Source organism: Dipteris shenzhenensis, chromosome 2 (genome assembly GCF_047967505.1).
Source record: "Dipteris shenzhenensis isolate YYH24624 ecotype China chromosome 2, Dip_SZ_1.0, whole genome shotgun sequence".
Taxonomy (NCBI): domain Eukaryota; kingdom Viridiplantae; phylum Streptophyta; class Polypodiopsida; order Gleicheniales; family Dipteridaceae; genus Dipteris; species Dipteris shenzhenensis.
The window spans coordinates 44,487,282-44,559,370 of record NC_141597.1 but is presented as its reverse complement, the minus strand read 5'-3'; the positions used below and the strand labels follow the sequence as shown (position 1 = coordinate 44,559,370).

At 43.1% G+C, this 72,089-nt stretch overlaps 2 protein-coding genes across 2 annotated transcripts; one reads left to right on the top strand and one right to left on the bottom strand.

The window, feature by feature from the left end:
- Positions 1–3,682: 3,682 nt before the first annotated feature.
- LOC147904817 (protein EMBRYO SAC DEVELOPMENT ARREST 30-like) lies at positions 3,683–10,921 on the top strand. Its single transcript, XM_087388533.1, has 11 exons — positions 3,683–4,643; positions 4,728–4,812; positions 7,687–7,757; positions 7,865–7,953; positions 8,076–8,319; positions 8,538–8,650; positions 8,787–8,877; positions 9,045–9,173; positions 9,259–9,812; positions 9,921–10,477; positions 10,576–10,921. The coding sequence occupies exons 1-10, from the start codon at positions 4,467–4,469 to the stop codon at positions 10,384–10,386; spliced, it is 2,019 nt and encodes a 672-aa protein (XP_087244659.1). The 5' UTR covers positions 3,683–4,466; the 3' UTR covers positions 10,387–10,477; positions 10,576–10,921.
- Positions 10,922–19,735: 8,814 nt separating this feature from the next.
- Positions 19,736–65,306, bottom strand: LOC147904816 (U3 small nucleolar RNA-associated-like protein). The gene is made up of 6 exons (XM_087388524.1): positions 64,743–65,306; positions 63,728–64,333; positions 53,766–54,215; positions 39,363–39,535; positions 20,487–20,670; positions 19,736–20,328 (listed from the first exon to the last, which is right to left on the bottom strand). The coding sequence occupies exons 1-6, from the start codon at positions 65,142–65,144 to the stop codon at positions 20,221–20,223; spliced, it is 1,923 nt and encodes a 640-aa protein (XP_087244650.1). The 5' UTR covers positions 65,145–65,306; the 3' UTR covers positions 19,736–20,220.
- Positions 65,307–72,089: the final 6,783 nt, after the last annotated feature.

The following is a 72,089-nucleotide window of genomic DNA, read 5'->3' as shown; positions in this document are numbered from 1 at the left end:
ACAAAATTTGAGTTTGCTCCTTTACGTTCTACTCCAAAATAGTTGCCAGATCGGTTTGTTCGTGAGATTTCGTTTGTCCAATGTGAGAGTGACAGTCATCTTTGATGAGGGCCATGGTTATTCTGCTCATTCCCCAATTCTCCCTTCTACTACAAGTATTAGGCATTTGTACACATATGTACATATATAATTTTTAAATGTAAATAATGAATATGATATTAAAAAAACAAAAAATAAACTATATATATATATATATATATAGAGAGAGAGAGAGAGAGAGATAGATAGATATTGATTGCTAGATTCAACATCCTTTACATAGCAGCATAGGTCCTTGTTGCTACTCTTCCGCTCACAAGATGTTTTCCATTTGATTGCATTCCATTTATATATATATATATATATTGATTGCTAGATTCAACATCCTTTACATAACAGCATAGGTCCTTGTTTCTACTCTTCCGCTCACAAGATGTTTTCCATTCCACTGCATTCCACTATGTATATCCACATATAAGTAACATTATGTATCGGCTTTGTTGAGTACATGAGTGTTGTTGAGCTTAAATGGCTAATTGTCTTCGAGTATAAAGTGTAAGCACAATTTCCGCTAAACTCAGAGTTGATGTCTTGAAATTTTTTGCTCTTCCTTTGTGTAGCAAATAAAGAGACATTGCTAATCAAATGTTTTTAATAGTATGGATGAAGGTATTTAAACGATTGACATAGAATAAAGTCAATGAGAGTTTGAAAGATCATATATAATGCATACGAATTGCAAAAGGTATTGCATGCATGGACAACAATTGGGCAAGGTTCCATAAAGACCCCTGCTTTTTTGGGGGGAGTGTCCTGTGATCCGTTTTGACCTTAATCTTGCTACCGTACAAGTAGTGGTGCCATTTTGCAAAAGCATGCAAGATTGCCAGCATCTCTTGATCATAAACATGATAATTCATTTCTCTGGCATTAAACTTCCTGCTCTCAAAAGCAATCACACCATGCTCTTGTTTTAGGACAGCCCCTAAACCTTTGCCACGCATTTTGCAACCATGGGGTAGATCAAAAGCAAGAAAATCATGAGTATTTGAGGTCAATTTGTTGTTGATGGGAACGAATTATGAGATGCAAAATTTGGAATGAGTGGTGATATTGGTTTTGGTGAATGCTTTTCAAAAAGTTCTCTCTCTCTCTCTCTCTCTCAACCCACTCAATAATGATCATATAGGAATTGCAAAAGGTATTACATGCATGAACGATTGTGCAAGGCTCCGACTTTAACAACAATGAAAGGGTAGTCCAAGGGAGGGATGCTTTTTTGCAAACCATGGGTAGGGATCCAAAGTTTGGCAATGCAAGGAAGTCATGATTATTCAAATTTCAAGGTCAATGGTTGATGATGAAACGACTTTCCTTGATTTTGATGGGGATGAAATGACTTTCCTTGATTTTAATGGGGATGAATTATGCAATGCGAGAATGAGTGGTGACATTGCCTTTTTGCAAGCGCTTTTTAGAGACTCTCTCTCTCTCTCTCTCTCTCTCACACACACACACACACACGCATGCATGCACGCATGCACGCACGCGCACGCACGCACACGCACACGCACACGCACACGCACACGCACACGCACACGCACACACCCCCCACACACGCACGCACGCACATGCATGTGCACGTGCACATGCACAAACCAATGCCTATAAGTAAGCTTTGCTAGCCTTTTAGCATGAAGTTGCTTCATTCAAGGGTCTTCTTGTCTGTTGCTAACACTTATCCATCCATTGTGGACTTGATAGGTGTATAGGTGGTTTATAGGCTTCAGAAGATGCTGCACATAAGATGGTTGCATGTGCAACTGGTTGGAGCCCAATTATGTGTCTCTTGCAAAGAAGTATCAAAATTAAAGCCAATAAAACGAAAGAAAGAAATCGAGATCTAATACGTGTCCATGTCAGACATAAATAAGTATATACATACATCAATCCACATGTACGTATATATACATATATGTATATACATACATACGTGTCCATGTTAGAGATAAATAAGTATATACATACATCAATCCACATATATGTATGTATATGCATAAATATATAAATAAATAAAAATATATATGTACATACATACATAAATATAGTTTGCATGTGGGGAGAGGGAAAGAGAGAGAGATGGGCAAGGGCGAAGGAGAGAGGTAGGTCTCAATTATGATAGGCAACAGTAAATGCCATATCCGAGCCTAAAAACTTAAGCAATTTTCACTTTGTTGTTCTACTCTGTGCACATTGCAATCTTTTGGTGTAGTATCCCTACCGTCTTTGTAGTTCCTACATTTATTGCTTGCATTTGCTTCACTCTAGAGCCTCAAAGAGCCTTTAATCTTCCAAGAAACCTTCCATGATTTTTGGTTTCTTTCTTTTAAAAGTAAAAAGAAAGGAGAGTCATGTCATTTTCCGTTTGGAAAATTTCCCTTGAGCCTTGATATGCTCTTACGTCCTTTTTTGGAGCTTTTGCAATCCAAGGATGACTTGATGGTTACACCTATGTGTTCTACCCAAAATGTTAGTTCCCATGGCAGATGGGCTCATTCGTACATTACTCCCATGTTCAATGTCGTTTGTCCAATGTGACAATCATCTCTGATGCAAGCCATGGTAGTTCTCCTATTTCCCCTTCCACTACAAATGCAAGTATTTGTGCATATATATACTTGGAAAATATATACAAATAGAAAAATTGGGAAAAATTATAATGCTAGATTTAGCATCCTTCTACAGAGCATCATAGTTCCTTGGGCCTGCCCCTTAGGATATGACTTAGCAATGGTGTTAGTTTCAAAGGGAAAATTAGTTTTTGGTTTTTTAAGAGAATTTTGATGTGAAAATCTAAAAAAGAGAGTATGGATTTATGTGTGAAGTTATTTTTCAATAACAACCATTGAATAGCGAAGGAACCAACTTGCATGGCAAGTTATAAGCATGCAAGTTTGCTTTTTTTTTTTTTTTGGATGCAAGTTTGCAAGTTTGCTTTTTGTTGCTTCATAGCTATCCTTCATTCCACTACCCACTTTGGGGAAGGCCTAGCAGAATATGATTCACCTTGTTTTTTTGTGCTCACAAAACATTTTCCATTTCCATGTGCAACTACATCCTGGTCAAAGTGGAAGCCTTTTAAATTTTGTGCTCTTCCTAAGTGTATAGTATTTTCTTTAGCAAAATCATTTCTCTACCCTTTTTGTTGGGTAATCACTCATCCTACATTTAATGCTCAAGGCTTTCATACAGCTCGCGATAACAGAGGAACCCACTTGCACGGCGACTTATTAGCATGCACTTTCGCTTTCGTCATTCCCTTCATAGCTATCCTTCACTCCAATACGAGTCACCTCGTGTTTCTGCTCTGCTTCCACAGAAAACAATTTGCACTTCACTCTGTAATGGCATACCTAGTCTTCGAAAAATTGTGTGTTCTAAGTGTATTACTAGTATGTACTTTTAGCAAATCATTTCTGATAATCACTCCAAAATGTTGTGCACTTCCAAAGTGAATAGTATATGATTTAGCAAATCATTTCTCCACTCTTTTGTTTGTTTGGGGATAAATGGACATTTAATGCTCCAGGTTTTCAACTCCCAAGAAACTGAACAAAAATTGAAGCATTTACTGTTCCTGCTTTGTTCTTTTTCTTCGTCTTCTTTAACCTGCACCTGATTTCTTTTTGAAATAGACCAGCTCATTTTTGGCCATGGGAAAGAGTGACCTTTGGATCCATTTCTGCACCTCGTAACCTGCACACTCTTTCTCATCAACTTTTCTACGTCTTCTTCTTCTTCTTCTTCTTCTTCTGAGCTTCAAAGTTCAAGCTATGGCGGCCTGATGCATTTCTTCATGCTCGGCTTACTCGCAGAAGATCTCACAGTTTGCCTCTCCTACCCGACCATCCTCTTCCTTCTCCCTTACACAGCTTCCCAATCACTGCATCCTGCTGGAAATTCCCGGAATCCTAATCTCCCCAACCCTTTCCGTCTTCTCCTCTGCTCCCTCTCCCTTTTCAGCATTTCAATCTCGCGCTTGCCGATTTGCTTCTCCTCGATCTTGTGAATGCTTTACACACCAACGGCCATTGGCGCTTGAATGAATGCTTCTTCTGAATCTTCGATGTCTTTGCGGCAGCCTCGCCGCAATCATCCGCACTTCATCTTGCACTTTTGTATCTGCAGCTGCCTAGAAGTTCATCTCTGTTACAAGCCGCATCGATCTACCGCGATACCAGCCGGAACGGCTTTCCGGGCTTCATCTTGTCCAGTTTGATTTGATCTCTTGCTGAAGTCTGTGAAGGCTGTTGCCGCGCAGCTTTACTTTTTCCCTCCGTTGTAGAGGATTCCTTTTTCTGAAAGGAACGATAAAGCCATGGTTGATTCTTCATAGAACACTTTTCTGGTCATTTGCGCGCGGCGAGATGGCCATCAAATCTAAGATTAAACTGGTGGCGCTGGTGGGATTGGCACTATCGTTTCTGTCTCTTGCTGCACATTTCCTACTTGCACGCTATTCTGTGCGGGAGATAATTGACTCCCCGCCAGACGTTCAGGCCATTGTGCTTAGCTGGTCCAGTCCAGAGGAGATTCCACACCCGGTGAGCATCATGTTTTGAAGCTTGCAACTTCTCTACAGAACATCCCGATTGTTTTGACAATTGTGATTTTGTGCCTCCTTGCAGACTCCCAACTTAGGAAAGGTTTGGCGTCCTGTCGATGCCCTGAAGTTGATGCGTCCGTATGCTACCCCGAGGACACCTTATTCAGGTGCGCCACTGGCTACTATCACACTTTTAGGCGATCCTTATATATACGTGCGTTAAAGGGCGAGGGGATATATGATCAAGTTAAGAGCTAAGCGACATATGAACCAACTCGCACAAACTTTGGCTAGTCTGTCGGTGGACTTGTGACTCTCGAAGAAGGAAATGAACCAATCAGATTCTTGTGATGTATTACTGGCTTTGTTCAACTTGAGGCCATGCAGCCCCTATTTAACAAGTTCCTAGTATGCCGTGCATGTAACGCTACTCACAGATGTTACTACTAGTGCAAAACCTGTGGCTTTGCCACGGACAAAAGCCAAGAGAATGGAAAAGGCTGGGCAGTCACAAAAGCCATAAGAATGGCAAAGGATCGGCAGTCACAAAAGTCCGTGCATACTAGGATCTTGCTGTAACCTGACTTGAAAGAGATACTACTACCAGGAAGTAACTCCTTCCCAAGATGAGAAAGAGATTGAGAGAGATGGGAGGGGTAGAGAGGTGACGTGAGACACAAAAAGGCATGAGGATGGAGGCGGTGGATTCCGTAAGTGATTTCAATCCAATGCCACACATTGATCAGATTAAATCCAGGGCCCATGTTCTTTCAATGGTCATACCCACTATCTTAGGTTAATAGATAGACAGATGTGTACACAAATGTAGTTTAATGTGCATGCGAAATGCAGCTGTATAAGTGCTTGCTTGAAATATATCTGTGAAGATGATGGTTTGAAACAATGAGTTTAGTTTCTTTCTTATTCATGTCTAGATTTGAACATGGCATGCGTGTGCAAGGTTGTGTGTGAATTTGTGAGGAAGAAGATTGAAACCCTTATTCAAGGTTTCCTTCGCACTCATATCTAAATCTAGACATAGCATGCACACAAAAGGTTGTTCCGCTGAAAAATCAATTTTTGATCTGGAAATTCATGATCTTGCTGTGTTAGTTGGTGAAAGGTCAAGTAGCTACACCTCCGATAAAATCAACAGTCTTGTTTGGTATGCAAATAGTTGACGACTGGCAAGAGCAACTTTTTAGAGATTTATCCCATTATGAACTGTTTGTCGGCTACAGGGCTTTTGTTTCTGGTCTGCCAGATCAGTCATATCAGTGGATATATATATATATATATATCATTGTTTGTTCCATCTGAAGTGTAGTGATTTAAAACCTTTTGTAGATTTTTGATCTTTAGAACAACAAAAAATCTGAATTTGTATGATTGGACTTATTCTAGTCTTACAAAGGTATATATATTTTGTTAAAATCTGAGACCACTACCAATCAGCCTTTTCTTGGCCATAGAGGGGCTCAGCTGAGTCGTCGTTTGCAATAAAGGTGAGAAGGCTCATGCCAGCATTATTTTTACTCAAATTAGGGTGAAAAGTTTAAAAAGTTCAAATAATATGTAACTGGATGAATCTTACTCACTTTCCAAATCATGATGGAAGGTACAACTCTTATCCACATAGGTTAAAAATCACCTGAGGCTACTGTTTAATTGGAGCATTGACTGATGCCTAACCAGAGATAGACTACACCCACTGTTGGGCGATGATGACGTCAGTGTGGGATGTCATAGTAGCTAGTCCCTGCTATGCGTGATGACTATCATGAGATTGAAACTGCACTATGTTGTGTTTTTATAGGATGAGTTTGGGAATGTGCTGGATTCATCTAGGTATAGGTATATAGACTATCACACGTGACATCTCATTGGGAAAAGATGAGGCCCTTCACAATACACAAAGGAGCTTGGCTGGCTTGAGAGAGGGGGTTTCGATGAAGACAGGTACTGGAATGTAGGAGCTTGCTCTAAAACAAGGTTTATGTTTGGGATAAATGAAGGCAAGATTACGAGCTCGAAATGAGGAGAAAGGGCTTGTAAGATGTGGAACAGCAATAAGTACCTCGTAATCACGATTCCTTGATCAATTGGAGGACTAGGTAATGAAAGGATTAGATCATGAAAGGATAATAATGGATTAGACCTAAAACAGATTTGTAATTATACGTAGGGAACAAGGTTCTTGTACTGGCATATTTACATCCATCCATGTTTGCAAATGTGAGGGGTTGGTGTGCTTTTGAATTTGATACCTGCAGGATACAAGGGAGCACAATGCCTTATCGTAGTGGATGGTTATGATATCAATAATTCACTCTGGTCGGTCCCCCCTCTGTCCCCTTCCTGCCAAAAAATGAATAAAAAGAAAGCCCCCTCCTGCACCCAAAACAAGAAAAAAAGAAAGAATGAACAAAAATCATGCACGCATGCCTTCCCCGCACACCTTCTCCCAACTAAAGGGATGTTAGAAAGGACTGAATACTGCAATTTTGTGCATGTGGGTGCTCTTCCTATCGGGAAAGGTATATTACATGCTCTTCTCATTTTGGCCTTGCTGCCAGAGGCAAACCTTAGTGTTCATTTTTCCTTGCTTAAACATCTATAGTCAAAGGGGACTTTTAGACATATGCGTGTTCCCTTCAATACATTTTCCACCTTGAAAGTCCATTCTTTTGGCAGGGCCTACATAGTACGGTGAAGCCATCACTTGTTTTCTTATCTGTACCATTTGTGTTTAGTGACTCTGTTCAGTGCATGGTAATGTAAGTCCTCTTCAAGATTGGATGCCAAAACCTTAAACACTTAACCCCTGGAGTCGGTATTTTCATGCTACAATAAAATTCAAGACTGAGTGCCCAAACGTTTTCCTGAGATTTGAAATCAAGGGAGCTTAGCAGATTAAGATTTTCATTAAATCTTGATTCATTTCCATTGTTCATTTTTTGTCCCACTGGGTTCCTAAGTATGGATCCTTGGGATTTATGAGCTCTCTACTAAAGTTCTGATTTGTTATGTGCTTGTGACAGTTCCAAATGAAGCTAACAATGGTTTCTTATTTGCTCGGATTAAAGGAGAGTTTCATGAGATACGATCCTCAGTAAGATCTCCCGAGGCATTCAAACAATTCTGTGGTTCTGGTCCTGTGCACTTATTTTTAGTGAATTGATTTCTTATGCTGATGGACAGATAGTCTGATGATGGCAGATATGTGATGTCATAGTTGTCGCTCGACTTTTGAATGTTACTCTGGTGTTGCCAGAGCTTCAAGAAGTTGCCGTCTCAAAAGGAATAAGGTTGGTTTGTGCACTGTCTTGCATAAAAGGGGTAACTCGTTCTGGAGGTATACTATGTGAACATAGGGGAGTCATAAAGCCTTCTGATGATGTTATGTGGTTCCTGCTGCTTTTTTTCCCAGCTCTGCATTCAAAGAATTTGGCTATATTTATGATGAAGAACATTTCATCTCAACACTTGCGAAGGATGTTGTAATAGTTAAAAATCTTCCGAAGAAATTTAAGATGGTAAAGAAGGAGAAGACGATGACATTCACATCACCTACATCATCAGCCTCACCTAAGTTTTATCTTGAGAAGGTTTTACCAGAGTTGAGGATGCAAGGAGTCATTGGGCTTGTCATATCTGGAGGTGGTTGTCTACAGGTATTTAACAGACAACTCAGGGGCTGTTCATAATATTCGGATATTAGCTATCTCTGTTTAGTGAATGATAAAAATGAACATGTGAGAGTCAGCCTTGAGAGATTCTCTGGAGTCTGGTGCTGTCTTTTTATGCTATTGAATCATGTTTTTTCGGCTGAATTGTTGTCAAAGTTCCAAGCCTCAATGTTTACCCTGATCTTGGTGAGCGCTTCATGCAGAGTCTTTTGCCGTCTAGTCTGGATGAGTATCAAAGGCTTCGTTGTAGAGTTGCCTTTGAAGCACTTCAATTTCGGCGTGAGGTGAAGGAGCTTGGATTCCGAATGGTTCAAAGGTGAAGTCATAATGAAGCAAGAACCAATGTAGTCATAACAAAATTTCTTGTGATTTGTTAATTTTGCAACAACTTTGGTGTGTCTATGTCTGAGGTTAATGCTGCTATCTTCAATGTTATTTTACTGAGGAGACAGATTGCAGGCTTTAGGCCAACCATATCTGGCTTTCCACACAGGATTACAATTAGAGGCCCTTGCATATCATGGTTGTGCGGAGCAATTTCAGGTTGCAAGCTCCTCCTTGTGATCAGGATTATTTTTAATGTACGAAGCGCTAAGCCACATTAAAATGATAAAATTCTTTACTTCAAATGTTCCTAGATTAAAAGCACGTGCAATTGCAGATTTAATCTGATTTTTCTTTTGCTATTGTCTACTGATCTGTTTGCTCAGGATGTCCACACTGAGCTTGTTCAACACAAGCGTGCTTCAATGATTAAAAAAGGAACTGTCCAGGGAGAACTTAATATTGACTCAGAGCTGCAAAAAAGGAATGGATCTTGTCCACTTATGCCTGAAGAGGTGACCATATCCTATACATGTCTGACCTGTCTTCCTGTGCCATATTGTGCCATGCAGATCTTAATGGTTTTCGCTGTGGAGACAGGTGGGCATCCTTCTTCGCGCTCTGGGCTATGGACCTCATACTCGAGTATACATATCAGGGGCAGATATTTTTGGTGGACAACGTGTACTTATTCCACTGCGTGCAATGTTTAGTAACTTAGAAGACCGCACGACTCTCACAGCTGAAGAGGAGAGGTCTGTAATGCTTGGACCAGAGGAACCTCTGCCTGTGTCACCACCTCCACCATTGATCATGGACAATGAAAAAGCTAGGCTTGAAGCATGGGCAAAATCTGGCCCTCGACCAAGACCTCTACCACCTCCCCCAAGCCGGCAAAAATACCTTCATGAAGTGGAAGGTTGGTGGGGATGGATAGGTGAGGCTGAGAAGGAACCAGAACCAACGCTGCTTGATCTGAGGGAGCGAGGACATAAATTGCTTTGGGCTGCGTTGGATTACATTGTTTGTGTAGAATCAAATGCTTTTTTCCCTGGGTTTGATCGTGATAGGAACGGGTTGCCAAATTTTGCGAGTTTGGTAATGGGCCATAGAGCTTACAAATCAGCCTCTTCAAAGACATACCGTCCTGATAGGTACATGTTTGACATTGATGTATGCTTTTAAAAAACCATTCTTGTACAGTATCCTTTTACTTATAACTAACCCGTTGCTCCAATGCCTCTTATTCGTTGCATGGGCAGGAAATATGTAGTCAAACTTTTAGATGAGATCGATGAGCAGCTTTATCATCCAAAATCAAACTGGATCATTTCTATGCGAGACCATCTGAAGGAGACACTAGGAGAGGCCGGTTTAGTTGATATGTCACACAATTCGAAACCACTATCATTTCTTTCGCACCCGCTCCCAGAATGTTCATGCCGTCTGCTGGAGAAGAACAAAACGCTGGATGAACATGTAAGAATTCTTGATTTAGGCGCCCGAACTTTGTATGGGCATGTAGATGTTTGTCCAGACTGGATGCAACATGAAACTTCATATATGAATGATAGTCAGGAGCATTCGAAAGACGAATATTCAGATGAGGTATCTGAGGCAGACTTCTTAGGATTAGATTCACAAGCTGAAGAGCCTATAGTAGACAAATCAGAAAAAGAAGAAACCCATTTGCAAGATGCAGATGAGGAAGTTGACTCAGATGACTAAAAGATGACTAGAAGAGTTTGTTCGAATAAGCACGGTGTCAAGGTCTCTGAGACATTCAGTGGATCAGGTTGTACCTATATTGTCCATCAAGGTAATTTCAATTTGTGTGTGCTGCGTGTCACATTATTTTGATTAAACTTGATAGCTTCTCTGATTCATTCTGGCTTGAAATTCCTGGTATCAAAACAGGTTCAAAGTTCCTGGAACCATGATATCAATGAATGATTTGGAGAGCTTCCATCAAACCCCAGGTAGTTGCATTGATGCAATTCTTATTCCTCTGATGTCACACATGGCAGAGAAATTACTGTTTTGTTCATCAAAAGTTGATTGTTCCACAAAGATTTGGAAGAATCACCGAGTTCAGGAGCTGTCACCAGGGAAGAACCTTTAGATGGTATAATCTACAGTGGGCTCAACGATGGTTCTAGTTTCTTGAGTCTATGTGAAGCCTTGTTTCACATTGAAAGGTTTCTAATGTACTATTATTATCCCTTGATATAGCAGTCTACACGAGAAGGGAATTTTGGTAATTTATCTATCCCATAATATTGATAGGAGCCTTGTTTTTGTGCTGACCAAGCATCTTCATTACCCTATTGAATATGTGACGTTATCGCCAACATTGATTGCTGCTGCACTTACTTTTTCTTCTAGCTTAATTAAATTAGGCCCTCCTGCAACAATGGTTTAGGACTTAAATTTATTTACTACAAGCAGGTTTGGTATGAGTAGAACTACATGGTACTAGGGACTTTTTGAGAACTTTTAAAGGTGAACTTCGGATATAAGGTCCTCTTGTGTTCACATAATTTTTGTGGTAAGCCTACTTTAGGGCAGGATTACAAATTCAAGAATTGACTTTATTACAAAAGCAGAACCAATACAGATGATACCCGTAAAGTTTGCTGCTGCTGTTTGGACATTTTAGAAGTATTGTGAGGGATCGTTGCTCTGCAATTGGGGACAAAATTTGGTATCAGATGGTGTCAACCAAGTGGAATACTTATCAATGGTTGCAGAGCAGTGTGCAAATCAAGCTCAGCTACATAACAATATTTAATTTGAATTGAATACAGTGATTGAATCCTTTATACTACAATGGTTACCATTGTAAAATGTGAGCTTTTATGTGCTTTAAAACTTAACAAACAATGAGCATGTATTCGTGTATATTACATTTCTAGCAATATTGAAATGTGAGCTTTGAGGTGGCTATAAAGCTTCACAAACACTGATGGCGGCACCACAAAGATGACAATTTTTTACTGGGAACAAACGTCTCAGTTTCTTCATCAAACTTGTAAGACACAGACCCATGTATTGTCTACGTTCAAGGCATGTTTGTTTATAAATGTCTGTTCTGGAATAAACCACTAGTCGTTCTGATGAAGTAGCAAGCTCTATGTTAATAGTGAATTTTAAGCTCTTTCCAAATCCCAGAAATATAGAGAAGGAAATGGTTCATTCAAACAATGTGTATTGCTGTTGCAAAGCAGCTTGTAAGCACAGATAAGTACTGGAGACCATGCATGCATTGATGTTTTTTCAAGCAATATATCCATGTATTAGGTAACACCCGATTTCACCCTCGGTTATCCTAGTTGCCATTTGGCAGGATATCATTTACACTCTACAGTCCACTTGGGAGTGTGGGACTCCAGGCTCTAGGGCGATTATCGAGAGGCGTGCTTGTTTTTGCAAGGCTTGGCTTGTAGGAGTTTTTTACATCTTCACCTTGCGAGGGATTCGTTGGTATTATAGTCCCCCCTCTTGGTTGTTAGCCCCAATTCCAGAGATCCCCTAGACAGTGAGTTGGGTTTCTTTGGGATAGGTTGGTTTCTTTCTTTTAGTCTTTTTTTCATATTGAGCACCTTCAGGGCTGTTGTCTTGTATGAAATCTTTCAAGCATTAATATTAAGCACCTTCAGGGTTGTTGTCTTGTATGAAATCTGTTTTTTTTCATATTGAGCACCTTCAGGGCTGTTGTCTTGTATGAAATCTTTCAAGCATTAATAGAAGGTTTCTTTCTTTGGAAAAAAAAGAAAGTACAGGAACACGTTAATTAAGGACTCTAGCCAAGATCCTTGTGGGAAGGCCATAATCGATGCTTGTTCCTCATGTTACTTTCTCGTGTTCGGGCTTGCAAACATTGCAACCTTCCATACCTAGCATATTGATAGACAGTCGCAAAACTACAAGGAAAGAGTGGGTAGTTTACTAGAGCAAGTCCTAGGACATTGGGGATGCAAGGAGATAAAAATTGAAGTAGACATTAAGTTTTCAACCTTCCAGCGAAAAGGAAAAAGTTGGGAGTTGCTCTAGCAAGTTTGAAATTGCCATAGTAGTGTTTCTTTATTTTTAAGAAAACAATTGTAAGAAAAGTTGGCAAATACGACTTTGTAAAAGCATCAGAAGCATGTGATTGTGCTTTTGCAAGCCAGTAGGTAATTCAGGGTATATTGTATCTTTTGCCATCTATATTTAAGGAGTCAGGGTGCAGTTGTGTGCTCAATTTTGATCTTTGTCATGCAAGGATCTTATAGCGGTTAATACCAAATGTACCAAAAAGTCTTTGTTCATGCACCCTCTACTCTTTGAGGTGCAATGTAAGAGGGGGTGTTAAGGATAGTATAAACTACACCATAGACATAGGAAAATTTGATCCTAATCCTAACCTTGATCCCGAAGGGTAAAGATGTATATATTCATAATCATGTTGAATAACACCACAATATACAACTAGGCATCTCTTGTGCACTCCAATCTCTCTGCCCTTGATCCTCCAATAGAATGGCTTTATTTGAACATGTTGGCAAAGGGACAATTGTGAGGTCACTTGGTTTCTTTGGTCACGTAGAAGGTGCATAGAAGAAGACAATGAATTGATGAATGTATGGTTTTCCCACTTTGCTTTCAATGTAGTTTTTGTTTTGGGATCTTTGGTAGCAATGTAATGAACCTTAATGTACATAATGTGCATGAGCATGGCAATTTCAATTCCCTTAGAGTACTCTATTAGTTGCATAAGAGTGCTTCAAATGACTTCAATGCATTGAACTCATAATTTAAAACCCCATGCATGCATTATACTTGTGTGCCCACAAGGCACTATTGATGAAAGTTCAAGTATATGCCAATCATCATATTTTTAAGTGCCTTCATAGTTGCTTTAAGTACCTTTGGTCCATGGATTGTAGAAATTTTGAGTTAAATTATATAAAATGTCTTTTGTCCGTTATCTTGATGTAAGAAATTGTTGACATGCAAGTGGAATACATATTAGATCTTTGAAAGAAAGCGCAAATCTATGATTTGTATGCTTTATGATGGAGGCTAAATCTTCAAAAACTTGGGCACCACTCCTTGCACAAAGAGTGCAACCAACTTGCACCAAAGATAGTCACCAAAGTAAAGGTAAATGAACTTCAACAAGTACGAGCTTTTCTATGTTGCTAAATGCATTCCCCCTAGTAGTTGTTAGTTGTGTGTAATAGTGGGTGGTAAGTTTCCCATATATAGGCTATTGGGTAGGCTTGAAGATGCCTACATGGTTAAATCCTAGTTCTAAGAATCTTTTTTATTCGGTGGCTTACTTGTCCTTATATAACTTGGAACAAAATTGGGAAAAAGTGTTGATCATGTGTTTGTTTTTAGATTTGTGCAAACTAGTAATGAATCTTGATTGCATGGATTTATTAGACAAAATGGTGATGGATGGCTATCCAAAAATGGAATATCCTTTGACATGCTTTGGCTCTCCTCACTAGGCATTTCTAAACAATGGGAACTTGTGCATGTTCAACAAACGTTGGAAGATCGTAAGCTTCCTTGGAACAATAGTCCATTGATGTTTGATGAAGTTTATTGCTATTCATTCTGCCACATTGTGAAAAAGATTCTACCTTGTGTACATGTGTGTGTGCTATCCATTGTCTAGAGCTTTTTGAATGGTAATTAGCTTGACTTTTTTTGATTAAATTTGTGCTAGACTTTCTAGTCTCTTCTCCTGTGATACAATATTCCATGAGATATATATGTTCCCTCTCTTGTGATACAATATCGCAAAACCAATATTTGTGTCTCAATGGCCTTTGCAAATAATATCCAGACATATTGTAAAACTATTAAAGGTCCTTTGAATGAATCTGAAAGAAGCATAGGGAAGGTTGAAAACAATATCCTTTTCCTTGGTTGTTTATGACTAGTTTTTCCTTTTATTAAATGATTGAGAATATTGCCCATCTAAATTGAGGAAAACTACTTTTGGCGTGTTGAGATGATTGTCTGACTTAATGTTTTATACAAGTTGATTGATTCCAATACAGTCAAATGCCACCTCTCTGCATTCAACTTTATCTTGAAATATCCAACCCACAACATCATCTACAATAGCCGAAAAAATGGGGGGGAACGGGAATTATGAACCTCTTTAAAGAAAAGAGATTAGTGATAAACCCATTAACCTCAATCTTAGTCATAGAATTGGACATCAAGGTTTCTATGAATTGTCTACACCTTGGGTTGACTTGGATATCTACACAGTGTGGGTGAAGGAATTAAGCAAAATTTCTACATCATGATGATGGCCTTTACTCTTACTCATTACAATCTTTCACCATATACTCTTTCGCTTAATCTTTTGCCATTGTGCCAATAGTTGGTTAGTTGGTTTCTCGCCTTCCACCCATCTTATGTGTGTGTGTGCGCATGTACATTTGCACGGTATTTCACTAGACTCTTCCCTTTCAATAATATTTCATTGTATTGTGCCACTAGCTAGCTTCTCACCTTACACTTATCTCACAAGTGCAAATGTGCATGTGGACGTGTCTACCATTGTTATACTCTCTCCCTCCCTCCCTCCCTCCCTCCCTCTCTCTCTCTCTCTCACACACACACACACACACACACACACACACACACACACACACACACACTCACTTACTATCCCTTTTTCCTTTTGACCATACTAATTACTTTTCTTCCCTTTATTATCCTTTGAAAACATGTTTAAACTATCTTCCCCCCACTCTCTCTCTCTCTCTCTCTCTCTCTCTCTCTCTCTCCAAAATTGTTCCCTCACTCTTTCTCTACTCGTCTCCCCTCTCTTTCTCCTAAATTCCTTGTTTACCTACTTTTTCCTTGTTTACCCTCATTTTCCTAAAATTTTCCAGATATCCCTCCCTCTAAGTTCCCTTATTTTCTCCCTCTAAATTTTCCCTACTTTTTCCTATTTTCCTCCAATTTTTTCTTATTTTTTACCTAATTTTCTCCATATCTTTTCCAACATTTTTTCCTAATTTTTTATATTTTTTGTATTTCCCCCTATTTTTATTACTATTATTTCCTAAAATTTTCTCCTAATTTCTTACTATTTTTCCTTTATTTGACTCTTTTATCTAAACTACTCCCAATAAAACCCGACTCCCAAGCAAAACTTGACCTACTCGACCCCTGACTCTCCTTCTATTCATGTTTGGGTTACCGACCTTTTTCCTAATTTCTAATTACCCCTAAATTATCTCAAATTTCTCACTATTTTTATTCCTAAATTACTCCAACTTTGTCCTAGTTTTATCCTTATTTTCGCCCTTATTTTTCCTTAACATTTTCTAAAATTTCCCTTTTTTCAGTTTTATCTAAAATTTCCCTAGTTTTATCCTTATTTTTGCCTATTTATCCTTAAATAATATTTCCTAAATATTCTCCTACTTTTTTTGCTAACCTTTTTTCCCCTCATTCTCTTTATTTTCCTAATTCTCTTATTTTCCCCTAATTCTCTTATTTTCTCCCTTAACTTTACTCCACTTAACATTAACACTTCCCTAACCCAACCCAAACTAACCCCCCGACTAATCCCTTCCCTTCGCTAACTCTAACTCTAACGATTCAATTACTTTTCCGTCTTGCGCCCCCCTTCAACCAATTCGCTTCCTGACTAACCAAGCTTCCTATAAGAAACCCGCTCCTCGTCTCACTCATTCCTTCACCCTTCAATAATATACTATGGTCACTGCCTCTACACTCGGTTTCCCTGTCCTTAGCCTCACTGTCAGCTGTCTTGCTCTCTCTTCTCATGACTCCCCTTCACTCCTCGTCCAACCTGTCGGCACTTCTTCCTACCTCAGCTATTGTTTGCCAAGCTTCTCCTTCTGCCCTCACACGTACAAACTATCCACTCCCGACATCTCCATTTGCACGGCACATACCTCTGCCACCCTGGTCCCTCAACTGCTGTGCTCTCCCTCGAGCTCTACGTAGAATATGCGGACTTACACACAATCCTCAACTCCTTCATTACTCATAGGTTCCTTCTTATTACTTCTTTATCTCGAACCCCCCCTCCCTTTCTCCATACTGATTTCTAATTCCTCCCCTTTCCCCCTTTCTCAATACTTATATCTAAATCCCCCCTTCTCAATACTTATACCTAAATCCCCTTCCCCCCTTTTTCTCAATACTCATATCTAAATCCCTCCTTCTCAAAATGATACCTTTCTATATATTTACATCTATTTTCCACCCTCTCAAATAGTTTTATCTGACCCCGATTCTACCCCCTCCCCCCCCTTTTCCCGTCCCCCTTCCTCTACATAAAATTCCCCCCTCTTAAATTATCCCTTCTAAACCAAATTCATATATAGTTCTGTGGCTCACCCCCCCTCCTTTTTTTCAATCTCCTATACTTATTTTTCCAAGATTTTTTTACTCGTTACCCCCCTCCCCAACCCCCTCTTAGTTCAAACTTCTCTATTTTTCAACCTCTCAAAAATTTAGAAAATTATTTCCCATTAATCTCTCTCAAACCTGACCCCCCAACCTTACCTTCTTTACCTATTCGTTAGATCTAAAACCTTAAAGTCTTCCCCTCCTCTTTCTTTTAATTTCTCCCTCCTTATGCTCCAAGTCTTAATGGTACATTTAATGCTCTAATTTTTAAAGTTCTCCCCTTTCTCCTTCTATACCCTCATTCCAAATGCATTAAGAATTTTCTTCATTACATAACCATTTATTCACCGTCCCTTCAACACACCCCAATTCATTTTACATTTAAAGCATGATTTTTAAATTTAGCTTTATAAGTTTGTAGTGTGAGCAACTAGTTTTATTGTGCTCCTGATAACAAGGGAGGGGTGTTTATGACACCTGTCTTCCCAATTGAGGTTTAGCTAGTTCTCATCATGTTTTCCTTATTGGATGGTGGCAGGTAGGCAGATTCTCCTCTTCAATAAAAATGATATTGCCGACGACTTATTAAAGCTCAACTGCTCACATTTCCTTTTTTCATAAAAAAATGTTCACCCTCTAGTGATGCTACTTTATTTATAGTGGTTTTTTTATTTATTTTAAAGTTTATCTATAGAACATTTCTCATTCCTACTCTAAATTGTCTTCTCTTCACTATTGAAAGGGGTGTTGTAATGTCTTCTACATACACACACACACATGCACACACGCACGCACGCATGCATGCACATAGATGCACACATGCATGCCACATGCACTCATGCACACTCACACGCACGCACATGCACATGCACATACATGCACACATACTTGCACATGCATACACACACATGCATGCATGGATGCATACCTACACGCACACACATGTATGTGTGAGGTGGAGATAGAGTAACGTGTATTATAAAAATGGCCTATTTATTGTGAGATATCATTGCTTGGTTGATTAGGGTTTTTTACCTGTTTAAGTTGCTATGTAAGAAATCTCTCGTATGCAAACAAGTCCATAGTAAATGAGACACAATCTCATTGTGACATGTGCATCAAGGATTTATTCTTTGTTTGGCTAGAGTTTTCCCAATACGTAGCACTCCAACCAAACCTCTCGAGGAAAGTCATTGCTTTAAGAGAGTTATTTTGCCAAAATTTTTGCAACATTTGTTTCCACCAGATGATCAAATTCTCCATATGTTAGAGCTTTTTTTAATGGGGATCAATCCACGTGTGAGCGATAATCAATTGGTTTTGTGAGTGGGACTTTGGAAAAGCAAGCACCTCTCTCTATAACATCCAATTTGACAGTTGACTCTCTTGAAAAGAAGAAAACCACTAGAGATTACTGAAATAATGTTGCAATTTTGTGCTAGGTATGCTTGTAATGAATTCCTAAACTCCATATCCTCTATGCTCAAGGGAAGTAACAACTCTTCGATCCTGCGAATTGACATTCCAAATTGAAAGGATGCCTTTAGGGTGGAAAGATAATAAGCTTTTTAAGGCTTCTAAACTACCAAAGGTTCCAAAAAACTCCACTCCAATGAATGCTCTCCAATCGCAAGGAGTTATCAATATATATGGGTCTTGGAGGCCAATGCAATTATTGGAGAGCTTGCACTTGTCTAAGGAGTAAATCCCAATGTGTAAATTACCACCTCACAAAGATTTTGTTGAAAGAACAGTACGCATAGCTACAAGCATTACTATCAAGGCTAATTATTGGGACAAAAGGTGGAAAACAGAGCTCTTTGGTTTGGCTGATACATGATAATGAAAGTTGAGAACATTCAACCCTACAAGGATCTTTGGTGAACAAATTCGTTCACATTTCAAAAGCATAAGAGCCTTCTTACAATATCTCATTTTCCATATACTTTCACAATTTCAAACATAGAGATAGTGACCTATTTCTTTGTGCATATTATAAAAGGTGAGAAAAAGTGTACATCAGCCACCATAAGGATGGACTGTACTATCCTAAATCTTACATATGTAAAGATGAGCTAGGTGATTGACAATCTTCCAATTTCTTAAAAATCTTTTGAAGGATCCAATGTGCATTGTTACTACTACAAGATACAATCCACCCGAATGGATATCATAGATGCCTAACATGATGTAGCATCACTACAAGATACATTCCACACCAACATATATCCTAGTTGCCTAACAATGTTACTTGTGAAAGAGTTTGTCCAAGCAACAATATATGGTGTATTGGCAAATCCAAAGCTTTGAATGGGAGCAATTTGGATTTGCTAAAATTAATAAACAATCTTGGAGCTTTCCCAAATAATTAAAGAACTCGCATAAGAATTTGCAAATCCTAAAGAGCGAGGAGGAGGAGAGGGAGGAGGAGGAGGGAGGAGGATAGGAGATCGCAAGGTTAGAGCATATTATATGCAGCTTTCCAAAACAATAAAGAACCTGCAAAAGGATTTGCAAATCTTGTAGGGTAAAGAGGGGGAGGAGGAGGAGGAGGATGGGAGATTGCAAGGTCAGAGCATACTATCAAACTTTGATAGTGTCAAGTGAGCATGGGCACAAGGAGATCAGGCACATAGGCAAAAAGTGTGAACTCAACGTTGAACCCCAAAGAGCATAGCCTTGGCTCCTGTCTGCATCAATCAAAGGAAGCCTCCTCAACAAATCAACCTTGCCAGTTGGTCGTACAGTCAGATGACAGTCTAAGAAAGGCTGTTCAATCAAAAACCCGTTTTCCATGCATGATTATACTTGATACGAGTACATCTGAGTGACAATATTCTTATTGTTGCCAATCCTCAGGGATCCGAACTCACGTGAACAGTCAGGACTCACTGGATTTGTTTGTCTCTAAAAGACATCCATGCCCTCTCGGATCTACATATTTCAAGATAATGGCAGATTTGAACTCTACCTCAACATTATCTCCCGATTTCCCACCCATGCTTTGTTTGAATGAGACAAACTGATATGCCGCCCCGAAAACTTGAAAAATGTCTACAAAAATTTACTTGCTTCCTTTCAAATGACTAGTCCATCTCGACCTTTGATGCAGGCATATGGCATGCTGATGTGGCACATCTCCATCACAAAGAAAGAAAATTGCTAATAAGCAGACAATAAATGATGGTGACCCTCAATGAATGATGAAGGGTCATTCAATGTCTTCTTTGCAGACCAGTAAACAGCACTTGCTGCTTCAAGATTGCCAACCTGTGTGATTTAGAATGACCATAGCTTCAATACAAGGTTCAGAGGTATTCACTCTAGAAAAGCATCTAGAGCATAAATGCACAATTAATTGCCTCACAATTTGAAACTGAACTTATACAGTTGATATCACGCTAAGGCATAACCTATGAGCACCTTACCTTCCTTTCTTGGGCGCAATATTCTAACCATAATCCTGCATCTTGACTATAAACATCTACGGCTGATCGAAAAAGTCTCCGCACATGCTCCACAGTGTCTTCGCACTTCATTGCTACCATCCGGGCTTCAATGCTTATGCAATGTTTGTACAGGTCTATGCTTGGACCAGGGAGTGCCAGAAACCTGCACCACATCAAAATTGGCTAGGACATACACAATATTACAAATGACTGTTGAAAAACTTGTCTTTTTCTTTTTCTTTTTCTTTTCCCTTTCCTTTTCTTTTCTTGTGTTTGGCGACACAGCGGAGAAAAGGGGGAAAGGGGGGGGGGGCGGGGGCATTTTGTGTGTGCAAGAGGGAGAGAGAGACAGAGAGAGAGGGATGGGGGGAAGGTTCTTTCAAGAAAGAGACGAAAGGTAAACCTGTATAAAGAATGGGAGCAAAATAAACAAACGGAGGTGTCCTTAGTCCATATTGCTGCTGCACGGAGTTGCCTAGAGACTAATTCTAACGGACTTTTGTCCTTTAAGCAAGTCTCTCTTGGTAAGATGATGTTGCACTGCGCTTTTTCGCTCGGCTAATGTGCTATTTGTATTGGCTGACTGTTCTTTTACTGGCCTATGAGATGCCTCTTAGGTTCATGTTAAGTCCATGGCCTGGCATCCTAGCAAGAAGTAATTTTAATGGTAAAAGCTCCAAAGGCATCATCCCTGTCTCCATGACAAGGCTTGGTAACTTATCCTGTCTTTGACCCCTAGAAGGGTTGTGGAAAGGAGCTTTTCTTACTTGTCCTTAGACAGTAACTATTGCAAGGTCTAAAAAGTGTGAGCCACAGAGGGCAGTGTGGTACTAGAAAATGGGTATTCAATTTCTTTCCTAGTTTCATTTCCAAATGTTTTCATATCTGTTGGTGGATTGCTAAAAACATGGCTTAGCAAGAGCTTCTTTTCTCTATGGGAATGGCCAAGTCGAAAAATGGAGGCAATCCTAAATAGCAGGAAGCATGCTGAATAGAGCAATGCAAAACTTCCGTCTGGCCTTGATGTTTGTTTAGGGGCGCAATGTATATTGCATTTGAGCTATCATTTGAATGTGCTTCATCAGCAGAAACAGATGTGAATCTTGCTTTGGTGCAAAGTCACCCTATTTCAAAGCTTGCTGATGCCATTTTCTAAAAATAGGAAATTTGATATCCAATATGTGGATAGAATCACGTAGCATTTGCATGACATACAGGAACCAGTGGGCTCTGAGATTAGAATGCATCTTGTGTATGATGACTATGGCAATATATATGATGATGGCATTGACTATGTCTAAACAATTTTCTAGCATGGGTTAGGATGCTCGCTTAGTAGCTCCACCCTTTTGCTCATTGTATCAGGTTTTCTATCAGTCTCATAGACCCATCGGTCTTTAGTAGACTTTACTAAACTTTCTTTCGTTCTACATCAATGAGCTGTCACAACGGTGTGATTTCGTTTTATGTAGATAATGTTGTCCTCGTATCACGTAGCATTTGCATGCCCTACAAGATTTCTATGATCAGTGCACTAGCTTAGAGGGTCAACTTGTGTAAAACACAAGGTTATGAAATGAAATTTAACACTTCCAAGAGACAGCAGGAATTTTTTTGCAAAAAAGAGACTTCTATTAAGTATTAAAGAAAACCGTTAGAGCAAGCTCCATACGGGAATACGGAATACACCATGCAATGCATGAAAAGCTCAAGAGCCAAAAAGAAAGGATTGGGGCTGATAGTGCCATCTCAATCCGGTAGCAACCTCCGAGAAAAAAGGGAGAACCCCTCCAAACTCGAAGAAATACAGTCCTCCTAGAAGAGGCTGCCCGTGAAGGGCCCTGCATGCTAGCCCATATGGCTATCAAAGTGTGAACCGTGTCACTCCAAATACCCGTGAACACCTGTGATAGGTGTATCTGGGTGTCATCCAAGGCCTCTGTGCATCTGGCTCTCCAAATGTGCCAAGAGGATATGCTAGCCAAAATCTCCCAAGAGGTGTCCACTGAAACATGTGAAGCTCTGAAAGGAATATGTGGTACATCCTGAAGAGAGCAGGGCTCTATTACATGTCGGCGGATTGAGAGTGCCCAAGAAGAAGGCTCACCCTCATAAAACACCTGGGGCCTAGTAAGGGATAACCATGCGACCGTGCCCCAAGTCACGAAGAAAGGGGAAGTATGAAAAGTGCTGAGTATCCGAGCAACTCCTTTCCAAACAGTCCTCGCTTGATTGCAGTCCCAAAGGCAATGTCGCACTGACTCCTCTGTAGAATGACAGCGAGGGCAAGTGGGATCAGCCCCAAATCGTGATCTCCACAGGTTCACTGCAATCCCTCCACGAATAGAAAGCCAAAAGAAAAGAGTGATCTTTCTATTTCTGAGGGATTTTCAAAGCCGCCTCCAAAAATTCCTACGCAAATATGCGGTGATGAAGAAGCTATCCCAATGGGGGACTCTGGAGGGAATCCAACCTCTACTGCTCAAGCCGGTGATAAACTGAGGGAAGACCAGGGAACCTGATGAAAACAAAAACTCCCTGCTTGTCCTCTTCAACTGGGTCAAAGCCCAGTTGAAAGGGAAACAAAAAAATCCTCCTGTAGCCTAGAAATAGAAACCCGGCCTGTAGCAGGTCTCTCGTGACGTCCGGGGATTCTAGGCACACCTGAAAGAAACCTCGTCCCAACAAATGAACATCCTTAAGGTGGGGGGCGAGCTCCTACGGAAGCGCCGCAAGCATCCAATCTCTAGCTTGTAACCTGGAGGGGTGGGAGCCATGGATGCGTGCAAAGAGAGTCTTGGAACACTCATGCTCCAAATCCTTTTGCAACTGCTGCAGCTCGTCTTTTGAGAAAGCGACGGTTCTCGCAGCCGGTGTGTGCGGTAACGGATTGACTGAATGGGAACCCATTCGTCAATCGAGGTGGGATAGGCCGATTCAAACACAAAAAAGAACTCCGTCCGCTTTCCTGAAGCCCAGGAGACCCCTAAAAGAGAATAGGGGTACTCCAGATGAAGGGAGAGGGTGAAAGGAAGGTGGGAGAGAGAGGAATGAGCAAGGAGAGGAGTCGTCAGCAAGGAGAAGGGGGGGCAGCAAGAGGAGAGGAGAAAGGGAAAGGAGGGGAGGATAGAGGAGAGGAGGAGTGGAGGGGGGTGGGGGTGGGGGGGGGGGGGGGCCGCGGGGGGGCAGGGGGGGCTGTGCAGCAGTGCGGGGGGGGGGGGGCGGGGCTGCAGCAGTGCGGGAGGTAGAGAAGGGGAGAGGGGGAGGGGAGGCGGGGGGAGCAGCAGGTAGAGGAGGCAGCGCGCGGGGGAGGAGCTGGCAGCAGCGTGGGGGGGGGCTGCAGCAGCGCGGGAGGTAGAGAAGGGGAGAGAGGGAGGGGAGTCGGGGGGGGAGGCGGGGAGAGCAGCAAGTAGGGGGGAGGGGAGGGAGGAGGCAGCAAGGAGGGGAGGAAGGGGGCAGCAAGGAGGGGAGCAGGAAGAAGGAGGGCAGCAGGAGGAGCGGGGAGCAGCAGCAGTTTTTACAGCAGGAAATTTTTGCATACAGCAGGAGAGCAAATTAAGATAGCCTCATCTGAACTTTACATGGGGATGATGTTTTGAAGGCATATCTTCTCCATGAAGACAATGACCTGGGATGACTTACCAAGGATGCACCTCCCTTGCAAGGTTAGAGCACCTGTGCTTCCATGCACATTGTAGGATCCACATACGAAAGATTTTTTTATTCCTTATCAAAGTAACATCTATGGGTGAGACAGCCTTCTGGGAACCATACCTTGATGAGGCTTGAGAGGGAGAAAATGGAGCACGCATCTAGGTGGATGAAGTCTAAGAGATGCTGGGTTGTGCATGCGACTCGGCAATTACGTTCGCGAGGTGCCGTTGGATGCGGCTTTTGCCACTTCAGCAACTCTTCCTAGGTGCAGCAATCCACTATTTCTTCCAGCCCCCAAACGTGCATCTCTGCACTAGAGAAGGTGGAGATAGAGGTTCCGATAGGGTGCGACAGAGGCACCAACAGCAGCAATACCCCCTTCTGTAGCACCCTCTCATCCATATCCATCTCTCCCATCCCACTTCCGAGTCCAAGGTTGATTCCGACACTGGTCCTCCTAGAATGCCTTGCCAAGAACCTCACTCTCCTCCCCCACCCCCCTTTTACTACAGCCTCCTCTTTCCCCTTCCCCCTCCTGCTTCCTCCTAGCCCCCGTCTTCCACCTGTTCCCCTCGAACCTGCCAATCCCCCACCCTTACAACCCCCCTACGGTCTCCTCTATCTGGTTGCTAGAGCAAAGTAGGCTAGGGATGCTCCCTATAACCTCCCCCTATTTGGCTTCCTCCTCTTCGATGTCAGCACGCAGTGCCATTGCAAAGGACAACCCTTATATGAGGAGTTATGGAGGATTGGGTCGTGGGACTACATGGATGTTTGCCTCAACTACTCCCATAGTCTAAAGATTTCAATCATTTGTGTTCAACCAGAGAAAGGGGGTTTGCAAGGGGCCTTGGACAGCAATGTCCACTCGACTTGGGTTTTCCTCTTCTCAACAATAGAGGATGAAGTGTGGTGTCTATAGACTTTCAACCGGCCTTTTAGAGACCATATGCTGTCGTCCATAGGAGTACTATGTGCGATGTGGTCAAGTATGAAAACGAGAAGTGCGAGCTGACCTTTTCCACAGACATGCCTAGTACGGGTAGATTGCTATTCACCCTCAGAGTGGATCGTGGAGTACACACCAAGTATTGCAAGGAGAGGTGATTTCTAAAAAGGAGTTGGGTGTTGTTGGTGTGGGTATTGCATCCCCACTAGGATCTAACCCCAAACACAATCAGCAAAACATAATAAAGATCCGCACTCACCTCCCAGCCAACCCTGAGCATGTGGGCTAAAGTTCAGATTCCCAACATGTCGCCTTATGGAAAGTGTCTTAGCTAAATATAGCCAAATGGCCCTTTGCTAATATTCAAGTCCTCTAGTCCCACGTTAGCTTGCTTCCCTTAAACCTAACCCTGTTGGATTAAGTCCACTAATCCGAACATTAGCATCCAAGTACATTAGCGAAACAAGACTATCTCCAGCCCCCAACACTACTGACATGAAATAACAGATGAACTTCTACATGTGGAGGCATTTCACCTTTGCGGGATCCACCCGATGCCATGTCTACTCACAATATGCCCCAAGTACTCAACCTCCTTTGCCATAAAAGTGCATTTGCTGGATTTTGCATAAAGCTGATGCATCCTCAAAATTTCCAACACCTGGTTCACATGCTTAATGTGCTCATGTCTGTCTGTCGTTGTAAATGAGGATATCATCAAAGAAAACTAGCACACATCTGAAAAGAAGTGGCTGCAATATCTTGTTCATCAGCACTTGAAAGGTGGCTGGTGCATTAGTCAATCCAAAAGGCATCACCTTGAATTCATACAAGCCCCGTTCTGTGTGGAAGGTTGTCTTGAGCTCATCTCCTTCTTTCACCCTAATTGGTAAAACCAGACCTCAAATCTATCTTCGTGAAAAACTAAGCACCCTTGAGTTCATCCAATAGGTCATCTATCCTAGGGATTGGAAACCTGTTCTTGATAGTGGCCTTGTTTCAGATCCTTATAATCAATGCACATGCAATACGACCATCTTTCTTCTTCACTAGAAGCGCCGGGGAGGCAAAAGACGAAGTGCTATGAGAGATGAAGTTCTTCTCAAGCAATTCCCGCACCTGTACGGCCACTTCCTCTCGCTCAACCTTAGAAAGACAATACAAGGCTTTGTTTATGGGCTTACCGCCAGGCTCTAGAACAATGGCATGATCCACATCCCTCTTGGGAGGCAATTGGGATGGCACATCAGCAAACTCTGAGAGCAACTGCTGCATATCACAATCCTCAACACGGGGAATGCTATCCCCCTGAGATACTGACACATTAAATGCATAGAGGACATGCTCCTTCCTAAGCTCTCTCGCCAACTGCCTTGCTGAAATGACCTGCAATTTAGGAGTGGCAATGCCATGCAATGCTACAGTTCTACCCTTGTGGACAAAGCTAAGTGATAAGGCATTTAAATCCATGCTGATTTTACCCAACATTTTTAACCAATCACAGCCCAGCACAACATCTATTGGGCCCATATCCAGTGCCAAGAGATCCCCTGTAAATTCATAATCCTCAGAGAGCTTGATCCTTGTATCTTGGCAACAAAATTTACTGACCAAGTGCTGTCCATTTGCCACCTCTACTCTCAGCCCAGTAGCATTCAGTCCCACCTTCTATAAGGTTTTCAAATTGATGAAACTATGAGTGCTACTACTGTCCACAAGCATGTGAATAGTCCTGCCATTAATTTGCCCTTTCAATCTGATAGTTTCAACACTTTTGGCACCCATCAAGGCATGAAAAGAGATAGCATAAATTCTTTGCTGCGCATCCCAATAGATATCCTCCTCATCCACAGGAGCATTTCCATTTGCATCCTCTTGCACATGAAAAGGCATAGCAACATGATGCCCCACATTAAAGACTGTAGGCCAACGGCCTTGCATGCCACATGTGGGCTGAGTATTATTGGATTGTATACCATGCATATTATGTTCAATAGCACCACTGGGATCAAAGGGGATATCAGCCCCCTTCGTGGCTCCAGTATCCGGAGCTTCTTCCACGTCATGTGCACCCTCTGACTCATCATGAGTGGCATCCAGGGTCTCAGAAGCATCCATTAAAACCTCATCATCTGATATCTCAATAATCATGCTGAGTTTTGCAGCACCACTGTTACGCATTTTGCTAACGTCCCGATGCTCAGGAGTCCACTTCTCATCCCTTAGGGCTTCTTCTTAGCCTCATTTGCAGTCCTATATGCGCTGCCTGCTGCCATCTTATACTTGCTGGCATATTTGGGCTCAAACACCTCTGCAAATTGGGCTGCGCGCTCAATTGTTTGAGGGTTATGTGCCTTCACATCTGCAGCCAGAAAAGGACTCAATCCCTGGATGAAACGTCGCAACATCCCTTTCTTAGATACATCATGTAAAAACAAGGAAAGTCTCCAAGTGTGTTGCAAGTACTCTTGGATTGTACCAGTCCATGACAATGCATAGAATCAAGATGAGTGGGGATACGAAGGTAGTAACCATCATTTCTTTGAAAACCCCTCTGTGGTTGGCCTTTGAGGTGAATCCCTCGTATACCGCCACCAAGTATGTGAATAGTCCTGCATGTGCATACCCGCAAAGATTATGCAGTCCTCATCTTGCTTTGGGTATAAGCGAAAATAATCTACACCTTCATAAGCCACTCCTCTAGTTCATTAGGTGTGCCAGTGTCCCCTTTGAACTTATGCACTGTGAGTTTGTCCTTGACATCCTTGGCTAGCCGCTACATAATTCCTGCGTGTGTAGCTTCTAGAAGTGCAGGCATCATCATGCTTGAGGTTCACATAATGGGAGAATCTCAAGTTTGATGGCCTCAGTTAGGGCCTTATATGAATGCAAAGAACCTGCCAGCAACTCATCAAAAGTGACCTGCTGCCCACCACTAACCCCCTGCTGCGTAGTAGTTGCTGCTATCTGATGCACTGGCTATATGTGCTCACTCGCAAAGCGATAGGTGCATGAATCCCTCGCTTGGTCTCTCTGCCAAATGCATCTTCCAAAATGATGGCATGCCAAAGGGCTGAGAAGAGGACTGACCTGGGGGTTGTCTTCTCCAGACCCATCTTCACTATGAGACCCACGATGTAGGCCTGCCTCGGTAGGGGATACGCTTCACTGGCCAGACTAGAGAGATAGTGCTTCCGCTTGCACTTTCAAGATCCACAGACCAAGGGGTTGCTCTTTGACTCCTTGGTCCACCCAGCAGGGATGTATGGGAGCCCTTGTTGGGAGCCAGACTTGTCGAATACAGAGTGGGCTCGTGTGGATCATTCAGGCTGAGTTTGGGTCATCCCTATTACAGCTAGATGTTGCATTTCAGGTCATCACGTATCTGCACCGAGTCAAGGAGTGTATACAGGGATTACACTTCTGGGCGCAGCAGACTACCTTGGCTAGCTTTGTCCTCCTCTATGGCACTTTAAGCAAGGGGGACCAGAGATGTTGGTATGCACGCACTGAGAGATGGTTTGAGCGACTAGGGCTCCACACGGATAGACTCCCTCCCTTCCAGTACAGTATGGATGCTCTGTTTTCTCCCCTCCTGTCACACGAGGTCAACCAGGTAATCCGTGAGGATCTCTTGCAACTACATACATTCCGGACCTAGTTGGGGCCGAGAGAGCTCCCAGTGAAGCTCAGCTTCTACAGAGATCACTGCTTGCACATCACAAAGGAGGGTTTCATCGACCCACCAAGATATACGCAGATCCACCTACCCCACTCATTGAGGATCTCTATTGGGTAGTTCCAGGTCTCTTCACATAGACTTCGTATTGCACATTATGTGACATGCAGGAGGTTGAGACAGAGGAGCACTTCATCTTCAAGTGCCCTGTTTACTATGAGATCCGAGGGCATTTCTACTGCCTGTTCGGAGATAGTCTTGGAGTTTTGTCCCGGTTCCTCTCCTACCCAAACCAAAGATGCTTGGTGGGCTTCATCCATGAGGTAGTCAGGCACCACAAGAGGATACTTCGATCACGGAGACAGAAGCAAACTTATTCCTTAACAGACCCTTCTCAGAGCTCTATCACGGAGTTCTTTCTGCCTGATCACATGGACAATTGCGAGACGAGGCTTCGACATGATCGCGATCCAAAGCCAATGACCCGATAGCTCAGACAGAGGATTGACGCGCAGATCACACTTGGAGCCATCCCCTCTCTGTTCAGAGTTGGAGCCCGACCGACAGGGGTTACTGTGGCCCTTGTTAGACATAGAGCTATGACTAGGAGACGTCACATAGCCACACCTGTGAGTAGCCGACAGCACTCTATCGCCGATTTCATGCCTCCATTGTCGCCTTATCCACCCTAATTTCGTGATGGCAATGATGATGATGATGATGATGTTGATCTGTAGTCGACCACTGGCATGACTATGTTGTACTTAGTACTATCATTTTGCATTTTTGCATTCTGCATTCTACATTGGCGTAGATGCTCGTTTAGTAGCTCCACCCCCACAGCTTATTTGTACCAAGTTTTTCACAGTCTCATAGACCCATCGGTCTTCCAAATACTTTAATAAACTTTCTTTTCTTTCTTTCTCCCAGGGGTGTGGGCTGCCATTTAAAGCAAAACCAGCTCCAGGCATACTCGTTGCTACGGTGAAAGGAGCACTAACCGGATGTATACCAACGGGTCGGCCCAAAAGAGACGGCTCAGCCTACATAGATGCAGAAAACTAGATGGCTCCACATCCTGCAAGAAGGTGCTCAGAGGCACAGAAAATGCATCATCTAAGTCCAAATAATCCCCATGCTGGGGTACCTGCAACGGTCCATAAGATTGATGCTCATAGGCACGGCGGGCATCTGCCATAAAACCCTTGCATGGAGCAGAAAAAACATCCTGAGTGTCTAAGTGGTCCCCTTGCTGGGGTGCGGGCTGTTTGCCCTTGCCCTGCATAGCCTGGCCAATCTGTTGCTCGAGCTGCTGTCCCATCTGGGCAAGAGCCGTATACTGCATAACCATGGCCATGGTAAGCTGCTGGCTGAACTCCTGTCCCATCTGGCGGAAAGCACCTTGAGCATAGAAGCAAGGGTATCTAAAAACTGTGTCTGTGCTGCCTGCGCTTCTCGAGATGCAAGAGAGAGAGGCTGAGTTGTAAGTTAGAAATGACCCAACAGAGGGTATGCACAGTGGAAGACTCATAGTATTGCCCAAGAGCTCACACAGTGTGCATGTGGGGTGTGGAATCACAAACTTCTTAACTTATGTGCATAGATGTGCAAGCCAGTAAATAGACAATGCTCAGAGACAAATATAGAAGCAGCACTTTATATTTCCGTCCGTCCAGAAACTAGGATAGGATACAATACCAAAAGGTCCCTCTACTACAAGTCTGGCACTTCTCGATCTCTAAGTCCGCGTGCTCCACCTCGAGCATATGTAGACTCTCTTTCTAGATCCCTTCCACCTTGCTGTCCGGAAGCCAGCCTAGGTGGGCTGCCAATCTAGCTCAGTCTGCAGCTTCTCCTCGGGCACCTTGTCCTCCTGAATGTAGGCCTAAAGCTCCCCCTTTGCTGCTCCTGTCTGCTGTCCTGAGGGCTGCTCCAAGTGATGAATGAATGAGGCCCAATGGCCTCTTTATATAGGCCCCAAGGGGGCTGGCAAAAACCGACCTGGTAGGAAAATATGGGCCGACCAGACTGCCCCTCCCTACCCGACTTTGTAGTCTGTAAACCGACCTCCAGGAAGCCCTTGATTGGCCAACCTGGGGCGGCTCTCTTGGGCTTCTGCCAGGCCCTAAGGGCAGCCCATATAGGGCCCTACCCTTGGGTCCTTCTAGGGCTGGATGGCTGCGACTGTTCCGCCATCAACAGGCCCTTCTTGCAGGCGCCCTTGCCCTGCCATGCTGCGCAATGTGCTCCTGCCCTCTGCCAGGATCTCTCCAGTCACGTGTGCAGCGCCGTACTGAGCCATACGGCCGCTGACATCAGCACCATCTGTTCGCAGCGCATAGCTTCTGGAAACCCTGCGCAATCTGGCCTGCTCCAGTCGTGGACAGTCATATGGCAATTCCGCCTTTGTTCTGCCCTGCAGAGGGTGCCTTCTCTTCCAGGTAAGTCCATGAATATGCTGCCCACATGGCAGCCTGTTTGCTGCCCATGTGGCAGCCCCTCCATGTGTCTTTTCCTTGCTGTGAGGTGTTGCCCATGTGGCAACCCCCTCTCCAAGCTTTTCCCTTTGGGCATGTCTTGTTTCCCTAGGTCTCCCTCCCCCATGCCCTCCTCATATGGGGGCTTACAGATGGGGAAGTGACCTTTCCAACATTGTAGGGATCTCTGTGTTTGTTTTTGCTTATCACCTTCTTCCTTTCTTCTTTATTTCTTATTTTCTTTCTCTTTGTCTATTTTAAGTATTTTAGTAAGCACTGGGTTTGCCCAAGAGACTCCGCGGGTCTTTAGAAACCCAGTATAGCTGCTTATGCTTGGACACTGATGACGACATAAGAGTTGCTTTGCTTGCTAAGTATGTCTTCCTTTTGTTTTAAAAAGTTTTTGTTACCTCTTTTTTCTTCTCTTTCGTTTTCTCTTTGATTTTCTGTGTAGATTTTTGGACTTTAGAACAACAGAAAATATAAAATTTTCTAGTCTTACGGTATATTCTGTGGTACGGCATGCCAGCTAGAGGAGAGACATTCAGTCTCATATCCAGTCCTCAGGTATAGTAGGTGTTCAAACAAGGTTGAAGACCTGACTCAATTTCAATAGAAGGGATGTCATGGGCATGTTGGGGTAAAGGCACTGGCCACCCTATGTAAACAGTACTTTATGTTGTACTTTAGTGTAGGACACTTAAGTACGCTAAGTACACATTTGTACTTAGCTGTACTTAAGGGTTACTACCTTATCCATAATATATATAAAGTGTGTGCTTGGGGAGGTACCACTCACTCATTGTGATTATCCCCACGAAAGTCGTGTGCAGTGAGTCAACTCCTACTCCCTACTCTATCTCCCTCTCCATCTCTCAACTGGTATCAGAGCCAACGGGCTCGATTCCTTTCCTCCTCTCCCGTCTTCCACACCCTCTCACTCAGCCAAGGGGCTGGCATCTTTTTCATCGCGGGATTCTTTTCATTGTGTCTATCGTGTAGCTGATGCGGCTACATTGCGCGAGATAGGTGCGAGCTGAGGCAAGCAAGTGCTTGCAAGAGAGCAAACGCGCGCGAGATAGCTACTCGCCAGCTCGTGGGCAGGCAGGCGTGCAAAGGGCAGCATAGAAGCCGCGAGCAAGGTGAGTGCCCGAAGGCACGAGTAGTCTTCAGGAGCGAGTGCGCAAAGGCAGCGAGTGCACAATTGTGAGCAAACAGCAAGGCAAGCAAGCATTCGAGGCAAGTGTGCACGCGGCAATACCTCGCAGGGAGCCGACTTGCAGAGTCGTGTCTCTGCAGCACGGCAACATCGACAAAATCGATCGTGTGCTGGGTATGCATGCACACAGCTGCTAATAGGCAGCAGGAACAGGTACGAGCAGGCTGTGCGGGCAGGTGTGTGTGCGACAGCTCCAGAGCACAGGCAGCCAGGCGTGTGCACAGCGCGCAGGTGTGCGCGTCTCTCAGCAAGAAACCGACAGCAGGGCCGACTACACGGCCGACAGTAGTCGGCCGTCGGCTATACCAGACCGACACTAGTCAGTCGTAGGTGATTGCCGATCTGACCACGCCTCCAATCTGGCCGCCTCCAGCTCCAACGTACGCATACACACGCAGGCAGCGACCAGCTGCCTTACTCTTATGCATAGGTGCGCACTCGTGCTTGTGAGCGGGCAAATCTACGACAAACAACCGTTGAATGAAGCCCTCGCGAGCACACATCTGAGAACATCTTCGAGCACATTTTTTTTGCAAAAGCACCAATCAGCAACAGTTGTTCGGAAAACGAATAACAGCTTGTACTTGCCTTGAAAAGCGTAACCAAAAAGTACAACAATCTGCATTTTCTGTGGGAGAAGTACAGCGTACACGCATTCTGAGGAGCTACAGCAGCACTGGAACAAGTACCAAGGGGTACTGTTTTATCTTCTGTATTTTTTTTCAATACCTGAGGCGGTCTTTCTCGAGTCCTTTTTTTTTGGGCTCACACTTGAGAAAGATTTTCCCTGTTTATGCGTCATTCTTGGACAGCATTGTATTCTGCCATTGGCAAACCATAGCCAGGTACTTTGTAATTTGCATTGTACTTTCTGCCTACCATTCTTTCCTTTTGTACCTTGTACTGCACAATTGCATGTACAGGTGTTCCACTTGGGGGCAGGGCATTACTCAACTCTGAGGCTTAGCTTATGCCGCAAACAGAGTTGAGGCAGGTTATTCACTTGGCCAGTGAAGCGTTACAGCGTATGCATTGACAGATTTGCAGTGTGTATGCATATTTTCTGAGCAGAGGTCTATGCAATTTTGAAGCGGTGTATGCATTGTCACTTGCAGTGTGTATGCTTATTCTCGTGCAGAGACAGATGCATTAGTCAGGATTGTCACCCGCACAGGCAGTGGATGCAGGCAGATTGCAGATTGTTGTGACAAATGCTTATCTAGAGCACTACTATGCTTTGAAAGTGCAAATTTGACTTACAGTGTTTGGTCAAAGGTCAATCTTTTCCAGATTGGAGGTCAAATCTCTGATTTTCTTCATGCATTCAAAGGGCTTTTGAGCCACCTCACTTCCAAACTGTAAATTCAGTTGGGGGGGAAGTTTCTGGAGCATTAGAGGTCTAAAATCAGGGACTTTCATCAAAAAATCAGAAATTTACTGTTTTTTGACAGTCCGGGACTGTCAAACAGCAGGTTTGACCATATTTGACTATCAAAAAAAAAAAAGTCAACAAGTACTGCTGTTTTTTTTTATTATATCAGTTCTGGGATTTTTCTAGAGCGATTTGACGCAGCCGTACCGCACTTTCGCCAGCGAAAAAGACAGGAACAGCTTGCTGTACTGTTTCTGTAGCAAGTGGGAGAAAAATATTCAGTTGGTTTTGTGCCACTGAAACAGTACCAAGTTCACTTTTGATCGTACTTGCGCTGCGGGAGAATTTTCTTGGAGTGACTAGTGCTTAATTGCACGACTACAGGGAGTCAGGCGGTTCCATTGAGGAACAAACTCCACTTTCTTTACCATGAGTTCCGGAAGCGACGTGTCGTCCTTGTTCCAGATAAAGAAGCTCGAAGGAGCTAAAAACTACGACATATGGAGGACACAATGCTACAATGTGCTGATGCAGAAGGACCAGTACAAGCCTATAAAGGAGAAGGGTGTTAAGCCCTCCAACGTTACTGATGAGCAGTGGGAGAAGATGGACAACTTGGCCATGTCGACCATTATGCTTACAGTTGTTGATTCACTGGTTGTAGGCATCAGGGATGAACCTACTGCGTGGAGGATGTGGAAACGTCTTGAGGATACTTATGCCAAGAAAAGTGCCACGGGAAAAGCTTACTGGCTGAAAAAGCTTGTTGGTCTTCAAATGAAGGAGGGGACACCTATGTCCACTCATATTATTGAGTTTAACAGCATATTCAGCCAGGTGATCAACCAGGGGTTGAAGCTCGATGATGAGCTGAAAGCTACACTCATCCTATGTTCTCTACCTGAGTCATGGAACACATTCAGAACTTCTACCAGCAACTCAAATGCCATTCTGTTATTTGCAGATGTGGAGAGTGCTCTTCTACAGGAAGAGATGAATAGAAAGAACAATGCTGTTGGGAAGTCGAATGCTTTGAATGCACGCAGCAGGTCCAAGACACGTGGAAACTACAAAGAAAGAGAGAGGAGCAAGTCCCGCTCTAAAAGTGATCTTGTATGCAACTATTGCGGCAAGAAGGGACATATTGAGAAAAAGTGTTTTAAAAAGAAGAACGACCTGAGAGCCAAAGAAGGCAAGACTCAAGGCAAGTCTAAAGGCAAGGAAAAAGAGGAGCTGCATGTTACTTATGTTAGTGACAGTGACAGTGAACATGAGATATGTTTCACCTCTTCACTGGAGGCTCATACACTTCATGCTGGTGATGGATCAGATATGCTTTCCTGGATTATAGATTCAGGTGCTTCCTTTCATGTTACACCCTACAGAGATCTGTTTGTCAGATATGCAGGAGGGCAGAAGGGAGTTGTCTTTCTTGGTGATAACCATGCATGTTCGATCATTGGCATAGGTGATGTCAGGCTTGTTCTTGAAAATGGCCAACAGTTAATGCTCAAAGGAGTCAGGCATGTCCCTGAAGTGAAGAACTTGATTTCCACAGGTTTATTGGATGAGGTTTATTGGATGACGATGGTTATCAGACCACCTTTGGCAGTCAGAAATGGAAAATCAGCAAAGGGGCAATGGCTATTGCCAAGGGTCCTAAGGTTGATACTTTGTATTCACTTCATGCTGGACATTGTCCGCATTCCGATGTAAATGCCGCCGAGCTGCCAAAGATTTCATTGTGGCATAGCCGGCTTGGCCATATGAGTATTAAGGGAATGGAGCAATTGGCTCATTTTGGTTACTTGCCGAGTCTAAAATTTTCAGATTTAAAGAAATGTGAATTTTGTCTCTACGGTCGTCAAGTACAAATACCTCATAAGAGAAGGTCAGATCAGAAATTACAGCTCTTGGAGCTGGTACATACAGATGTGTGTGAGATGCGAGGTTCTAAGTACATACTGTCATTCATAGATGACGCCACCCGCAAAGTGTGGGTTTACACTCTCAAAAAGAAGAGTGATACGTTCAAGGCTTTCACTAAGTTTGTTGCACTGGTCGAAAATGAGACAGGCAATAAACTGAAAGCTTTACGATCTGACAATGGTGGAGAGTATTTGTCCAAAGAGTTTCAAGAATTCTGTGAGGCAAAGGGTATTCAAAGGGTGTTGTCTGCACCATATGATCCTCCACAGAATGGTACCGCTGAAAAAATGTTCAGGACCATTCAAGAGAAAGTCAGATCCATGTTGTCACATGCTGCACTGCCCCACACATTTTGGGCTGAAGCTGTAAAGACAGCTGTGCACCTTATTAATAGGTCACCAAACAAGAGACTATGTGGCGGTGTGCCTGAACAGGCATGGATGGGTAAGCCTCCGTCTTACAAACACCTACGGGTCTTTGGTTGTGTCGCGTATGTGCATGTACGCAGGGAAGACAGAACTAAACTGGATCCAAAGTCTCTTAAATGCATATTCCTAGGTTACGGTGACAAAGGTGAGATGGGCTACAGGATTTGGGATCCCAAGAACAGAAAACTTATACGCAGCAATGATGTCGTGTTTGATGAAACCATCATGTTCAAGGAACCTGTTGTACAGCAGGGACCTTTAAAAGTAACTATTGATGATGACAGGCATCATGGGCAACAAAGACAGGCTGTAAATCAGCCACAACAGCAGCATAACCAGCCATTAAATGATGCTGCAGCAGGTCCTAATGGACAGCCAGGTATGGCAGAAGACATCCCAATGGATGAGGCACAGTTAGGTGATCTTCCTGACATGCAAATGCAGCCAGGAGACATGGGACAGCCACCTTATCTGGGTGATGAACAGGCTGGACAGCCAGCTCAAGACGATGGTCATTGGGTTAGAAGGTCAACCAGACCAACGCGGCAGCCAGAAAGATTTGTTCCAGGCATTGATTATTTGATGCTCACTGATTGTGGAGAGCCTTCATGCTACGGAGAGGCTAGGCAGAGGGCAGACAAGGTTCAATGGGATCTTGCTATGAAGTCTGAAATGGACAGTCTTCACAAGAATGGCACTTGGGAATTGGTATCCTTGCCTACTGGTAAGAAGGTACTGCCATGCAAATGGGTTTATCGACTTAAGGTCACACCTGGTGAAAAGCCAAGGCATAAAGCCAGACTGGTTGCCAAGGGGTTCAAACAGGAATATGGTGTTGACTTTGATGAGATATTCTCTCCTGTCGTTAAGATGACAACTCTCAGAACTGTATTAGCATTGGTTGCACATGCAGATATGGACTTGGTCCAAATGGATGTCAAGACGGCATTTCTTCATGGTGATTTACATGAAGAGATTTTTATGCAGCAGCCAGAAGGTTTTACAGTGAAGGGAAAGGAGAAGCTTGTGTGCAGACTGAAGAAAAGTCTTTATGGTCTTAAGCAGGCACCCAGAGAATGGTATCATAAGTTTGATACATTCATGCGAATCCAAGGTTATAGGAGAAGTGACATTGATCACTGCTTGTATACCAAGAAAGCTTCAGATGGCAGTTTACTGATCCTCATTTTGTATGTGGATGATATGTTGATTGCTGGAAAATCTCATAAGGAGATCAATGCCTTGAAGAAAAGATTGCACCAAACCTTTGATATGAAGGATCTTGGTGATGCCAACCATATACTGGGCATGCGGATACTTCGGAATAGGAAAAAGCGATTGCTATACTTGTCTCAGAAGGAATACATTGGCAAGGTCTTGCAGAGATTTCACATGGAGGGGGGGAAGAGTATTGGTACTCCATTGCCTCCTTATGTGAAAATCAGTGCTTTGGACAGCCCTCAGACAGATGCCGAGAGGGCTGAGATGTCAAAGATTCCGTATGCATCAGCGTGTGGCAGTCTCATGTATGCTATGGTTGCAACCAGGCCCGATATTGCGTTTGCAGTGGGAGTGGTTAGTAGATACATGGCAAACCCCGGCAAGAAGCATTGGAATGCAGTGAAAGGTGTCATGAGATACCTGAAGGGTACACAAGATTTGTGTATATGTTTCGGCAGTCAAGATGCAAAAGTGCAGGGTTATACAGACTCTGATTATGCCGATCACCCTGATACCCGGAAGTCTACTACCGGATATGTTTTCACTTTCACTGGAGGTGCAGTGTCGTGGGTATCTAGAATGCAGCAATGCATTGCTCTGTCTACCACAGAAGCTGAATATATTGCAGCCACTGAGGCATGCAAGGAGGCTATATGGCTATCTCGGCTAGTGGCAGATTTGGGTTATCCATTGGAGATTCCATTGTTGCATTGTGACAGTCAGAGTGCCATACAGTTGGCACGTAATCCTGTCTTTCATGCAAAGACGAAGCACATAGATGTGAAATATCACTTCATCAGGGAGGTGCTTGAGAACAAGCAAATTCAGCTTGTTAAGGTGCATACAGATGACAATCCGGCAGATCTATTAACCAAAGGGTTAGCTGCAGAGAGGTTTGCACACTGCAGATCTCTTATGGGTATTGGTTGAAGCCCGCATATTGGTCTTGTACATTGTATACATTTGCTGTTTTTTATTCTTTCTCTCCTTGAGGGCACACTGCCTTTAAGTGGGAGGTTGTTGGGGTAAAGGCACTGGCCACCCTATGTAAACAGTACTTTATGTTGTACTTTAGTGTAGGACACTTAAGTACGCTAAGTACACATTTGTACTTAGCTGTACTTAAGGGTTACTACCTTATCCATAATATATATAAAGTGTGTGCTTGGGGAGGTACCACTCACTCATTGTGATTATCCCCACGAAAGTCGTGTGCAGTGAGTCAACTCCTACTCCCTACTCTATCTCCCTCTCCATCTCTCAGGGCATGCTCCAGGCCCATGGACATGTGCATGTTCTTCAGCCGCGTCAAGGCTTATATACGGTCCACAAGCAGAACAGTCTCGTCTACATATACGTCTAGATCATGCAAAGGAGAATTATGCATATTTGGAGCAGCAGCATGCAGATTTGCACAACATCAGTCCACCTCCTTGCAAAGGGGCAAAACAGGTTAAAAACACATAGTTGACGTTTTGTTCAGAATTGACTTTAGGCCCACTGATCAATACTGACTATGGCACACATTGGGATAGAGTACCAGGAAAAAAAGGTCTCTAGTTGTGATGAATGAAGAAAACTTCATTCAATTTCTTTTTAGCAAAAACTCTTAGAAATTCTAGCTTGCACTCTTCGGCCGTTACACATGCAGACATGGGAGTTCAATGTAAAAGAAATCTAGACACTCATGTCTGAGTTCGGAATCTACAACCAAGTGTAAATCAAAACATAAGGAATCTGATTTTGCAGCAATGTAACACTTCTGGAGGATAAATATATTGCCTAAAACCCATACAACATAACTAAATGAAAAAGACAATCACATTACGCTCACAACATGGCACATTTTCACAGCTATCAAGAATTAAGTGCCTTTTTACACTTTAATTGACAATTTGACAAACAAAAGAAATTCAAGTAGCCCAACCGATTATAGGCTTTTCGTGCTTGATTGATATTTTGGTTGTAAAGAATCCAATCGATAAGAGAAATTGACATCCCTGCACATGCTTGGCCCCCACCACAAGCTCCCATTTTGTTTATCAACATGTCCACAACACGATCATAAAAAGCTGTTTGCCCAGCGAAGTACTCCAAGATCTAACATCATTAAGAAAATATATATTAGAACCCTCTCTCTCTCTCTCTCTCTCTCTCTCTCTCTCTCTGTGTCTCTCTCTCTCACACACAACAAATATGCTGTTGTCAACAGCCCAACAATGTTTCACTAAAAGCGAGGGGAGAAGTGCGGGGATGCCATGTACACATTGGTACGACCAAGAATGCAAGGATGCAAATAGAGCCTGGAAACAACAAATCCAACAGAGAAGAGAACAAAGCTTGAGCATATGGGCAGGTAGTAAGGCATTAATAAAGGATATATCTCAAGAACAAGCAGGTTGAGAGCTTCGAAGAGCTGAAACAAAATCCCTAAAAGGTCTTTCAGAAACTACACGGCAACAAACCCCAAGAGAGGAAGACACAATGGGAAGATATGATGCGATTTGTCAAAAGCGTATATGAAAGAGATGGGGAAGAAAAAATCAACCACAACTATACTATCAAAGCAAAAAATGGAATCATAACATAGAAGGACGAAAGCTCCGGACTCACAAGGACTAGTAGCAGAGATGCAACATGGGGAGGAGAGAAAATGAAGAAAATGCTGACCAGGCTTATGAATATGGCTCTAGAGAAAGGGTTTCCAATAGATTGGTAGATAAATAGGATTGTACCAATTCATAAGGGGGCCGATAGCAAGATGGCAAAGAATTATCGGAACATCATGGTAAGCAGCCTAGTGGCAAAGTTATACCGCACTATCCTTGAGCAGAAAGTCAGCAAATGGGCGGAGGAACAAGGAGTGAGCCGCCATCCCAGGCAAGGTTTCACCCCCAACACTCAATGGTGGATCATCTAGTTGCTATAAGGGCTGCAACTGAAGAAGTCAAAGGTAGAAAAGAGGCTACCTACTATTGTTTCATAAATTGCAGGAAAGCCTTCTATACAGTGCCATGTAAGAGGTTATGGGAAGGACTGGAAAAGCTCAAAGTTCCTCAAGAACTCATAGAAGCCACATACCGTCTCTACGAGAAGGTACTAGCTGAGTTAGCACAGCCGCCAGTCGATGGGTCATGCTCCAAGGGGAAAGATGTAATGAAGAGTGGATGAGAATGTACAGCAAGGAGGGGGTTGAGATTGCAGTGTTTGCTTTGTTAATGCTTATCTACGCAGATGACGTAGTATTCTTCGCAAAGAATAAGGAGAGCCTGCAAACACATTTGGATGCACTGCAAGATTTCTGCAAACACTCGGGGATGCAGGTTAATGCCATCGAGACACGCAACAAACAAGTAAATGTCACATATGGAGGGGAGCCCCTAGAAATAATCAACTCATATAAATATTTAGGACTCACGGACAACTACAAATGGAATACATGCATGGAAAGAAGGATTCTAGGGGGTTTGAAAGCTCCATATAGCTTCCAAAACAAATGCAAGAAGGCGCATCTATGGAATTGGGAAATGAGAAAGTTTATGTACATCATGCATGTGCAAACAGTATTCCTCCACGGATGCCCATTTGGCACTCAGGGTGTCTAGAACGTACTGGGAAAAATATACGTAAACATTTCCTGATGGGGAGTTGGGGGTTAAGGCACAGACACACTACCCAATCCTACTGGCTGAGACGGATATGGTACCTCTAGAGGGGAAGCATTGTGTCAATTCATACTAACCAGTAGGACTTAGGGAGACGACGGATCGGAGGACTAGAGCGAGAGACGCGGTAGACCTGCTAGCGGGTTGAGGCACAGATCAGACTCAGAGACCTACCCTCCATGGTTTCCAGATCGCGGGCACGGCCGATGAGAGCGACAGTAGCACTTGTTCGTCACGAGGCCATAGCCAGGAGACCACAACAGACCCACACCCATTGATAGCTATCAGTGCCCCATCGCAAGCTTTATGCCACCACAACCTCTTGCATCACCGACCCCACCCCCTCATGCTTGACTTCCGGATGACTATCGCAGTGCTACCACCCCCCCATATTTCCATGAGTCCAGGGATTTCTTTCTAAGTATCAGTATCATTATGAATATGGCTTTTGCTTGTATTCGTCATGGCTGTTGATGCCCACTTAGAGGCTCCAGCCCTTTAGCTTGTCGTATCAAGTTTTTTCAGTCTCAGAGACTTTTAATAAACTTTCTCTCTCTCTCTCTCTCTCTCTCTCTCTCTCTCTCTCTCACACACACACACACACACACACATCATGACTTAAATCTTTGCATAAGACTCGCCACATCATGCACATAGCTAGTGTACAACAAAAGATTGTGACGATGCTAATTGCTATCTTTATTATTGATGGCTCTTGCAATCACCAATGGACTGTTGAATACCACAACTCGCTTCCTTTAATATGCAAGAAAAAATATAACATATGGGTGCTCAATGGAGAGGTTAGAACTGTTGGATGTGTCCCACTACTGCTTAACCCTCAAGATCTTGGGCATCATGCACTCGGGTGAGAGCGAAACTCTAACAACAGTGCAAGCCTACAATCGGCCAAAGCTTGAGTTCATCCAAACTAGGCTTTTCTCCTTTGGCCAGCACAAGCAAGATTACGTCCTAGAGTGTCTCAATCCTTTTTTACATGGCAGATTGGGCTTTCAAAACATCAACATCCTTTCTACCATTACCATGACAAACCACTCCAATTTTCAACATAGACAAGTCTAGGCGATGGCCTCCTTCACAAGGCATCCAAATACCTGAGAGCCTATATCGGGAGGAGCATATGGGAGAGATTATCATGCAGATTTGATCTGTGATAACCAATGCCATTCGTAAATCTAGTGATGGTTGCCAAGCCCAGGCTCTTAGTCATGGTCAGGAGCTCTATGAGCAGGAGCAAGCTCTCCAATGTGACTTGACCTTCATTGAGTCCTTGAGGAAGCAACAACCTTCAATTGCTTTGACCTCACAATGTTGAAAGCCCCTGTGCAAAGTACTCCTTCCATCTAGCCCCAGCCCTACAAACACCTAGCTTCAATGAGCAAAACGTCCTTGGATCCCGAGAGGTTCTAAAGATGACCACGTCTTCTACCACAAGCTTTTTCAAGCAGAGCACACCTCTCAACCAATGGAGGTTGTCTAGCCACACATCTCCTTTTCCATCTCTTAGAAAGGTGACAATCAAGTTGGAAGTTGTCTTTCAAGTTAGCTTGAACCACTACAGGCCACCCCAACCCTAAGCTGTAGTGGACAATACGGATCTGTTTCACCTTCTTTTGTCACTTCTCATACATCATCTCGATCTGCTTAGGTTGACCTTGCAACAGATCATTCCCAATCAGAGCATTTGTCACGAGGACGTGAAATTAGGGGACTTTTGATTTGTGACTCCCGTAATTTGCGCATGACTACCTTGCGCCTCTGGGGCGCGAGGGTCCAACCATGGGGCGGGACTTGGGGAATTAAAATTCCCTAGTGGGCCCTTGGAAATAGTGAATGTGCGCCTAGTTACTAGGCAATTAATTCCTAGGGCCAAAGTGTGCAACAAGGAGGCCAAAAGAGTGGTGCAATAAAAAATTACTAATTTTAGCACAGGACTCCAAACAGGAAATTGCGATTTGTTTTAAGGCTGTCCACGCTCTGGAGAAAAGATTGAGATTTGATTTCTGGAGACTTCCGGGTGTTGTTACTGATTTTGGTAACTTACCAGGCGTGGGTGTTCGCTTCTAAGCTACTTTTGGGGCTGTGCCAGAGCAGAATCAGCTTATCTCCATGGATCTAGGGTTTTCCAGCCCGGGTGAAGAAGGCTTGTCTTTGCCTGCTTTTGTCGTTGCCTGATTGGTTGCTGGCTGGTTATTGTGTTTGGGTTTCTTTCCTCACGAAGAAAGGTTGATTTATGTTGTTGGCAGTGGCCAAGGAGGCTATAGATTGAGGCAGCCCGTTGGAAAGTGCTTTGTCGATTGATTGCACCAGAGTTCAATTGTTGAGGGCTTTGTCTTGCAGTTGTTCAGCTGTGTTTGGCTAGTTGGGCACTTCGTTGTGAGATTGCAGGTGTGGCTCAAACAGTGGGTGCTATTGGGATCTTTGTTGCATGCTTTAGTTGGCTGAGGATACAGGATTGTCTAGTGATTGGATGCCGTTCACCGTTTGAAGTTGAGCAGGGAATTACAGGGTAGGCTTGGTGCAAGTCCAGCAAACTAGGTGAAGAAGACAGCATACTATTCAATAAGGGGACGAGCATTTTCCGAGCAAAATCTTCCGAGCATCCGAGCGAAGGAAAAAAAAAAGCTTCCAACTATGCAAAAATATGGCAAAAATGGATCAGAAGAAAGCATAGTTTCACTTAGAAATATGCAAAGTATTATAGCAATGCATATTTTATACACAAATCTTTACATGAATCTTTAGGAATGGTGAGAACATAATGGGATGGCTTTTGAAGAAACCCACATGTAGAGTAGACTTCTCTATGAAAATTCCCTTATGATCCTTCTTACAACTTTTACTTAATAGGAAGTGACATTGAAAAACCTCTCTCAACCTATCTTCATGAAAGGGTTTCTTCAAAGTAAACTCATTGAAGCAAGCCATCCAAGTAGTTTCGCCAACGAAACCCCTTTGAAGTAGGTCTTCCAAGGTAGTTTCGCTCGCGAAACTACCTTGGACAACACTTTTAAAAGTGACATAACTTTCACATCCAATGTCCAAATATAGTCATTCAGCCACTCAAATTGATCGGAACACCCCATTTGAGCACATATATGGAGTTATATTTTGAAAAATCTTGCATATATAGTGTTAAATATTACATGTATTTTATCAGAGTAATATATAAGCCCAAGTTAATACTTATTTATAGTAATTTAAACTTCTTTAGAAACATGTCCATAAATATCTTGTTATTTATGCTTTAAAAACACTAGAAAGATATTGTCATATCATATAAATGTGTTGATAAGTAATTATATATGTATAGTATTATTACATTGAGAGTGATTATGAGGGATGTTTCTTAAAGGAATTATTTTTCAACACTTTTTTAAGGTAATAACACGGGTACAAAGGGATGTATATGAATAAGAAAATTTATGCTATGTAAAAATGAATGAGTGACTAGTCTGTATATTTTTATGATAAAGGGATCTAGTTCTAGTGAAAATAAAAGTATTAAAACCATGTTTTCTAAAGAAATACAATTTTTAAATTTCTTGAAAAACACGCTCGGATAAACCTGCTCATAGGTTTTTGCTCGTAAAATTAACGCATCCAGTACAGTAAATATGTCACACAAGGAGAGATCTGTGAGCCTTACTGAGGAGGAGGAAGAGCAGATGTCTCAGTCTCTTAGTGGTGACCAAGGTGCAAGAGAGGAGACCCAGCATGTTGCAGAGCATCAAGATGATCGAACCAATGAGGAGGATGTGGAACTATTCAAGGCACACAACTTTCAGGATCAGCCCTCTCAAATCCCCTATGGTCAGCAACAGTCTAATGCGATTCCGAGGCCGACTCAAGGTAATAATTTTCAGTCCATGGTTTCCGGACAGCAAGGAGTTATGGCAAACCCGGTGCAGCCAGGTTATTTTGGTGGTGGTTCCGTGTTTCAGGCTATGGTCAGTCCACAAGCCCAATTTTCAGATATGCTTTCTAGTCAAACAGCTGGGTTTCAGCCTAGTTTACAGCTCATGGGACAGAATATGATGTATGCAAATGCTGGAGCAGCCCCAGGGATGCAAACAGGTATGCCGAATGCAGCAGCAGGTAGCCTTGCTTTGGGAAATATGCAAAATATGAGTGCAGGTTTGAATAATACAGCTTTTCCCAATGCTAGTAGTGTGGGAGATAGAGTGAGTGCTGCTGTCCCTTTTGCCCAGGCACCTGTTTATGACAATTTGGCACCTCAAGGAAAGTTAAAGGACTATAAAGAGGCAGGTGCAACCGTGAAATTTGAGACATTTAGTGGGGTACAGGTAAACTTAAGGCCTTGACCTTTTTGCAGCAGTTTGATGCAAGGAATTTCACAGAGTCATCTAAAATACGCCGGGCTGCAAGTTTTCTAAAGGGGAACGCACTTCAGTGGTGGACCACTATGCTTATGCAAAACACCGCTCCAACCACGTGGGTAGGGTTCAAGCAGGTGTTTTCAGCTGCGTGGCTTACCACGACTTTTGAAGTAGATATCATGGCTGCTTGGCATGAGCTGAATTCCATTAATTGCCGCAATTTAGAGGAGTATAACAGCAAGTTTTAGGCGGCTTTGTTGCCCATTAGCTCCTACCGGCTTGTTCCTTTCACTGAGCAGGTTGAGAAATATTGTTGCGGGCTGCCTAAGGAGTTGAGAGACTACTGCACGAAGACTCAAGTCTCCAATATGTCTCAACTTATCGAGAATGCTAGCACGGCATATGCTTTGATGCAGGGGAGGACTTCTGGGTTCAAAGGTGGACAGAAGCAAGAATCTAAGAAAGATGACACAGATAAGAGAACTGGGTTCCGATTTTCCAAAATAGAGAAGAAGGCTAATCGTCAGAAGGCTGCATTTGTTACAGGGAGGCGACAAAACAATAAAAAGGCAACTACGTATTTGAGTCCACAGGAGCGGAAAACTCTCTATGAGGAAAGTGTTTCAAATGCAAAGAACCAGTCATGTGTCTCTGGATTGCCCAAAGTGGAATGAGGAGAAGGCTGAGGCAAGCAAAGGAGATCAGAAGGGGAAGAAACAGAAGACCATGGCTGGTTTGATGCCTGATGTGATCAGTGAGCAGCCCTAAGGTGAGGAAACTGAGTTATGCAAAGCTTGGGGTAAGGTTCGGGATCAAACAGCCCTTGTTTTCTTTGATCTAGGTGAAAAGGCCAGTTTTATTTCTCCCGAGATGGCAACAAGATTGGGCATTCGAGCTAAGGAGATGGAACCGAGCTGTGAAGCTGGCATGGCTAACCCGGAGTTCACCAGTCCTGTCACACCTATCATAGGGAAGTTGTGCTTGCATATTCAGTCTTTCGTGGACAGCAAAGACTTTTATATTATGCCACTTGCAGGTTGTGACGTTTTGTTGGATATGCCATGGATAATTACAGTTTTGCATAAGGGGAAGACCCATGTAATTGACGCAAAATTAAAAGGGGAGTATGTCCCAGTTGTAACGGCTTCTGTCATTAATTCTGTAATGAAAAGTCATATTTTTGTGTACATGGTTTTTGCTAGAGAGATACCCCTTGTAAATGAAGAGCATATTGTTTCCCGTTTGGAAAAGCAAAGGGCTGTTTTCTAACTGAATTTTCAGATTGCTTTTCTAATGAGTTGCCTAGTGAGCTTCCACTAGGAAGGCTAGAGGACCATGGGGTTGACATCATACCTGGCAGTAGTCCACCCAATAGACCACCTTACAAAGTTAGTGCAGCACAGCAGGAGGAGATTATGAGTCAAGTAAATGAACTTTTGGAGAAGGGGCTGATTCAGCCTAGTTCATCGCCTTATTGCTCTCCAGTTCTGTTGGTTTAGAAGAAGGATGGTTCTTGGCATATGTGTATTGATTACCGCACCTTGAATAAGATCACCATTAAGAATCGCTTCCCTATACCCAGGATAGATGATATTCTGGATAGGTTGAAGGGGGAAGCTGTTTTCAGCCGCATTGATTTAAAGAGTGGGTACCATCAGGTTCGCATATGTCCAAAGGATGTGCATAAGACGGCGTTCAGGACTTCTTTTGGGTTGTATGAGTTTTTGGTTATGCCTTTCGGACTCACTAATGCTCCTACCACCTTCAATCGTATGATGGAAAGGATCTTTCAAGACCACATAGCCTTCATGGTACATTCTTTGATGACATGATTGTATTTTCGAAAGATGAGGAGGAGCATCAGGAGCATCTCGCGATTGTGTTCGCTGAGCTCAGGAAGCAGGGGTTGCTCATAAACGCCAAGAAGAGTGAGTTTTTCATGGCTGAGATTCATTTTCGGGGGGGGGGGGTCATATGGATCCAACTAAAGTGGAAGCAATACGGAGTTCGCCACAACCAAAGAATTTGCAAGAGGTTCGTAGTTTCTTGGGTTTGTGTTCCTACCACCGTCGTTTTATCCGTCACTTTGCAGAAATTGCAGCCCCTATGCATGCACTTTCCAAGAAGGAAAGACCTTTCCAGTGGACACAAGCGGAGAATGACTCTTTTGAGGAGTTGAAGCGCAAGCTTACAACAGATCCGGTGTTGATTTTACCTGACTTAAGGAAGTCTTTTCATATGCATGCGGATCGGTAAAAATGGTATTGGAGCTGTTCTCACACAGGATGGGCATCCTGTAGCTTATGAGAGTCGCATTTTACAGCTAGCTGAGTTGCATTTACAGATTTACAAGAAGGAGATGTTGGCTGTACTCCATGCTTTATCCACTTGGAAACATTATCTATTGGGAGCTGATTTTATAGTACAGACGGATCATCAGTCTTTGCACTACTTCTTGACCCAATCTAAGCTGTCCGAGAAGCACATGAGGTGGGCAAACTTCTTGTTAATGTTTCATTTTCAGATTGTACATGTTGAGGGCAAGAAGAATGTGGTAGCAGATGCTTTGTCCGAGAAGCCACAAGTTTCAGCTATTACAATTGCTTATCACAATGAGTTGGATGTAATGAAGAATTACTATGCGGAAGATAAGCAATTTGCTGAAATTTATGACCAGCTTAATAATGGACAGAGGCACGAGCATTATGTGCTTAAGGATGGGTTTATGATGATGCATGGCAAGTTGTGTGTAACTAAGCAGCTAAGGCAAAAGGTCATGAGAGAATGTCATGATCCACCGCATGCGAGACATCGAGGTATTGATGCTACACTTAAGACAGTGGAGCATTTCTTTTATTGGCCTACGCTGCTTCGCGATGTTGATGAGTATGTTCGCATGTGCCTAACCTGTCAAAAGGCGAAGTATGATCGCAGGAAGACTCCTAGACTATTACGTCCTTTGCCCATATCCGATGGACCATGGGAGAGCATAGCCATGGATTTTATTTTTGATTTGCCGAGGACACCTACAAGTAATGATGGAATATGGACGATCATTGATCGCTTCAGCAGGCACGCGCACTTCATCCCTATACCAAAGAAGATTGGGGCAAATCATATGACGAAGTTATTCATGCAGAATATCTTCAAGTACCATGGTATGCCAAAGTCCATTGTGAGTGATAGAAACCTGCGCATGACTAGCTTGTTTTGGCAGGGAATTTTTGAGAATACGGGCACTACTCTCCTATTTTCTTCTGCTTTTCATCCACAGACCGATGGACAATCGGAGGAGGCTAATTCCACAGCTCTAGATTTGCTAAAATGCTATGTTTCGGAGCACCAGTCACAATGGGAGAAGTTCTTACCATTGGTGGAGTATGCATACAATAACACGGTACATTCTTCCATAGGTAAAGCTCCATTTGAGATAGTGGAAGGCCGACGTAAGATTCCACCCATCTTGCAGACAAAAGTTAAAATTTTTGAGGGCCGAGGCTGATAAGTATGTGAAGAGCTTGGACATAGCTTATCAAAAGGTGAAACAAGCATTGCAAAAGTCACAGGAGAAGCACAAAAAGGCAGCAGACAAGCACAGGCATGACGTTGTCATCAAAGAAGGTGATTATGTCTTGCTGTGTTTTCACAAAGCAAGGCTGAAAAGTGCACGAGGTCATATTCGGCTATTCCCTAAGCTAAGTATGAGGTACTATGGGCCTTTCAAGGTAACTCAGTAGATTAATGACGTAGCATTTTGCTTACAATTACCTGATCATTGGAAGATTCACAATGCTTTCCATGTGAGTCTCCTTAAGCCTTTTCAAGGTGATGTGCCTACGGATTTGCCTTTGGAGATCCACCCAGAGGAGGAAGACTTGGATGAGATCCTTACACCCGAGTAGATTCTAGCACATAGGGAAAGGAAGGTAAGAGGTAAAGTTGCACGACGCTACTTGGTGAAATTTTGTCATTATACATCATTGCATGCGAAGTGGATGGACGAGGACGAGTTGGCAAATAATCCTCAAGTGTTACAGCTTTATCTTGAGGCTTTCTAGTTGGAGCCCACTTTGCGTGGCACTCATTCAAGTTCGGCAGAGCGCCACGTGTCTGTAGCATTACCTGATGCACAGGGGGGGAGTTAGCGCTTCCATTCCTGTTGTACAGACCTGCTCGTGTATTCTAGAGGACACTTGGTGTTGCATTTTTTTTTCACCCGAGGTACTGGTGCTAACAGTATCTTCACCGTGAGGGCCTCTATGATTGGTGTACTAGTCACTTGGTTATGATGCATCTTATGTGCAATGTATTATGTATGTGTTACCATGGCTCTACAGATACATACTCATTGTTGGTTGACCTATTGGCGGCATTGGTATGCTGTCCTTTCAAGTTTGGTTGGTGTGTTGGGTCGCTCCCATTCCAAACTTGGTTGATTAGTTGATGACATTGTTGGCTGTCTTTCAGATTTGGTTATTTTTCTATTTCAGCTTTGGTTATTTCATTTGTTTTTTATTTTTCCATTGCTATTATTTCTTTTTGTTTTGGTTCGCAGGCAATCGAGGACGTTTGCCTTCTTTCAAGAGGGGGGGGTTGTCACGAGGACATGAAATTATGGGACTTTTGATTTTGCGACTCCCGTAATTTGCGCGTGACTGCCTTGAGCCTCTGGGACGCGAGGGTCCGGCCATGGGGCGGGACTTGGGAAATTAAAATTCCCTAGTGGGCCTTTGGAAATAGTGAATGTGCGCCCAGTTACTAGGCAATTAATTCCTAGGGCCAAAGTGTGCAACAGGGGGGCCAAAAGAGTGGTGCAATTAAAAATTGCTAAATTTAGCACAGGAATCTAAAAAGAGCCCAGAGCTCTTCTTTTGGGCTCAGAAGGCCAAATCAGTTTCAGAAGGAGCCAAATCATCAGTTGTAAGCTGCTAGAGCAAAATTGCCTTTTGCCAGGAGCTTCCAGGGCCTGCCAAGGAAAATCGTCATCAGCCAGGGCTAGTACCAGTGCATCCAAGGCCTACCAGAGGAAATCACACCTGATCCAAGAACCTATTGCAGATTGCGATTTCAGCCAAGGTGTCCTTTGCAGAGTGCGATTTCACTTCCAGGTCCTCTGGGCTGTGCCAGGTGACTGTGTCCTATTCTGGGTCTATTTCCAGGTGTTTCCACGCTGCTACAGGAAAGTGCGATTTGTTTCCAGGTGTTTTCAGGCTGTCCCAGGAAATTGCGATTTGTTTTCAAGCTGTCCAGGCTCTGCAGAAAAGATTGCGATTTGATTTCTAGAGACTTCCGGGTGTTGTTGCTGATTTTGGTAACTTTCCAAGCATTCTAAGCTGCTTTTGGGGCTGTGCCAGAGCAGAATCAGCTTATCTCTGCAGGATCTAAGGTTTTCCAGCCGGGGTGACCTTTCTTATGTGGATACCGGGTAGAAGAAGGCTTGTCTTTGCCTGCTTTTGCCATTCCCTGATTGGTTGCTGGCTAGTTATTGCGTTTGGGTTTCTTTCCTTGCGAAGAAAGGTTGATTTATGATGTTGGCAATGGCCAAGGAGGTTATAGATTGAGGCAACCCGTTGGGAAGTGCTTTGTCTATTGATTGCACCAGAGTTCAGCTATTGAGGGCTTTTTCTTGCAATTGTTCAGCCGTGTTTGGCTGGTTGGGCACTTGGTTGTGCGATTGCAGGTGTGGCTCAGAGAATGGTTGCTATTGGGGTCTCTGTTGCATGCTTTGGTTGGCTGAGGATACAGGATTATCTAGTGATTGGATGCCGTTCAACGTTTGAAGTTGAGCAAGGAATTACAGGGTGGGTTGGACAGGGGAGTCTGCGGGCGTTGGTTTGCTTGTGGTGCAGCTTCCCAGAGACCTTTGTAAATCAGCCGCTTGGCTTCAAATGAATGTTAAATAAATACCGCAAGGGGTGCCAACATTTGGCGCCAATTGGTGTCCTTGTTTCTGAGTAAGAGCGATCTAGCTCCCCTGTGAGAAATTTTGAGGAAATCTTAAAACGGGTACCAATGTTACATACCTGAATTAGATGTTACACTGTTTTAAAGGTGGGCATTAGCCATCCCTTACCTTAAAGGGGTTAAGGAGGGGCATTAGCCTTCCCCCCAACTTGTTGTGCGTGCAACAGGCTGGCCTGTGGGCCAACTTGTTGCACGTGCAATAGGTGGGGGGAGGGCTAACACCCTCCCTTGGGTAAGACTTAACCCTCCATTAACCACCTCTTTAACCACTCTCCATTAATCTCAAATTAACCTCTCCCTTAACCACCCACCTCCTTAACCACCCCTCCTTAACCAACGCTATCAAGCTAGCAAATTTGGAGACAACCTCAGAATTCTTGTTCAGCTGCACACTCTCGGAATTCTTTTCAACTGCAATGAAGTCTTAAGCTTGTGACTAGAGGGATGGTAGTATGGCTTTCCAACTCGAAACTTTTTCCATTTTAAGGCAACGAGTAGCTTCTTGGCTCACCTTATCCAAGTGTCTCGTGACTTGACTTGTCTTGCCATCGGCTCAACGTAATCTATACCTTGTGCGCTATCTCGGAGCAAGGTAGGAGGGTTTTCAGGAGACTTCTAAGGTCACAAGACCTGCCTTCTTCTCTGTACTCCAGACATAGGTATCCACTGCTTTATGTAGCCCTCCAGATCGGCTACTTGCCGCTGGTCATGGGTGTAACATACGTTCGATTATGGATGCTATCTTCAAACGTAATCGCCTAAGTGGAAGCGTAAGCATAACTAAACAACAATACTGAAAGGAAGAGATACTCAAAGACAATGCAAAAATAGAAAAACATGCAGAATTGGGTTGGATCGCCCTCCCCCCCCCCCCCCCCCCCCCTCTCCCACACACACACACACAACCCCGTCCTTCCGAAGAGAGTATTTGCATTACTTTTGGGCCCCATGTGGGCAGAAGATGGAAGCCATGGGTGCCTCTGCTGAAAGAGCAAGGACGCCATCATGCCCATGCGAGATGTACAACCGACTTCTGGCTGGAGCCTTGACTCTAAGATGCAGTCTTTCCGTCATGTGGCTATGGAAACTCCTCCAAGATGGAGCTGGGGAGGCTCTTCATGCTTAGGTACTGGTTGGACTGAATTCTATTGCCACAGTACTGGCTGTTGTGGAAGACTCAGGTGGCATACTGTCTTGATAGCACGAGCTGCTGCCCACAAGTGAGGCTGGTCTGCTATAGATGCTGCTGCTGGTCTAACCTCCAGATCTGCAGAGGGTGCACTGCTACAGAACTTGCACTGGGAGCTAATCAGAAGAATGAGGACCAATCTACAGGTCTGTGGTTCAGCCAACCTGACCTGGCTATCCCCTGGACCTATAAATATCCCTGCATCCTTGCTGCTGTCCTCTGCACCCTGTTTCTTGCTGCCAGCTGCTGCAGAATGCTCCAAAAGGCTGCCAAAAATCCCAGACGGCCGCTGGTGCTCTGTACCTGACCTTGCACACCTACCCTACATGCTTGGCCCGACAGGTGACCATAATTTACTGCCCTAGTTGCATGGCAAAGGCCCACCTTTGTCCCTAGCGAGCAGTGCATGCATGTGCGATTCATGAGGTGAAGCACCAAGGTGAGGATTAACCATGATAATTGCAATAGAGCATGTTAACCTGCACATTTTTTAGTATCTCACCCTTCAAGTCTGTTCTCATTTGTCTGTAAGACCTGTAACTTTAGAAACAAAGTGAAGGCTCTTGAAGTAACCACAAATTGTAGAAATGAGAAATTAAAACTATAGGGCCTAGTTCCACTCTTGCATTTTTAAGGAAATCTAAACCTCACCACCATTCACCACTAGTAATCGACCACCTTCCCCCAAAAAAAAAACCTAGCATTTCAGCTATATGCATCTCATAGATAGTGATTGCAATTTCCACTTTGCAGCAATTCAATTGCGTGTGCATTGATTCACAGTCTAGTGAGCCTCCGTATGCTTGTTTTCTTTCAAACCCGGCCCTCAAAAAAACCTATATAATCTGGGGCCCTCGCTACCCACGTAAAAGCTACCCTTTGGTTTTGTGTTCAAGATGACCTTGGATTTTGGGAAGATCTCATGCTTAATAAGATAAAATGCAAAACAAAAAGGGGAACTATCAAGTAAAAGTAGGGTATGCAAAGAGAGAGAAAGTGAAAACTGCGTGATAGCTTCCTTCATACTTTTCTTTTTAGTGACATCAAGACTGTTTTACTCTTACACCTACCAATAGATTATAAGCATATATAAGTCTTACAAAATATGCACAAAACATTGCACAAAGTCAAGGTTTTGCAATTCCATATACCATATGCCATACATCTCCTGCTTCTGTGCCTGGTATGTACGTCAGACCTTGTTCACAAAGATCAGCGATTGAGCTTGGACTTGTTTCTTCAAGGACTTCCCTCTTCATTTCTAACGATATCCTCATGGTCCACAAGCTTGCACACGCCTTAAAGTCACCACAGCAAAGTCTTTCCAGTAATTCCCTTGCTGCATGTACCTTACCCAGCCTTAATAAAATTGTAGCATGACCCTCAGCCAAACATGGACTCAGAGGACTGCTTTCCTTGGCCCTTTCATACAGTTGTAGCAAAGCAGTAGCCGCTTCACACGTCTCCTCATTAGAGAGTTTGACCATATTGGCATTCTCTCGAACCTCGTAGCCCTTCAAATCAAAAAGCTCCTCCAAAAACTTGGCATATAACTCATACATGAGAACAGAAGGGACAGCTTTCAATGCTTTTTCATAAACCTGCAGATCAATAGACAGTTTTTTGTGTTTTACTCCTGGCTTTCACATGATATGGAGGAACATATGCACATGCCATGTCAGTTGTTCAGCAATGTGCATTAACACAAATTGTAACTGAGAACCTTCTCTGTTATAATACAACACACAAGAACCTCACAAGAAGCTAGACATGGAAATGGCATAAATTCTCTGAACACAAGCAAAATAAAACCAAACGAAAGAATGACGTTTGTAAGCGACTTTAGACGAAATTATGAGTAAATGGGGGGGAAAAAAAAAAGTAAGCATAGCTACGAGTATGTTCTCATCAGTACTCAAGCATAAACTGCCATCTGGGTTTCGAAAGATTCTGGAATCCTTTCTTGGCCGAATTGGTGGACGGTTGGCGTTGACCAGCCAAGCAAGGTCAACGGTCGGCTAGGCTGACCTATCAACTCATAAAAGGGCAGCCTTTGCCCCTCCTTCTTCATCCACTCCTCAGGCCTTCAAGCCTTCAGAGCAACAGAGCCTAGGCCTCCCCGCAACAGACCAGCAGGGTAGCCTCAGCCTCTTCAGAGATCTAGTGAGGATTCACCTCCTCTAGGTAGTATAGACTTTCCACTTTTGCAGTGAGGGTTTCAGCCCCTTCATACAGTTGTATTCAGCCCTTTGGGCATTCATTATTCAGTTGTATCTATTTCCTCTTCGGAGGTCCACTACATTCTCTCCCTCTCTTTCTCTCACTCAAATCCACAGCATCACTTTGTGTATTGAGTGCATCATCTTGCAGTTGCAGTTAGTATTGAGCAGGAGAGAGCGTGAGGATAGTCAATCTCCCACTACAAGTGGTCACAGTTACCATCATATTTTGTAAAGTTCGGCAAGGACCTGAGTGAGGGAAGTGACCTTGGCTGATGTAGAGACTAGTGTGGCTATAGGAACTGCCGCACTCATGCGAGCCTGCATAATGGCCAACATCTGTTAGTGCTGGAGTAGCATGGCTTCTCAGTCAAGCCTATGCTGCTTTTCAACCTGGGCCATCTTGTAGCGTCTAAGTGCCTCCTCATGCTTGCGCTCTCCACGCATCAATAAGAGCAATTTTTCGAAAATCCGAGATTCCTTTGCCTACTTTTGGTCTTGCTCCCTCTTTTTCTTCGCCTTGCTTCTTTGTCTCCTCCAATCTCTTCCAACTACTAGGAGTTTTCTTGCAAGAGTCGATTTTGCTCCGTAAGCTTCTCCAATATTTCTTGAGTGCTTGGCGGAGTACTCTTCTGACTGTCTTTCTCTTCTTGGAAGTCGTGCTCCTTGAACTTGACACAGTCCCTATACTAGACCCTGTTCCATTACGCCAATCTGTTGGATCAATCATGAGGCAGGCACTCAGAAAACCTCCCAACCAATTCTCAATGGTAGCAAACTCATCAGAGCACAATCTTACGTAAAAGCTCCTGCTTGCATATTCCACCAAGCCCCAATTCCCTAGATGGATCCAGTATGCCACATGTCTTCATTCTAGGGTACCTCTTAAATGCATCATTACTACCCCTCTCTTGGGATATCAATTTATTCACTTGCCCCTAGGCACATTTCCACACTTAATGCATTTAAGACCCATAGCCTTAGACCCATCTAGTCAGTGCCTTGTCACCCTCATCAAGGACCTTGACATTAACCCCTTTGACCATTTATATGAAGCCCAATAAATATAATACAAACATTGATCCTTCATAAAGAAAAATGTCGACTGACCCTTCCGAGGTCATGTTGCCTCAACTTGAGCGTAACATTCCTTCCTTCTTCAGGCATCAGCGTCCTCGATGATAAAGTCTAGGAATACTCTCTGTAACCAAGCTTCTCACCATAGTCCTGAATTCAAAGTTCCAACTGGGTAACCCTTTTGTCCCATACTTCAGTTGAACTTCGGTCTACCATTCTAACTGTATAAGCATAGTCAGATGGGCTAGTCTTTAATTTCAGCCTCTTTACAAGCTTGGAGTTAATTACATTGTGCGTTGACGCTGAGTCAAACAACACAATGACGTCATGATTGGCTACTTGCTCTTTCATCTTAATTAACTCCGTATCGTTAAAGGCTGTATACCTCGTTGCTGCAGGCTTTGATAGGATATTATCAGGTGCACTGTTTACAAGCTTAGCAACAGACACACATAACAAAACAGGTACTAACCTTTGAGAAGATCCCGCTAGCTGAACCTGCATATGTTCTGCTATGGGACTCTCCTCCATTTCCACGTCGCATTCTAAGATCACCATCTCAACCATCCGACGATCCTTGTTTCGTGGACAATCTTTCCACTGATGAGGCTGAAGACATCCAAAACACAAGCCTTCTCTCCTCGCTTTTTCTCTTTGCTCTGGGTTCAAAGAAGACTTCGACCAAGCCCGCGCTGCCATTGGTGTTATTTTTCTTTTCACTCTAATTGTGGTACTTGGTTTAGGAGTCTCAACTGGCTTTGCCTGCTTGGCTTGACCACTAGGCTGTGAGGCACTCCCTTTGCTAATCCACTTCTTCTTAAACCCAGTTTTCTTCGAGTACTCATACCAAGTCCCAACCTGCACAAATCCACTTGGTCTGTTCCCTTTTGCATCCTCATAGTTCAGGGCTATGGCAATTGCTTCATCAAGTGTGTTCGCATACTTAGCCCGAACTTCCATCTTGATTCGATCATTCAGTCCAAAGATCAAATCTTTTACCTGGATTGACTGAGATAGAGGTTCATAAACTTTCATTACACTTTCTCTGACTTATCAGTGTATTCCGCCACTGATAAATTTCTCTGAAGAAGATTTCGATACTGATCCCAAGCTCGGGATGCTTCGTGAGGAGGTAAGAAGTGTTTTCTAAATTCTTTTTTAAACCCATCTTAAGTAGGGGATGCCACTCCATCTTTCTGCTCTTTTATCCACCACCTATCCGCTGCCTCATTAAACATATGGGTGGCCTCGCGGATTTTCTTCATATCATTCTTGATTTCACAAATGGCGAAGGCCTCGTCCCATTTGTATAACCAGGTCTCTATGATATCAGAACTACGGTCAGACATCTACTAGAATACTTTTTTGGCCTATAATTGGCAATATTAGGCACCCTAGCCCTCCTAGGCTCGACCGTATGAACACTGGATTCAAGCTCCATTGGAGCTTTACCCTTCTCTTCACGAGATGATCTAGCAGACATACTATGAACCATTTTTCTGAGCTCGGATTGCCCTACATTTGCTTGCAATTATTGAGCTAAAATCTGTTGCAAGGCATCCTCCAATAATGCAATTCTACCAGACAGTGTATGGCCTGCTGGGCACGACACCTATAGGGTCGGTCAGACTCCCGACTCTACGGGATCCACCCTAGAAGCTTCTTTTTCCACTTCCATTTAGGTCGTTGTGTGTGTGTGTGTGTGTTTTTTTTTATAACACCGCCTAAAACTGTATTTACAAACTGCTTTTCAATCTCACAACCACAAAAGGTGTCTAAGCATCAACTGAAAATAGCTGAGAACCAAGATGAATATATTTTTCCTATACTAGGGAAATATCTGCAATCTCAGAAACCTCAAATCCTAAGGCAAAATGAATGAACATATACCACAACTCATTTTAAAAAGCATAGAAAGCTCCCTGGTCATATTTATGCTGCACGAAGACATTAACTAGTCCTTGTAAGCCACTCCCCTTCTCTTTTATTACTGCACACGAGGCTCCCAATAGACTAAGGCTGGTGCGTTGCGTTGTGCAATGAAGCGATGAACAGCCATGCGGACATAGCATCCGTCAATCACGACGATCATGAACGAGTTCACCAACCACCAGCAATCTAACACTATAACAACGACGTGAACTCATGCACCCACGCAATCTCTATGGTCTGACAGGCTCCCCACAAGGCTCTCGACTTGAAACACGTAACTCAAAGGCACACGTAAATTTTTTGTAAACGCAATACCCTAGTTACTCTCAACCGTCAATCATGACATCAACAAAATGAATAGGCTTGTCAACGAAGGGCTAACTCCATCTTTTAGCGCAAGATCGCAAAGGTCTGCACCTTTCAACGTTTGCTCAAGCTTAAGGTGGATAACGATAGAGAGCTTCTTTTTCAGACGCACACTACACAGACATCATGCATATTCGAGGTAACAATTCCAACCACCTCATACGCTTCACCCATCGCACCCTCCTTTAAAGCGGACAAACCTTTCACGTTCGGATTTTCCTGCTTGCAGCCGTGGATATTACAATCATCTGCCTTTCAAGATAATCTCGACATCACTCCTCTAGCTTCCCGACGCAAGTGCCTTCATCTATCGCCATATCAAAGATTTAATTCGTCGTTCAAACCTTCCAAACCAATATTTGCATACCCGTTTTCCATGAGCGTTCTAAATTGCTTGAGCTCGGAAGTTGGAGAACATTCACACGTTCATACACAAAGAGCTCGTTGGCCAAGCCTTCCTGCACCTTCGTGACCAGATGCTCTGATACCAAATGACACGGTCCCTATACTACCCTGTTCCATTACGCCAATCTGTTGGATCAATCACAGGGCAGGCACTCAAAAATCTTCCCAGCCAATTCTCCGTGGTAGCAAACTCATCAGAACACAATCTTACGTGAAAGCTCCTACTTGCATATTCCACCAAGCCCCAATTCCCTAGATGGATCTAGTATGCCACATGTCTTCATTCTAGGGTACCTCTTAAATGCATCATTACTACCCCTCTCTTGGGATATCAATTTATTCACTTGCCCCTAGGCACATTTCCACACTTAATGCATTTAAAACCCATAGCCTTAGACCCATCTAGTCAGTGCCTTGTCACCCTCATCAAGGACCTTGACATTAACCCCTTTGACCATTTACATGAAGCCCAATAAATATAATACAAACATTGATCCTTTATAAAGGAAAATGTTGACTGACCCTTCCGGGGTCATGTTGCCTCAACTTGAGCGTAACAGAACTCCTCTCCTTTCTTGCTCCATGGCACTTGGATGTGTGGTCTTTCCGGATCTCATCACAACCATGCACTAGTCGCATTCAAGCTGGATTACAAACCAAAGCTCTAATACAAATGTAACATGCAAAAGTTAATAATCGTGTAAATCGCAGAAGCAACACCTTTAAATCTTATTGCAAGACATCTTTGCGTATGCACCACAGAAGAGAGAGAGAGAGAGAGAGAGAGAGAGAGAGAGAAGGGTTAGAGGAATGGAGTCGACTAACAATTGAGTCTCTGTACCCACTGAGGGCCCCCTCCCCCAATATAGGGGAGAATTTGCTTTAAACTAGGAGAACTCAAAAATACAAAAGACACTCCTTAAGAGTGCATGGAATGCAACTCTGAGGCTGACACTTTGAACGTGTAGAACTGACCCACAAAGCCTAAGAAACAGTTCCAGCCACAACCAAGGCCTCAATGTTGCCCACACTGACGTTGGAGACCACTATGCGAGGCTATCGAAGAGGCTAGTGCTGTCCATGGGCATGCAGTAAAGAGAGGAGAATGGAGGTGAAATTGAGGACGGAAAGAGCTGAAATATGGAGCTGAGAACTGAGATGAGAGCTGAATGAAACTGAGAGAAGAGCTAAGAAATAGAACTGCAAACTGAAAGGAAAAGCTGCTGAAACAGAACCCCAAACCTCAACCCGTTTGCTGTCCAAACCCCTGACAAATTGCTGCGTTGACAGGTTGCTACCGAATCGCAATGATACAGCTGGTATCCTGGCTGTCCTGGGCACTGCACAAGGCTGAACTGAGGCTGGACTAAGGGCTGAAGGCAGGAAGAACTGAATGCCAAAGACGGGGGATAAGGGGGCCCTTATATAGGCCTCCAAATCCAGCCAACCAGCCAGCCATATGGCCGACTGGCAGGTCGGTTCTAGCTGACCTGGATGGCTGGGCTGGTAGGGCCTAAAAACAGGCAATTTCAAAGGGAGTTGAGGCTGCCTATAAAAGGCGCCTCATTCCATGTCCTCCCTTACATTATAGGCCAACCCTTGGGGGGTCCTTTGGGGCTCCTAACCTAGGCTATGACCTTGACCTACTTAAACCCTAAGATGGAAACACTAACCTGCTTGGTTCTCTAGTGGGTATCAATGAACAAGGACCGACCTAGTGCTTGAGGGACTGACCTACTTAACTCGTGTCTGACTATCCCTGGACTAGGGCTCACAAAGGGGTCATGGCATAAGCACTTGTTGATGTAGCCAGCGTGTCACACTGCACCGAAGTGCAGGGGTGCATGTGACACAGCTTTCCACATTTTTACCAAATTAATCGAAGGTGACCTCAAAGGTCACATGCCTTGCATTTATTTTGCATACCATTTGCAAAGGGGAGATTTTGAACCAACTGACAATTTCTCCCCCAATGAGTGTTGTTTTTTGTAGGATGTATAATTCCGTTTCTTTTCCCAGAAATGAGCCAAAACAGGGATAAAGCCTAAAATAGTTGTGTGTGTGTGTGTTGGGGGGGCGTAGCTGGTTTGGGTGGGGGTTGGGGGAGAGGGGAGGAGAGGGATATTCCCCTTGTGGAGTGCAGCAAGTACTTTCAGATTTTGCTGATAAGTATTCACTAATATACCTTACCAGGTTGCTTCCAGAGAGAAGTTCAGAGCTTGCATGGAGTGCACATGGGTTGATAGATGTGGTTAGGTTGGCAAATCAGTATTCCTCTTGTGGAGGATGTTGACACGCAGCAAGTACTTTTGGATTTTTCTGATATAGTCACTGATATGTCCTAAGAAGACATGCGGACCATGCCATGTTTGGAGCCTAGGAGCTAGCTGTTAACAAAGTAGCACGAGTGAAGGTGTCGTTTCAGAAGACCTACATCCCTCATAGTGCATCTGTTGGCCGTCTACATCTCCTGATGTCACCCTAGTGAGAAAGGGCCAGTGCTTGTGGGTGTGCCCGCCCCTTGTGAGGTTAGGCTAGTCCAGAGAGAGGGCCTTGTTGTGGGTGTGCCCGCCTCTATGAGGGTAGAGTAGGAGAGGCCTTCCAGGCTCACTTGGTGTCATGTACCGGCCTCATTGTGAGGCGCACAAGGCAGGACAGGTGTAGGGCCTGTGTGGCCATCCTCTTGTGCTGCAGCCCCAGCCCTATGGACCCATTTTAGGGGCAGAGGTGGGCCAACCTCCTGGTCAGCCACCTACACCTGTTGCTCAGGCTCATAGGCAGGGGATCAGCCCCTGCATGGCTCGTGTGCAGCCCTTGTGGAGGGCAGGTGGAATTGGCCAGGTGGAGCAGCCCAGTCAGGGCAGGAGGTCATCCCTTTGTGAGGCATGGAGCAGCCCTTATAGAGGGGAGAGGGGGTCAGTTCCCTTGCTGCGGAGTTGGCTCCCTAGGCTGAGAGGGGTGCCCTTCATATAGGGCTTGTGCAGCCCCTTGTGTGCTAGGAGGAGGGTCGGCCAGGAGGCCTGGTGAGTCGGCTCACTAGCAGGCTGGTTGGCTCCCTCTCTTGCTGACCGACCAGGAAGGGGCTGGGGCTATTTATAGGCCCCCCCTCAGCCCTTGTTTTCCATCTCATCTTGGAGGCTGTTGAGCAGTTTTGCCCAGCTCTTGAGCAGCCTGTTGTGCAGAGGTTTTCCCCCAGGTGTAGAGGGGCGTTTGCTAGAGATCACTTGCAGGTCTCCTGTTTCTCTCTCCCTCTCAGTGTGGTGTGTGTGAGGCGTGCTCTCTCTCTCCATTTCTATTCATTTCCGCTGCATTTCTCACAGCATAGAGCATCGTCACAGCACACCCCTCTTTGCTTCTTCAGGCTTTTGGTAAAAAGGATGGTGCATACTGTTCATTGGACAAACTCAAGGGTGTTCAAAATTTACAAAGATAGATGTTTAGTCTGGCTATAGATCAAAGAGTCAAAGAGGGTCATAAGCATTAGACAGGGTTTTGCACAAAAACAGGCTTGTACTAGATCAACATTCTGCCCTTTAAATTGGTTAATGCAGTGGCTACGTTTCATTCATTGATGAACCATGTATGACAATCACTTCCCTTTTGGTTTGTGCTGGTTTTCGTGATAACATCCTTATTTAGAGCAGCATCATGTCAAGCAGGCATAAGAACTATTGAGGAAGGCACTGAGTCAGTTTTTGGCCAAGGCCACGAAATGTACTTTTATGGCAGAACAGCTAGGATATATTCGACAAAAGTAATATATATATATATATATATATATATATATATATATATATATATATATATATATATATATATATATATATATATATATATATATTGTGTGTCGTAAAAGTAGAATGGACCCCTTAAAAGTGAAAAGTGTGAAGGAATGGATGCAGCCACGTAATACCACTCAACTGAGAGGAGTTTAAGTCTTTGCTTATTCTATACATAGGCTCTCGAAAAAAAGATGCCTTTTTGTGATCCAGTAAAGCACAAGCCAATTGTGATCTGAAATGTGTTTTGATATATGCCCAAACGTGGTTGTGCCAGATATTTGAAGACGAACCATGTGGAGGCAAATGCTGGCATGAAAACAAAAGCAACGAATACAAAAGGCAGGGGAAAAAATTTGCATCACAGTAACATATGACCTAAGACCGTTGGCAATACAGTACAACCAAAACACTAGAAACAGTTCTCCTCAGTCCCACCCAGCTTCAGACAAAACTAAGTTCATTTCTAATTCCTGAATCTCTCATAAACCTGAACTGAGAACTCAATCTTGCTAGGGGCTTATGTTTTGCATTGCACCTTCAAAGCAAAAAATAGGTGAAATCATGCAGAACCCTTAGCTTGGTGATCTTCAAGTTATTTTCCAATCCTAACTGATAAGTTCATAATTAGGCATGACCTTCCTGCAGCATATTCAGTCAACTGCATGGAGATTGCCAGGAACGGCTGGGTCACCTGCGGTTTGAAGTTAAGACAAAGACACCTCCAGAGAGTATGCATACCTATCCAGGCACACTAGAAGCTTCTTGTGCCACTTTTCCGTCTATGTTGTATACAAATCCAGGACCAATCCCAAACTTACCATGCAAAAGCAAGAGTAAAGCACAGTTTTGTAACTACCTGATAGTCACCCAAAAGGTTAAAAACCATCAACTCCATCAGAGATAGCAGGGCCTAGTTAATAATACTTAATATGGCATCCTCGCTGAGGTCATCAGGAGACCCATAGGTGCAGACCATTTATGAATGTAAAGAACAGACATCGAACATGCTCACCATTCACGTAAGGCTTTTTATTTAAAGTTTCAGTCAAACACTCATGCGATGAAGGAAAGACTTGATCATGATTTGTCCAAGGGTTTGAAACTTTCAAGCGTCCATGCCTAAGTCGCACCAGCCTTTAAAATACATATTAATAATCTTTTGAACCTAAAAGAATTGCCTGGTCACATTGATGGTGAGGGTTTTGACTTGAGTGGAAAAGAACAACAGAAAGCGTCACAATGCCAGTAAGAAAAAGCTTGCAACAACAAACAATTGGCCATATAAACAACATATGTTGTGAGACAAAACTTAACCATCAAGTTTACCATTACCTGCATAGACTTGTCTCTTGCACCTGTAGTCTCAAACTGCAACCTCGCTTGCCAATCCCAGCACCCCTCATCCATTGCAAAATCTTTTTCTAAACTACTCATGATCTCATCTTCAAGAACTGATGCTTGCTCGAATACCAACCCCTTTAAAATTTCTACAAAGCTTTGACGAAATCTGGAGCTGGATGGAATAGCCGCAATAGCATTTCTATAAATGGCACGAGCAAGCTTGTACCCAAGCTCATCTACATGCAAATTTATTGTCCCAATTTCTTGTACCAGATGCCTCTCCTTCTGTTCACCTTCTCTTATCCTTAAAGCCACCCCAACATTTTCCTCACCTTCACTATCATTGCTCCCATCTGCTCCAGGCAGTCTCATTTCCAATGCTGAGCCAGACTTGTTGGCCTTCAACTTTTCAGCGTACACTAGCTCCATGCGGAAATACTCTAGCCAAAGCTTGTCAGACTGAGGACACATTCGGAGCCCGCGTTGCATGAGGGCACGAGCTGCAGTTACATTCGCATTGTGCTCAAACTCCCACACGGCTGCATAGATCCAAAGACCTGGAACCGTTGGATGTAACCGAAGGGCCTTGGTCAGAACCTGCGGTTAGATTTGATGCCTTGGCTTAGTGTCAAAGAGTTGTGACAAGGTTTAAAAGGCGTTCACTTTCTTTTCCAGCAGAAGCCCTCATTAAAATCCAGAAGTTTTGAAGCTAGCAAAATTATTAAACCAGTCAACCAATGCTTAGCAATCAGTCATCTGCAACATCCTTGTGGGCCTTTCGACACAGCAACAAAACATCAGCATTTGAAAACTCCATAACACAGCACTGTCCTTTCAAAAAAAGGAGTTCATCCCGATACAAACTTACTACTTTGCATCTGTTAGCTGATGAAGCACGTAAGTTTTTTAAAAAAGCACTATGTTTCTAGCTTTAGATAGGTTCAGATCATCGAAACAGTGTGTGATCACGCACATATACCACATGCATTTTGCTGTCAATAATTACCTTTTGCATCCGACGGGTGCCTTGAGACCTACAGTACTCCAAATATTGCATCCAAAGGTCCAAATCACCCTTAAACCTAGTGACACAGCGCTCATAGATGAGCATGATGCGCATCGCACTGGCTCTGTCACATAAAGAATTTTGCCACTTCCGTTTGGATGCCTTAAGCACTCTCACGAGCGCTTTCTTGCGGAGCTTCCTGAGGCTCTCTAGCTGCATCTCATACTCCACGTAGCGAAGGTAGTCTTCCTTGAGCTTGGAGCGACGTGCCAAGCGAAATTCAAATTCTCTTCTTCTTTTGGCGATTTCTTTGATCTCGGAGGCGGTGAAAAGGCCACGCTGTTGCAAGTCATCAAGCTCAGGGAGCATACGCTCCAGATGATAGTAGACGCTGTCAGCCATGGCGGAAAACTTGTGCTTGCACTCTCGATTGCTACAAAGAGAGAAATATAAAGATTAACGTGATCAATGTGGCCCTAAGGATCACAGACGTTTGTATGTCAGCTATGGACAGAGAGCAAAACAAGCTCATTAAGGGGAGAGATATCTTTGAGAAACTGTTTTGGATTAGCCAAAATGTATTCTAGGCATATATGATCAGATTCACTCGGATTATATCTATGAAAACTCCTTTTTGGTAATGCCTCAGCTATTCTCTATTTAAATGGTAGGTTTGATATGTGCATATCCATTAGATAGGCAGGCCCATTAGCCCCCTTGCTAATTGCTCTGAGCATTGTTCCAATGATAGGTGCCATTCAGAACAATTCTAGTGAGGGGAGCATTAACGGGGTATCTCGCCTACAGGAAGCAACCTCGTTCTCAGTTGTTGTTGATGATATTGTGGCATTTCCAAAGGAAGGCTAAGAGAAATAGCTTTTTTGAGGTCCTACATCACTTTTGTGACATGTTCGGGCCTATCTTCATACATTTAAATGCCTTGAGGGTTGATCCAGGGCCTAGATAGGTTGGGCTACAGATCTGCACTTAAATGGGTTGGGAGTGGGATAAAAGTTAGGTGTTTGGGTGTCCCTTTAGGATTGGGTCTCACTCTGAAACAACATTTCGTTTGGTTCCAGGAGAAATTGATGGAAATTTTTTGGGGTTGTTAGGGTGTTGCAATGCTTGTGAGGTGATCATTCAACATGTGTTTGCTACTGCTATGATTTACCTAGTTTTTGTGTGGAAATTTGAAAAGGAGTCATTGGAATGAGATTGGAAAGTTGTTGAGAAGATTCCTCTAGCCTAAAAATGGGAAGCAAGGACAAGATTTCCATTAGCAGGGTTTCCCCTTTCATCTTTTTTTTTTTAAATAAATGCCATCTGATATTATAAGGGGGTGGGTCAAGCACTCAAAAACAAAAGACCCTACTACAAAAAAGGAGTTACAGAAGAGATGTTGAATTTAGGGGCTAACACCCTCGGCCTACGCTTAAAGCATCTTAAGACTCCCAGCTACTGTGACTAAGCAGCAGTGGCTAATAACAGGATCCTTAGATTCTAACAGCATGGCAAAATCCATAAGGTAGGCTTTGCCTTTTGTACCAATCGCTCCCTCCGTCAATGGAACCCTCTCACAAGTATTAAAAGCTAGCAGATTGCCCGATTCCCAAATAGCCAAGAGAATGGCTACTCTCACGTAAGGTCATGCCCCGGCGAGGGTGGAAGGAAGACCATTCACTTCCCCCAGTAGAGCCAAGCGCCACTTCCTCATGAGATTGAACTGGGTCATGAAGCCTGAATCACGCACCCCCCTCTCCACTATACTCCAGACTGCATGAGAGACCATACAGCTCCACATCAAGTGTCTCAACGATTCCAGCACCACCCCACACAACGGGCAAACTGTAGAGACCTGGACGAAGTGAGAGATCCTCGCTCTCACTGGTAGCCAGTGCTATATAATCTTCCATAAAAGGAAATCTGCTTTGCCGATAGCTTGGCTTTCCAAACCCCCTGCAAAACTGTCGTCCACCAGCCTCTATCCCTCTCTTAACCACCCACTTCATGTTCAGGTCTGCTATCAGCACATAGTCACTAATTAACACGGCATGTGCAGCCTTAGCCATGAGTTTATTGAGACCAGTTCTCCCTAGCTTCCATTGCCTAGCCTTCCAACGCTCTGAGACCACACAGTTTGTTGGCCAATGTGCAGGAATCCTTTCCAACACTGCTCAAATCAGATCCCTTTCCCCTTGATTTAACCAGAACCTACCCCTCAACCTGTCTAGCTATGCCAATCTACTTCCTTCGCATTTCACAGATCTTCCCATCTCTGCACCACTTTCTTGAATGCGCTCCTTGCTCTCACTAGGTCATGCAATGCAAAGGGTTCCTTGCGGAATGCCAAACTCCACCATATGCCTTCTTTCAAGCTGGAGTCACCTCTTAGACCATCCAAACCCCTCCAGTTCAGTTTCCCTAAATAGGTCTTCCAAGCCGCTACCAACCCTGTAGTTATATCAGAGCCCAAGATTTTTACAAGAGAGCCTGAGAAGAGAAGGTCATACCACGATAACCCCATCCATGTCCCCACCCCTGTGCTTCTCCCTTGTTCAAAGGACTTCACTACCTCCACCCAAGGGTACCTGGAATTGAACATGCAAGGAAGCCATTTGCTCAATAGAGCTTATAGCAACAACCTTTGCATAAGTAGGCAAAGGCAAGGGTTGTGACTCCTTTTGTGACTGACACGAGTCAAGAGTCAACATCAAGGGAGATATTCCCATAACATTTGCTAGTACCTACTATAGACATTGAATAGACCTTTCGAAGAAGATTCAATGCAATAATATAGATGCAATCGATAGTGCAAAAGTATATTGCCTCTAGGATGTGGCTGCATACATTAAGCATTTGAAGTAGGTTTGTAATTCTACACTGATATAATTTGCAATCTCAACAAAGTGCAAAGCAAGTGTGAGAATTTATTAACATTTTGAATGCATATTTATGGGCTTTGAAGGCATTCATAATGTAAAGTAAAGAGTAAGCCCCTATTTCATCAAGTAGGTTAAATCAAACTATTTCTAGGGAGCTAAGCCTATCCATAGCATGCAATTCGCATATTGAGTATAATAACAACTCTATAGTATAGCCTTGGCTAGCTTTTGGGATTTGTAGATTTAGTCAAATTTAGATGTAAATTTTGGCATTTGTAGATCTAGTCAAATTTATATGTAAATTCTGTTTGAGTCTAGGTAGGGTATTTTGGTCTTTATAGTGCTTCTTTGTGTTAAAACTTCTTGATTGAAAATATATGTGCAACATGTTTAGAATTTTCAACCATTCCGTAATTAGATAAGAGCGCAATTATTAAGGCAAGGTGGACTATGAGTGTCTACTAATAAGTAGATCCTTCTCTTATGAGTTTGCTAGTTCAATAGTCTACTTACGATTCAATCTTGCTAGTGTTTTGACTAGCTAAATGAAGTTAAAGTGATTATAGACAAATATTTTGATTTTTCATCAATATAGAAGGTAGTCCCATAGTGTTCTCTCTTTTCCTGTTCTCACCTTGTCATTCTCATCTTGCTAGTATTCATGACAATTAAAAGAATGATCAACAAACTATCAAATATACAATGCCAACTCACACTATTTCATTTAAAAGCCATGTTAGAATGATGTTGTTGCCTTTAGTCTTTCTATGTCTTTCCTTATCATTTGGCTAGCTCAAAATGTCTTGGGGATGGAAGAGGGAAAGTAAGTGAGAATACTTAAGACAATAATCTAGCTCCTTAGGGCTCAAAGTGTCTTGGGGATGGAAGAGGGAAAGTAAGTGAGAATAAGAGCTTACTTAAGACAACAATCTAGCTCCTTAGCAAGGCATTATGAAATCAAGCACAGGTGACAAGTCTAGATAGGGTATTTTGGTCTTTTTAGTGTTTCTTCATGTTAAAACTTCTTGATTGAAAATGTATGTGTAACTTGTTTTGATTTTTCAAAATCATTCCATAATTAGATAAGAGTGGATTATTAAGACAAGGTGGACTATGAGTGTCTACTAAATAGATTCTTCTTTTATGAGTTTGTTAGTTTAACAATCTACTAATGATTCAATATTGCTAGTGTTTTGAGCAAGTAAATTAAGTTAAAGTGATCACGACATAATATTTTGATCATCAAAGATACAACATCAACTGACACTATTTCACATTTCCTCTACAAGCCACATTAGGATGATGTTGCTGCCCCTAGTCTTTCTATTTCTTTTCTTACCATTTGGTAGGCTCAAAGTGTCTTGAAGATGGAAGAGGGGAAAGCAAGTGAGAAGAATGACTTACTTAGCACAATAATGTAGCTCCTTACCAAGGTGTTATGCAATCAACCACAGGTGAGATATGGGATCTTATTGATCCATCTCTCCAAAATGAGAGAACAAATAGAACAAGAGCAGGGGAACCAAAGTTCTTGTCTAGGTCTAAGAATTTATTCATTACACCATATCACACTTGGGTAACATTTTTTTGTGGGGATGTGGTTCAGTTTTTTATGCAAGCTCTATGAAGCAGTTTGTCATGAATTATGGACATATCAAGAGTGGCTACATGTCCCCATACTTTGATTGATAAAAATAGCAAACCTAGCCAAATGATAAAAATGTTTCTACTCAACTCACACTATTTCACAACTCATCCACAAGCCACATTAGGATGATGTTGCTGCCCCTAGTCTTTCTATTTCTTTCCTTACCATTTGGCAAGCTCAAAGTGTCTTGGAGATGAAAGAGGGGAAAGTAAGTGAGAAAAATAACTTACTTAGCACAATAATGTAATCCTTATCAAGGTGTTATGCAATCAACCACAGGTGAGATATGGGATCGTATTGATCAATCTTTCCAAAATGAGAGAATAAATAGATTAAGGGGAGGGGAACCCAAGTTCTTGTCTAGGTCTAAGAATTCATTCCTTGCACCATATGACACTTGGGTGTCATTTCAATAACATATTTTTGTGGGGATGTGGTTGACTTTTTTTTGCAAGCTCTATGAAGCAGTTTGTCATGAATTATGGACATATCAAGAGTGGCTACATGTCCCCATACTTTGATTAATAAAGGTAGCGAACCTAGCTAAATGATAAATATGTTCTAAAATATCCCCCAAAAGTCAACCAAGGCTTGTAAATCAAATAATGTAAATTTACAAAAGATTCCTACCCAAACCAAGATGTCACTAGCTATGAAGAAATCAAAGCATAATTTATTGTTACAGGAGTGCTACTATAATTGTGTAAATAAAGACTTTTTTTTTCTCAAGGTTTCAAGGAATGGTCTACCATGAGGGAAAATCTTGTATCCTTTTAGGTAGCTCATATACGTGCAGAAGAGTCAATCTAGACACAAATACAAAGTGCTTCTATAGACATCAAAGAAGATTCAAAATAATGCTTGATATAAGTACAAAATTTTGAATTTTTGATGTGGCTAAAATTTTAAATATAATTTGACCACATCCATGGTCTATTCAAGGGGTGAAATGGATTCCAATGTTTCAATGGCCTTGCCACAAGCTCAACCCCATCAAAGTCCATGGCTTTGCACATTAATTTATCATCTTTATTTCCTTGACTCAAGAGCCTTTACCCACCCATTTTTGGTCAAGTAAAATTAATAATTGACCTTTGTAGGGAAAGCGTGAGAAAAGACCATCCTTCCTTTAACTAGAAGGGCAAGGATTCCAATGCTTATAAGCCCTTTAAAATAACTCAATCCCATGAATTATTTGGCCCTTGCATACTCAATTCCCAACTCAAGGGACTTTTGAAAATCTCTAAATGAAATTTCCAAAATATGAATACCATCAAGTATGAGGATCTTGCTCCGTTGTTGCTTGAATCAAGAGCCTTTACTAACCTATTTTGGCTAAACTAGTAATACATTGTTCTATTGGTAGGAAAAGTGTAAATAAACACCATCCTTGATTGAATTAGAGAGGAAACTAGATTCCAATTTTTACACACTCTTTTTTTGAGCACTTTGACGCACCCATTTTGGCCAAACTAATAAAGAAAGACTTGGAAAATTAAAATACCATCCATGGTTGAAGTGGAGTGGAAAGTGAATTTTTGGGCTTAAATTGTATTTTTATAAGATCAATCCCATCAATCATGAGGTCCTTTTAGAATCTTTTCCTCAAGGGCCTTTACCCACCTATTTTGGTTAAACTATTGAAAAATGGCTATTTGGAAGGAAATTGGAGGGGTTAGTAGATTTCATGTTAGAGTTAGCTCATACGTCCACCTCTCATGTAAGTTAGGCACTAGTATTCAAAGTGCGCGATTATGTAAGGAGTTCACATGAGGAGAAGCGATGATGGGCACCGCATATTGGGAGGTCCCCAATTTAGACACTAGAAGGTGTCTTAGTTCATAGGCCACACTGTTACGGCCTACATGGGCTTGACATTTAATCGAGCGGGATAGAGCTTGAGAACCTCACTGGGGGGTTTGGGGGGCATTGTCCCCCCAAGAAGTCAGAGGCCCAAGGGGGCGACCTGATGGTACAACCTTTATATGATCTATAGTTGGCTTTACTGTACCACTTCTGAAGGATCTGTATATGTGGTCAGCAGTTTGATCGGCCTACATGGCACACTATATATTAGTTGCCCATCTTGTCTTGAGTTATCACGGATCTTCAATGCTCATAGTCATCCATCTAGCATCTATCCAAATCACCATTAAAGCTCTCTATTGAGGGTGCACATGTGGACAACATACTAGCCATTAGTTGTATTAGCAATTTTTTGTATATTAAATTTTTATTCTCTCGAGTTTTCTATTGCATAGTTGTGTTTCATTGCTATCTATTATTGCATACCATTTTCTTTCATTCTAATTCTTATATGGACTTTCCACAAGAGCAATCTTATCAATTATGAGGGACGTGTGCACTCACGAGGGTCTTTAATCACCCATTTTTGCTAGACCAATGAGAATTGACCACTTTGGTAGGGAAAGTGTGAAAAAATACCATCCATGGTGGGGGTCAAAGGGACAAGTTAATTACAATGCTTAAAAGAACTTTCCACAAGCTTAATACCGTCAATTATAAGGTCCTTGCATATTTTCATTGACTCTAGCTTTGGCTAGACTGGTGAAAATTTGCTCCTTTGGGAGGGAAAGTGTGGAAAAAGACCGTCATAAGATCATTTACTTATATTATGAGGGTCTTTTCCTAACTCAATGGACTTTATCTAGCCAATCTATGAAACATGGATGATGGATCCCAAAACAAGAAAAATGACCATCCATGGTTGAATTAGACATGATGTGGATTCCAAGGCTTAAATGGCCTTATTAAGAGCTCAATAGTTTAAATTATGAGGGAATTGCATTCTTTATT

Excerpts from the sequence above, each read along its gene's own strand:
- LOC147904817 (XM_087388533.1), top strand. The coding sequence starts at position 4,467 with ATGGCCATCAAATCTAAGATTAAACTGGTGGCGCTGGTGGGATTGGCA. Across the intron at positions 4,644-4,727 it reads CAGAGGAGATTCCACACCCG|ACTCCCAACTTAGGAAAGGT; the intron begins GTGAGCATCATG and ends GCCTCCTTGCAG. Across the intron at positions 7,954-8,075 it reads GCCGTCTCAAAAGGAATAAG|CTCTGCATTCAAAGAATTTG; the intron begins GTTGGTTTGTGC and ends TTTTTTTCCCAG.
- LOC147904816 (XM_087388524.1), bottom strand. The coding sequence starts at position 65,144 with ATGGCTGACAGCGTCTACTATCATCTGGAGCGTATGCTCCCTGAGCTT. Across the intron at positions 39,536-53,765 it reads CAGGAGATGTATGGCATATG|ATCTTGGAGTACTTCGCTGG; the intron begins GTATATGGAATT and ends TAATGATGTTAG. Across the intron at positions 20,329-20,486 it reads ATTGCGCCCAAGAAAGGAAG|GTTGGCAATCTTGAAGCAGC; the intron begins GTAAGGTGCTCA and ends TAAATCACACAG.